The sequence below is a fragment of the Octopus bimaculoides genome, chromosome 3 (assembly GCF_046866305.1).
Source record: "Octopus bimaculoides isolate indiv1 chromosome 3, ASM4686630v1, whole genome shotgun sequence".
Taxonomy (NCBI): domain Eukaryota; kingdom Metazoa; phylum Mollusca; class Cephalopoda; order Octopoda; family Octopodidae; genus Octopus; species Octopus bimaculoides.
This window is the reverse complement of record NC_142930.1, coordinates 169914902-169980584: the sequence shown is the minus strand read 5'-3', so window position 1 is coordinate 169980584 and position 65683 is coordinate 169914902. Positions and strand designations below refer to the sequence as shown.

At 41.1% G+C, this 65683-nt stretch overlaps 1 protein-coding gene across 4 annotated transcripts; it reads left to right on the top strand.

The window, feature by feature from the left end:
- Nucleotides 1-22550: 22550 nt before the first annotated feature.
- Nucleotides 22551-57953, top strand: LOC106883383 (uncharacterized). Of its 4 annotated transcripts, none has more exons than XM_089350018.1 (3): nucleotides 22551-22689; nucleotides 47504-48822; nucleotides 57424-57953. In XM_089350018.1, the coding sequence occupies exon 2, from the start codon at nucleotides 47604-47606 to the stop codon at nucleotides 48717-48719; it is 1116 nt and encodes a 371-aa protein (XP_089206144.1). In that variant the 5' UTR covers nucleotides 22551-22689; nucleotides 47504-47603; the 3' UTR covers nucleotides 48720-48822; nucleotides 57424-57953. The 4 variants fall into 4 exon arrangements, with proteins under 4 accessions (XP_089206144.1, XP_089206141.1, XP_089206142.1 ...); XM_089350015.1 differs by lacking the exon at nucleotides 22551-22689 and adding an exon at nucleotides 22717-23067; XM_089350016.1 differs by lacking the exon at nucleotides 22551-22689 and adding an exon at nucleotides 22717-23067 and having other exon boundaries at nucleotides 47504-49456.
- The last annotated feature ends 7730 nt before the right edge of the window (nucleotides 57954-65683 follow it).

The following is a 65683-nucleotide window of genomic DNA, read 5'->3' as shown; positions in this document are numbered from 1 at the left end:
GCTGTTCGTACACATGCGTCATACAGTGTGCCTTTTACTCTGAGTGAGAGTCCCTTTGTCGCCAGCAGAGGTAAGAGCTCTCTAAACTTTGCCCAGGCTATTCTTATTCTAGCAGCTACACTTTCAGCGCACCCACCCCCACTACTAACTTGGTCGCCCAGATAGCGGAAGCTATCGACTACCTCTAGTTTTTCTCCCTGGAATGAGATAGAAGTTGTTTCCTGTTTGTTTACAGTGTTTATTGCACCTGAACATCTGCCACATACAAAAACTAACTTCCTAGTAAACCTGCCTTTGATATTGCTGCACCTCTTATGTGTCCATAGCTTGCACCGGGTACATCTTATAGAGTTACTACCTACTCCTTTTCTACATACTGAGCAGGGCCATCTACCTGAAGGGATTTGTGTTTTATCTACCTTCCTACTTATTAGGATTTTGGTTTTAGCTAGGTTGACTCTAAGGCCCTTTGATTCTAGTCCTTGCTTCCACACCTGAAACTTCTCCTCTAGTTCTGATAGTGACTCCGCAATTAGTGCAAGGTCATCAGCATAGAGGAGCTCCCAGCGGCAACCTGTCTTGAATTCCTCTGTGATTGCCTGGAGGACTATGAAAAATAGGAGGGGGCTGAGGACGGAACCTTGGTGGACCCCTACCTCTACCCGGAATTCATTGCTGTACTCATTTCCAACCCTCACCTTACTGGCAGCATCTCTGTACATGGCTCGCACAGCTCTCACTAACCATTCTTCTATCCCAAGTTTCCTCATTGACCACCAGATAAGGGATCGGGGGACCCTGTCAAAGGCTTTCTCCATGTCAACGAAAGCCAGGTACAGAGGTTTATCCTTGGCTAGGTATTTCTCCTGCTGCTGTCTTACTAGAAATATGGCATCAGTAGTGCTTTTACCTGGCACGAACCCAAACTGCATCTCATCTAAATTGATTCGCTCCCTAATTAGTTGGGCTATGACCCTCTCCGTAACTTTCATAACCTGATCTAATAGCTTGATGCCTCTGTAGTTATTTGTATCTAAAGCGTCACCTTTACCTTTGTAGCAGTTGACTATGGTGCTGCTACACCAGTCATTGGGTATGACTCCTTCGTGTATCACCTGGTTCGTAATACGGGTGACTAGGCTGTAGCCAACACTGCCAGATATTTTGAGCATCTCTGCAGTGATTCCTGATGGGCCGGGGGCTTTCCCTGTCTTCATACTCTTAATTTCTTTATCTACCCTGGTACTGTCAACTCGGATAGCTGGTCCCTCTGTTGAGTCGACATACGCTAGGCTCTCTTTCTCCCATTCATTCTCTTTATTAACCAATCTATCACTTTATTAAGCAATCTATCACTATTCTCTCTCCTACACTGTCTTGCAACACGAAATACCTCAAGTCTTTGGTCCTCACGGCGCAGAACATTGGCAAATATTTTCTTATCTGCTTCCCCTCTGGCTAAATAAACCTGTCGCCTAGCTTCCCTTCTGGCAGATTGGTACAATCCCAATACATACATATATACATATATAAGAGAGTAAGGTGTGATTTGAGGGAGATTTGGTTGCTATTTCTAGCAGGTCTAGCTACCACGTAGAAGCCTCCCTCATTTGCTCATACATACATATATACATAGATAAGAGAGTAGGGTGTGATTTGAGGGAGATTTGGTTGCTATTTCTAGCAGGTCCAGCTACCACGTAGAGGTCTCCCTCATTGGCTCATACATATATACATAGATAAGAGAGTAGGGTGTGATTTGAGGGAGATTTGGTTGCTATTTCTAGCATGTCTAGCTACCATGTAGAGGCCTCCCTCATTGGCTCATACATATATACATAGATAAGACAGTAGGATGTGATTTTGAGAAAAATTAAAGCTATTATTCACAGCACAGGCACCATGTAGGTTGTGTGAAGTAAAGAAATACATGAAATTCTATCCTTGTGGTCATGTGATTTGTGGGGAATGCTTTTCCAAAATTCCTCTGGAATGATGTCTAGGGTGCCAACTACTTATAAGAATCCCACGTTGGCACCTACATCAGAAAGGAAACCATAGCAAGTTGAGACTCCAAAGATTGAAGAGAAGCAAGTTCAAACAGTGGCAGAAGCAGTTGAGACTCCAACGTGTGTGGAGTTGAATCTGCAAAGGTTGAGGACAAGAAAGTACAGGTTCTATCCCAGTAAGTTGGTTCTCAAAACCTGGAAGAGAAGCATCTCCTGAAGGTGGCACATCAGTTAGGAAGTAATTGGTAGCAAGCTGGTATTTTCTTAGGAATTAAAACTATTGACCTGGAAATTATCAAGCATAACTATCCCTTCGACATTGTAAGACAGAGCTACCAAATTCTATGCAAATGGTTTCTAAGTTGTAATCCAAAAAAACGGATACACAAATCACTAAAAGAAACTGAGTGTTTCACTGCATTTGAATGTCTATCATTAGACAAAGAAGTGGGGTCTGTGTAAATGTTGCTACTCTTTATTCTCAGGCGCAACTTCACTAAACAGAGACCCAGGATTAAATTCCTTCAGCCAGAAGGAATTCTTAAATGTAAAGAACCCAGAGCCACATGGCCCAATACATTCTTCTTTAAGATGGCAAATGGTGAATTGAAGAGGGTTCACCAATTAAATCCATCAGACCTCTACCATATTGAGACTCCTTTAATAGTTTGGCTCCCTTATTTGGGATTAACCTTTGAAGTATCCAAAAAACATTTATCACGTTTTACAACATTACCCCTCAGCAGACTGAGAGTCGATAGTAAAACAGACGAAGATGGCACCCTACCAAAACTGTGACTCCTAAGGACCTGCCTTCATTGACCCCCACCAACAACTGCATCACTTTCTTGGCTTCATTTTTTTACCAATGTTTCATCTTTCACTGCCCTAGATTTTTGCCTCAACTTAGCAAATTTTATCCAGCAATGTTTAAGGAAGATGATTCTGGCTGTTTCTGATTGACTCAGGTCTGGTCTTTCGCTGCTGGGAAATACTTTCCTTACAGCATCTTGTCATCATGATGCAAGCAGATCCCTTTTCCGACTTGTTACGACAACCTTCACCTCATTTGCTACACCATAGAGCAGGTAGGAAAAATTCCTGGCAAGGGTGGGGCACTGGTGAATTTAGACCAGTCTACAGCATTCGATACGGTTGACCATCGGTATCTGGTGGGGGGTCAGACTGGGCTCGACTTTCCATGGCTGGATCAATGCTATGTATATCATTGATCGAATCAGTCGTCCAGGTGAACGGTCTCTTCTCAAAGCCATTCGCAATCAAGCATTAAATTTGCCAGGGCTGCCCCCTGTTGCTGCTTCTGCATGTATTAGCCCTTGAGCCACTGCTGCGGAGGTTGGGGACTGTGGGGGAAGACCGCATGATCTACGTTATGGTAAGGGAGCAACTGCATATGTGGATGAAGTCACCATCCTCGTGTCTGATGAAGGGTAGCGACCTCGTGAAGAAGACCCCATTCAAAAAAATATGAAGCAGTGGCAGGGGCAAAAGTCAACCAGCCTAAATCAGTTGGGCTTGCAACTTGGCACCTGCAGGGGCAGGTCAATGCCTCCCAACAGCATCGTTTGACGAAAAGCCCCCTTAAACTGCTCAGGGTCTGCTTTGGAAACAGGTAAATCAAATTCTTCTGCATTGCAATTTCAGTTGATTCCAATACATTTGCCGTGACATCTCCACTGGTTTTACAAGACTCTTTTCGTGCCAGAGAAACAGAGTAACCCATGAATGTATGTCCTGGTCAAACAAAACGATTGCTAATACACACTACTGGCATGTTCCAAAGCCCCGTCGGTGGGAATTGTGCCACCGACGGAGGAAGTTGTAACCTCGAACAAATGGAGGAACAATATTTGGTTTTCTCCGGAAGGTGAGAGGAGGCGTTGGGAGAGCTTTTTTACAGGGCTTGTCAAGGGAGGAGACATAGCCTGAATGGACTCCTTCCCTGAGGATATATTGTGCTTCCGATCGTGGCACTGTTGGAGTGCCTAAGTGGCACTTCGGGTCGGAAGATTGTAAGAGGATGAGTGCCTCATACTGAAGGGGCATGTGACCCATGAGAAGAGTTGTAAGAGGCAGGTGCTTCATTTTAAGGACATGGTGTCGTCTGCAGTAAGAGGCTTAGTACCTCATTGTAAGGAGCTTGAGTCCAATAAGAAACTGTGCTAAGAGGTTTATTGCCTCAAATATGTAAATTATAAGAGAACAATGTTTTAGAGAAGCAGAGTTCGGCGGGGGACTTCTGCCTTCTCCCATTAATATCATCGTGTTCATCATTCATCTCATCAATGTCTTTGTCCAGCCCGCAGCTACTCCATCTATGTACGGCTTTCATAGCCAATATAATGAAATAAAGTAGCTCATTTTCATTATCATTCATTTTTATCATAAGTTTTTGTTTTTTTTTCTAATTGTTATATGTCCCCACTGGCCCCCTTGTGGGTAATAAAGAAATCACTCCTCATTCGTTAGGTCCTTGTTATATAGGACCTTATAAAATATTTTCAAGAACAGAAAAGACAATCATATTAGATGCTGAAGGAAAACTAGAAACAGAAAATGTGGATAGAGTCAAGGAGGCTTTCGTCAAATCCATCCGGAATTCAAAAACATGAAAATATAATTGTAAAAAGAAACCAAAAACATGTGATCTCAATATGAAATTAAAACAATAGCATCGAGGCTATCAAATGGACAGGCCACAAATGCAAGAATGAAAGAAACCAAGCTACTGCGTCAGATTTTATCTGGTGACCACTGTGTGGCCATCCATGCCACTGATACAAGGATCAGCTGAGGCAAAGCCTAAAACTGACCGACATCAATCCCAAAGCCTGGGACATTGAAGCTGAGGAAAGGCTGTGGTGGTACCAACTGCCCTACAGAAACAGATATTACATGAATTTCGTAGTGGACACCTGGGGATGTCGAGAATGAAAGCTTTGACAAGGAGTTATGCGTCTTGGCCGACACTGGACCAGGACATTGAAAATTTGGTAATAATCTTGTAGAGGTTGTGTGCCAGCAGCCAAGGCACCACAAATACCAATCATGGCCTGAGTCCATTGTCCAGAGTACATATAGACTACACTGGACCAGTGAATGGCGCCTACTACATTGTTGATAGCCTTACCATGTGACCGGAAGTATGTAGGTGCGGTCAACCTACTGCGAAGGTAGCAAAGTTCCTGCATGAACTTTTTGCTCAATGCTATGTTCCAGACACCACAGTATCGGACAATGGAACATAATTTACAGGATGAGTTCAAGAAATTGTATAAAATGCATGCAATCAAGCACACGTTTACTCCGCCCTACCACCCAGGGTCAAATGGGCAAGCAGAATGATTTGTAGATACTTTGAAACAAGTGCTAGAGAGAAAAAAAAATTAGGCAATGACGAAATGCTAAATAAATTCTAAATATCAGTTCAGGCAAGTCACCTGCAGATCTAATGTTCGATTGAAAAATTAAATTGATCTTTGAGAAATTGTTGCCAAAGGAAGAAAACGTACAGAGTAAACAAAAAACTTTTACAGAGACAAAGTCCATTTCAAAGTATACAAGAATGGTAAACAGAGGTGGCAGGACTAAAAGAATTGGTAACATGTAATTTACTTTCATTTTTGTAGGACTATTCCTTGTCACTTTTTTTATAACAGTAACCAAAAATATACTGCAGTCTCTACAAGCCCAAACATCACACAAAATGGTAATTTATATAAATAGAATTATAGAAAAAAAGTCTGAAGTTCTAAAATAACTAAAACATAAAATAAAATAAAAAATTTTAAATTTCAACACCTCACAGGATAAAGGTAGTTTGTTTGTGTGTGTGTGTGTGTGTGTTTGTGTGTGTGTGTGTGTGTGTGTGTGTGTGTAAGGAAAAGCTATTTACTAACAGATAATTATGTTATCAAAACAATTTATCATTTACATACCTCTGAAATCTATGCAAAAATTCCAGCAATGCCCTTTTCATTCCTACTGGGATCGATACCATTTAAGTCTAATTTGAGGATCCACAGGGGTTTATGGGGGTGGGACTTGCATAATTGTACAAGATATTTGCAGACCACAAATTTATAAAAATTTTCAACACTGTCCATTTCAAAGTATACAAGAATGGTAAACAGAGGTGGCCATAAGGTCGGGGACCAAAAATTGAACACTGGCCATAAAATGGGGGATCAAAAATCGCACACTGGCCATAAAGTCGGGGACCAAAAAATTGCACACTGGCCATATAGACGGGGACCAAAAATCGAACACTGGCTATAAAGTCGGGGACCAATAATTGCACACTGGCCATAAAAATGGGGACCAAAAATTGAACACTGGCCATAAAGTCGGGGACCAAAAGATGCACACTGGCCATAAAGTCGGGGACCAAAAATTGAACACTGGCCATAAAGTCGGGGACGAATAATTGCACACTGGCCATATAGACGGAGACTAAAAATCGCACACAGGCCATAAAGTCGGGGACCAATAATTGCACACTGGCCATAAAAACGTGGACCAAAAAAGAACACTGGCCATAAAGACGGGGACCAAAAATCGCAAGGTGGCCATAAAAACGGAGACCAAAAATTGAACACTGGCCATAAAAACGGGGACCAATAATTGAACACTGGCCATAAAGTCGGGGACGAAGAATTGCACACTGGTCATAAAGACGGGGACCAAAAATTGAACACTGGCCATAAAATGGGGGATAAAAAATCTCACACTGGCCATAAAGTCGGGGACCGAAAAATTGCACACTGGCCATATAGACAGGGACCAAAAATCGCACACTGGACATAAAGTCGGGGAATAAAATTCGGACACTGGCCATAAAGTCGGGAACCAGAAATTCAACACTGGCGATAAAGTCGGGGACGAATAAATTGCACACTGGCCATAAAGACGGGGACCAAAAATTGAACACTGGCCATAAAGTCGGGGACCAAAAATTGAACACTGGCCATAAACTCGGGGACCAAAAAATTGTACACTGGCCATATAGACGGGGAATGAAAATTGTACACTGGCCATAAAATCGGGGAACAAAATTCGGACACTGGCTATAAAGACGGGGACCAAAAATTGAACACTGGCCATAAAGTCGGAGACCAAAAATGAACACTGGCCATAAGATGGGGGATCAAAAATCGCACACGGGCCATAAAGTCGGGGATCAAAAATTGCACACTGGCCATATAGACGGGGACCAAAAATCGCACACAGGCCATAAAGTCGGGGACCAATAATTGAACACTGGCAATAAAATGGGCGATCAAAAATCGCACACTGGCCATAAAGTCGCGGACCAAGAAATTGCACACTGGCCATATAGACAGGGACCAAAAATCGCACAGTGGCCATAAAAACGGGGACCAAAAATTGAACACTGGCCATAAAGACGGGGACCAAAAATCGCACACAGGCCATAAAGACGGGGATCAAAAATTGCACACTGGCCATAAAAACGGGGATCAAAAATTGAACACTGGCTATAAAATGGGGGACCAAAATTGCACACTGGCCATAAATTCGGGGAACAAAAATTGCACACCGTCCATAAAGATCGGGACCGAAAATTGTACAATGGCCATAAAGTCGGGGAACAAAATTCGGACACTGACCATAAAGTCGGGGACAAGAAATTGAACACTGGTGATAAAGTAGGGGTCGAATAATTGCACACTGGCCATAAAGACAGGGACCAAAAATGAGCAGTGGCCATAAGGTCGGGGACCAAAAATCGCACACTGGCCATAAAGTCGGGGACCAATAATTGCACACTGGCCATTAAAACGGGGACCGAAAATTGAACACTGGCCATAAAGACGGGAACCAAAAATTGAACACTGGCCATAAAGACGGGGACCAAAAATGTAAACTGGCCATGAAGTCGGGGACCAAATATCGCACACTGGCCATAAAGTCGGGTACCAATGATTGCACACTGGCCATAAAAACGGGGACCAAAAATTGAACACCGGCGATAAAGACGGAGACCGAACATTGTACACTGGCCATAAAGTCGGGGACGAATAATTGTACACTGGCCATAAAGACGGGGACCTAAAATTGAACACTGGCCATAAAGTCGGGGACCAAAAATTGAACACTAGCTATAAAGTCGGGGACGAATAATTGCACATTGGCCATAAAGACGGGTACCAAAAATTGAACACTGGCTATTAAGTCGGGGACGAAAAAAAATGCACACTGGCCATATAGACGGGGACCAAAAATCGCACACTGGCCATAAAATCGGGGACCAATAATTGCATACTGGCCATAAAAACGGGGACTAAAAATTGAACACTGACCATAAAGACGGGGACCAAAAATTGAACACTGGTCATAAAGTCGGGGACCAAAAATTGACCACTGGCCATAAAGTTGGGGACCTAAAATTGATCAGTGGCCATAAAGTCGGGGACCAAGAATGAACACTGGCTATAAAATGGGGGATCAAAAATCCCAAACTGGCCATAAAGTCGGGGACCAAAAAATTGTACACTGGCCATATAGACGGGGACCGAAAATTGTACACTGGCAATAAAGTCGGGAAACAAGATTCGGACACTGGCCATAAAGTCGGGGACCAGAAATTGAACACTGGCGATACAGTCGGGGTCGAATAATTGAACACTGGCCATAAAGTCGGGGACCAATAATTGCACACTGGCCATAAAGTCGGGGACCAAAAAAAAGCACACTGGCCATAAAGACGGGGACCAAAAATTGAACACTGGCCATAAAGTCGGGGACCAAAAATTGAACACTGGCCATAAAGTCGGGGACCAAAAATTGAAAACTGGCCATAAAGTCGGGGACCAAAAATTGAACACTGGCCATAAAATAGGGGATCAAAAATCCCAAACTGGCCATAAAGTCGGGGACCAAAAAATTGCACACTGGCCATGTAGACAGGGACCAAAAATCCCACACTGGCCATAAAGTCGGGTTCCAATTGATCTCTGGTTATAAAGTCGGGGTCGAATAATTGCACACTGGCCATAAAGACAGGGACCAAAAATGAGCAGTGGCCACAAAGTCGGGGACCAAAAATCGCACACTGGCCATAAATTCGCGGACCAATAATTGCATACTGGCCATTAAAACGGGGACCGAAAATTGAACCCTGGCCATAAAGACGGGGACCAAAAATTGAACCCTGGCCATAAAGACGGGGACCAAAAATTGAACACTGGCCATAAAGTCGGGGACCAAAAATTGAACACTGGCCATAAAGTCGGGGACCAAAAATTGAACACTGGCCATAAAGTCGGTGACCAAAAATGAACACTGGCCATAAAATCGGGGACCAAAAATCGCACACTGGCCATAAAGTCGGGTACTAATAATTGCACACTGGCCATAAAAACGGGGACGAAAATTTGAACACTGGCTATAAAGTGGGGGACCAAAATTGAACACTGGCCATAAAGTTGGGGACCAAAAATTGATCAGTGGCCATAAAGTCGGAGACCTAACATTGATCTCTGGTCGTAAAGTCGGGGACCAAATATCGATCTCTGGTCTTAAAGTCGTGACCAAAAATTTAACACTGGCCATGAAGTCGGGGACCAAAAATTGAACACTGGCCATAAAGTCAGGGACCCAAATTTGAACCCTGGCCATAAAGTCGGGGACCAAAAACTGATCAATGACCATAAAGTCGGGGACCAAAAATTGCACACTGGCCATAAAGTCGGAGACCTAAAATTGATCTCTGGTCGTAAAGTCGGGGACACACTGGCCATGAATTTGGGGACCACAAATTGAACACTGGCCATAAATTCGGGGTCCAATCCTTTGCTCACTGGCCATTTAATCGGGGTCTAAACATGTGCACACTTGCCATAAGGTGGGGGTCCAATCATTTGCACATAGGCCATAATGTAGGGGATCAAAAACTGATCACTGGTCATAAAGTCGGGGACCAAAAATTGAACACTTGCCATGAAGCCGGGGTCCAAACATTCGCATACTGGCCATAAAGTCGGGGGTCCAAACATTTCCACTGTGACCATAAAGTCGGGGACCAAAAAGTGCACACTGGCCATAAACTCGTGGACCAAAAATTGAACACTGGCCATAAATTCGGGGTCCAAACATTTGCATACTGGCCATAAAGTCGGTCTCCAAACATTTGCCCAGTGGCCAGAAAGTCGGAGACCAAAAATTGAACACTGGTCATAAAGTCGGGGTCGAAAAATTGAACACTGGCCATAAAGTCGGGGACCAAAAACTGATCACGTTCGTTCGTTTGTTTTTTCTTTCGTTCGTTCGTTCGTTCCTTCGTTCCTTCGTACTTACGGACGTACGTGCGTTCGTTCGTTCGTTCGTTCGTATGTACGCACGTACGTTCGTCAGTTCGTTCATTCTTTCGTTGGTTCGTTCGTTCTTACGTACGGCCATTCGTACGTTCGTTCGTTCGCTTATTCGTTCTTTCGTTCGTTCGTTCGTTCGTTCGTCGATTGTTTTTTCGTTCGTTCGTTCGTTCTTTCGTTCGCTCGTTTGTCCGTATGTACGAACGTTCATTCGATATTTCGCGTCTACGTACATACGTACGTAAGTACGATCGTTTGTTCGTTCGTTCGTTCGTTCCTTCCTTTGATAATTCGTACGTACGTATGTACGTTCGTCCTTTCGTTCGTGCCTTCGGTCGTTCGTTCGTTCGTTCATTCGTACGTACGTACGTTTGTTCTTTCTTTCGTACGTACGTATGTTCTTTCGTTCATTAGTTCGTTCGTTCGTTCGTTCTTTCGTTCGTACGCACGTTCTTTCGTTCTTTTTTTCTTTCGTTCGTTCGTTCGTTCGTTCGTTCTTTCGTTCGTTCATTTGTTCGTTTGTTTGTTACGTTCGATTGTTCGTTTGTACGTTCGTTCGTTCCTTCGTTCATAGGTTACTTCCTTCGTTCGTTCGTTCGTTCGTACGTACGTAAGTTCGATATTTCGTGCCTACGTACATACGTACGTACGTTCGTCCTTTCGTTCGTTCGTTCGGTCGCTCGTTCGTTCGTTCGTTCTTACGTACGTACGTTCGTTCGTTCGTTCATTTCTACGTACGTACGTACGTTTGTTCGTTCGGTCGTTCTTACGTAAGTACGTACGTTCGTTCGCTTGTTCTTTCTTTCGTTCGTTCGTACGTTCGTTTGTTCGTACTTACGTATGTACGTACGTGCCTTCGTTCGTTCGCTCGTTCGTACGTACGTGCGTGCGTGCGTTCGTTCGCTCGTTCGTTATTTAGTTCGTTCGGTCGTTCTTACCTACGTACTTAGGTACGTACGCTCGTTCGATCGTTCGTTTGTTCGTTCGTACTTACGTACAAACGTTCATTCGTTCGTTCCTTTGTACGTTCGTTCCTTCGTTCATAGGTTACTTCCTTCGTTCGTTCGTTCGTACGTACGTAAGTTCGATATTTCGTGCCTACGTACATACGTACGTACGTTCGTTCTTCCGTTCGTTCGTTCGTTGATCTTTCGTTCGTACATACGTACATTCATTCGTCCTTTCGTTCATTCGTTCGTTCGTTCATTCTTTCGTTAAATTGTTAGTTCATACGTTCATCCTTTCGTTCGTTCCTTCGTTCGTTCGTACGGACGTACATACGTTCGTTCGTTCGCTCGTTCGTTCTTTCGTTCGTTCGTTCTTTTGTTAGTTCGTTCGTGCGTACGTACTTACATACATTTGTTCGTTGTATCGTTCTTTCGTTCGTTCGTTCGTACGTACTTACGGTCGTGCATCCATTCATTCATTCGTTCGTTCGTACGTACGTACGTACATACGTTCGTTCTTTCGTTCATTCGTTCGTTCCTACGTACGGATGGAATGTACGCTCGTTCGTTTGATGTTTTGTTCATTCGTTCGTTCGTTCGTTCGCTTCGTAATTCATTCGTTCGTTCGTTCGTTCGCTTCGTAATTCATTCGTTCGTACTTACGTACGTACGTACGTACGTATGTTCGTTCGCTCGTTCGTACGTACGTGCGTGCGTTCGTTCGTTCGTATGTACGTACGTTCGTTCTTTCGTTTGTTTGTTACGTTCGATTGTTCGTTTGTACGTTCGTTCGTTCCTTCGTTCATAGGTTACTTCCTTCGTTCGTTCGTTCGTTCGTACGTACGTAAGTTCGATATTTCGTGCCTACGTACATACGTACGTACGTTCGTTCTTCCGTTCGTTCGTTCGTTCGATCTTTCGTTCGTACATACGTACATTCATTCGTCCTTTCGTTCATTCGTTCTTTCGTTCATTCTTTCGTTCGTTTGTTCGTTCGTTCGTTCATTCTTTCGTTTTTTGTTTCGTTCGCTCGTTTGTTCCTTCTTTTGTTCTTTCGTTCGTTCGTTAATTTCGCTCGTTTGTTAGTTTCGTTGGTTTATTCCTTCATACGTACGTACGTTCGTTCCATCGTCCGACATACGTACGAACAAACGTTCATTCGTTCCTTCCTTAGTACGTTCGTTCGTTCGTTCATTCTTACGTACGTAAGTTCGTTCGTTCGTTCGCTCGTTCATTCGTACGTACGTACGTCCGTTCATTCGTTCGTACGTACGTACTTACGTTCGTTCGTTCGTTCGTACCTACGTTCGTTTGTTCGTTCGTTCGTACGTATTTACGTACGTTCATTCGTTCGTTCATACGTACGTACGTTCTTTTTTTCGGTCGTTCGTACGTAAGTACGTTCGTTCTTTCGGTCGTGCTTTCGTTCTTTCGTTCGTTCGTTTGTTCGTTCATTTGTTTGTTTAGTTCGTTCTTTTGTTCGTTCGTTTGTTCTTTCGTTCTTTCGTTAATTTCGTTCGCTCATTCCTTCGTACGTACGTAAGTTCGTTCCGTTGTCCGGGACGTACGTACGTACAAACGTTCGTTCGTGCGTTCCTTCGCAAGTTTATTCGTTTGTTCATTCGTTCGTTCGTTTGTTCGTTCGTTCGTTCGTTCGTACGTACGATCGTTCGATATTTCGTGCCTACGTACATACGTACGTTCGTTCGTTCGTTCTTTCATTCGTTCGTTCGTTCGATCATTCGTTCATACGTACGTACGTACGATCTTCCTTTCGTTCGTTCGTTCGTTTATTCCATCGTTCGTTCCTTTGTTCGTTCGTTCATTCGTACGAACGTACGTTCTTCTTTCCTTCGTACGTACGTACGTTCGTTTATTCATTCGTTCGTACGTACGTACGTTCGTTCGTTCTATCGTACGTTCGTTCGCTCGTTCAGTCGTACGTACTTACGTTCGTTTGTTCTTTCGTTCCTTCGTTAGTTTGTACCATCGTCTGTCCGTTCGGTCTTTTGTTCGTTCGTTCGTTCGTTTGTTCATACGCACGTACGTACGTACATGAGTTCGTTCATTCGTACGTTTCCTTACATGCGTTCGTTCATTCGTTCGTTCGTTCGTTCTTAGGTACGTGTCTACGTACGTACTTTCGTTCGTTCATTCCTTTGTTCTTTCGTCCGTTCGTTCGTTCGTTCGTTTGTTCGTACGTACATTGGTTCGTTCGTTCCTACGTATGTACGTACGTTCGTTCGTTCGTTCGGTCGGTCGCTAATACGTAGGTACGTACGTACGTACGTACGTACGTACGTTCATTCTTTCGTTGGTTCGTTCATTCCTACGTACGGACGTACGTACGTTCGTTCGTTCGCTCGTTCGTTCTTCCGTTCGTTCGTTCGTTCTTTCCTTCATTCGTTCGTTCATTCTTTCGTTCGTTCGTTTCTTCGTTTGTTTGTTTCGAACGCTCGTTTTTCCTTCGTTCGTTCTTTCATTCGTTCGTTTGTTTCTTTCGTTCGTGCGTATGTACGTACGGACATATGTTCGTTCGTACGTACGTTCGTTCTTTTGTTCGGTCGTTCGTACGTACGTACGTTTGTTCGTTCGTTCGTTCGTTCGTTCTACCGTTTTTTCGTTCGTTCGTTTGTTCCTTCTTTTGTTTTTTCGTTCGTTCGTTAGTTTTGTTCGTTCGTTAGTTCCGTTCGTTCCTTCGTACGTATGTACGTTCTTCCCATCGTCTGGACGTACTTACATACAAACGTTCATTCGTTCGTTTGTTCGTTCGTCTGTTAAGTCGTTCGTTCGTTCGTTCATTCTTACGTACGTACGTTCGTTCGTTCGCTCGTTCATTCGTACGTACGTTCGTTCGTTTTTTCCTTCGTACGTACGTACGTTCGTTCGAAACTACGTTCGTTTGTTCGTTCGTTCTTTTGTTCGTTCATTAGTACGTACATACGTACGTTCGTTCTTTCGATCCTTCGTAGTTCGTTCGTTCGTACGTACGTACGTATGTACGTTCTTTCGTATGTACGTACGTACGTTCGTTCGTTCGTTCGTTCGTTCGTTCATTCTTTCGTTCGTTGGTTCGTCGTTTGTTCTTCGTTCGATCGTTCGTTCGTTGTTTTTCACGTACGTGCGTCCGTTCTTTCTCGTCCATAGCGTACGCCCGTTCTGAACGTAAAGGCACGTACGTGCGTCCCTTCTTTTCGTACATAGTGTACGTTCGTCCATTATTTTTCGCCCGCACGTACGCTCTTTCGAACCCAAAACGAACAAACGGACGTACCTGCACACGCACTTTGTTCGTTCTTTCGTATATATGCGTACGTACGCCCGTTCGAAAAGAAATGGACGTACGTGCCCAGTCTCCGACTTTATGGCCGGTGATCAATTTGTGGTCCCCGACTTTATGGCCAGTGTGTAAATGTTTGGTCCCCGAATTAATGGCTAGTATGCAATGTTTGATCCCGAATTTATGGCCAGTGTTCAATTTTTGGTCCCCGACTTTATGGCCAGTATGCAATGTTTGGACCCCGACTTTATGGCCAGTGTTCAGTTATTGGTCCCCGACTTTCCGCCCAGTGTTCAATGTTTGGACCCCGATTAAACGGCCAGCGTGCAAATGATTGGACCCTGAATTTATGGCCAGTACTCAATTATTTGTCCACCACTTTCCGCCCAGTGTTCAATTTTTGTCCCCGACTTTATGGCCGGTGTACAAATATTTTGACACCGATTTTATGGCCAGTGTTCAATTATTGATCCCCGTCCTTATGGCCAGTGTTGAATTTTTGGTCCCCGACTTCATGGCCATTGTTTAATTTTTGGTCTCCGACTTTATGGCCAGTATGCAATGTTTGGACCCCGATTAAATGGCCAGTGTGCAAATGTTTGGACCTCGATTTTATGGCCAGTGTTCAATTATTGGTCCCCGACTTTATGGCCAGTGTTCAATTTTGGGTCCCTGACTTTATGGCCAGTGTTCAACATTTAGTCCCCCGACTTTATGGCCAGTGTTGAATTTTTGGTCCCCGACTTCATGGCCAATGTTTAATTTGTGGTCCCCGACTTTATGGCCAGCGTGCAAATGTTTGGACCCCCGACTTTATGGAGAACGTGCAATTATTTGGACACCGACTTTATGGCCAGTGTGAAAATGTTTGGTCCCCGACTTTATGGCCAGCGTGCAACTGTTTGGACTCCTGACTTTATGGACAGTGTGCAATTGTTTGGCCTCCGACTTTATGGATAATGTGCAATTGTTTGGACACCGACTTTATGGCCAGTGTGCAAATGTTTGGTCCCCGACTTCATGGCCAATGTTTAATTTGTGGTCCCCGACTTTATGGCCAGCGTGCAACTGTTTGGACTCCTGACTTTATGGACAGTGTGCAATTGTTTGGCCTCCGACTTTATGGACAATGTGCAATTGTTTGGACACCGACTTTATGGCCAGTGTTCAATTTTTGGTCCCCGACTTTATGGACAGTGTTCAATTTTTGGTCCCCGACTTTATGGCCAGTGTTCAATTTTTGGTCCCCGACTTTATGGCCAGTGTGCAAATGTTTGGACTACGACTTTATGGCCAGTGTGTAAATGTTTTGACTCCGACTTTATGGCCAGTGTGCAAATGTTTGGACCACGACTTTATGGCCAGTGTTTAAATGTTTGGACCCCGACTTTATGGCCAGTGTGCAAATGTTTGGTCCCCGACTTATGGCCAGTGTGCAAATGTTTGAACCCCGACTTTATGGCCTGTGTGCAAATGTTTGGTCCCCGACTTTATGGCCAGCGTGCAAATGTTTGGACCCCCGACTTTATGGAGAACGTGCAATTATTTGGACACCGACTTTATGGACAGTGTGCAAATGTTTGGACCCCGACTTTATGGCAAGTTTTCAATTTTTGATCCCCGACTTTATGCACAGGTTTCAATTTTTGGTCCCCGACTTTATGGACAGTGTTCAATTTTTGGTCCCCGACTTTATGGATAGTGTTCAATTTTTGGTCCCCCACTTTATGGACAGCGTTCAATTTTTGGTCCCCCACTTTATGGCCAGTGTGTAAATGTTTGGACCCCGCCTTTAGTGCAATTGGCGATAAAGTCGGGGTCCAAACATTTACACTCTGTCCTTAAATTCGGGGTCCAAACATTTACACAGTGTCCATAAAATCGGGGTCCAAACATTTACACAGTGGCTATGAATGCGGGGTGCAAATATTTGCGTAAATATTTGGACCTCGACTTTATGGCCAGGAAGAAAATGGAGTTGGTCGCGAAACTCAACGGGATAGACGATTTAGCGAGTTCTATACCGCTGTACCTAGATGGTTCGGCGTTGGTGCTATATCTAGAAATGCGAATAAAAAACCAACTGAGCGCAGAAAAAATTGAAATCAGTTTGATGGAGGCCTTTGTAGAAGGAATGTTCGAAGCGTACGCTCACCTGTGGAAAACAAAGTGAACCGACTAACACGTCGTCATGTTTGCCAATGAACTCAGGAAATTGGCTAAACTGGCGGGATATGAAGGTGAATCACTAGACCGAACGGTTAAGTTAACGTTTGTGACTAGCCTTCCTGACCACAATATTAACTCTATGGCGATGGAAGACATTATATTTCGGGCTCACGTGCCGAAAAGTGCCGAGCAAGGAGTAGCGGAGAGGGGTCAAACAAGGAACGTGTGCGACCATTCAAAGGACAATGTTTCCGGTGTCAGGGCCCGCATATGGTGCGAGACTGCCAGTCACCCAAGCCTGAGGTCATTTGCTACTGGTGTCGAGAAACAGGACATATAGCCAGCGAATGTCTGCGGGGAAACGGTCTAAGGGAGACTACTGCGCTGGTAGCTATCCCTTTGGACCAATAGAGGCGCGTTTGTTGCTACCTGTAGTCGGCATTCTGGTGGAGGGGAAGATGTCGCGAGCCCTTGTGGACTCGGGTTGTACGACGACTCTGCTGACTCCGGGAGTGGTAGAGACGTGGAATGGAGTGAGCAATGTAAGGGCAGTCGACGGAAGAGAGGTACACTGTGAAGGCATTACTGACGTGCAGATTGAGGTGCAGGGAACAAAGCTGACGCTGCAATCAATTGTAGTTGGCCACTTGGTGGATGAGATTGACGTGGTGATGGGGATGAATGCAATCTCTCGTTTAGGAGGTGTCACTGTCAACGAGGCCGGTGTGACTTTCGGGGTTGCGGAGAAACCGTGTATGGCGACGCCGTGCATTGGTGAAGAAAACTATGCTGCAGACACCATTGAAGACCAGGACTTTCGTGCTACCTTTGATGACCAGAGGTGGACAGTGGAGTGGCACTGGAGGGGAGAGCCCCCGACGTTAAAAAATAGAGTGGGATGCTACCAACATTCTCTGAAAGGAGATGCCAGAAGCGAGTTCAAGGGGGGAGGTGAAGCGGTGGATTAAGGAGGGCATATTGATCCCTTGGGAAGAAGTAGAGAGCGGAGTCCTGCCGCTGATGGCGGTGGTACAGCCCACAAAGCATAAGGTCAGACCAGTGCTTGACTTCCGAGAGCTGAATGACCACATATCATGTCATACGGGCGGCGAGGCCACAGATGTCTGCAGAGACACCTTGCGAGAACGGAGGCAGATGACAGGGGCCTCCACGATCGTCGATTTGAAGTCGGCATACCTGCAGGTGCATGTGGCTGAGAGACTGTGGAAGCATCAGCTTGTCAGGTATAAGGGCCGGACATACTGTTTGACCAGGCTGGGGTTTGGGCTAAATTCAGCACCAAAGATTATGGCAACAATTCTCAAGGCCATCCTGGGAAAAGTGGACAGAGTAAAAAGGACCACCAATTCGTACATTGATGACATCCTTGTAGATGAAACCATAATGCCAGCAACGGAGGTCATAGGCCACCTGAAGAATTTCGGGACTGGTCGCCAAGCCATCAGAGGCGATGGAGGGAGGCGCTGCACTGGGTCTCAAGCTATGGAGAGATAAGGCTGGCGCGTTGGTGTTTCGGCGAGGGAACGAGATCCCCGAACTGGGCACCAGCATGAGTAGACGGGAACTGTTCTCGGTGTGTGAGAAACTGGTGGGACACTACTCGATTGCAGGATGGCTCCGGACAGCATGTAGCTTCATCAAGAGACGAGCCGAAGGAGCGAAGTGGGGGAGAAGATGACCGACTAGATGCAGGAAGTCTTGGTCAGAATGAGAGCAGAGGATCCAGTGAGGGGTGGTTGGTATGTTCCCAAATCAAAGAGCGGGATCGTATGGTGTGACGCCAGTAGCATCGCAATAGGGGTTGTCTTGGAAATGGGAGGCGTCGTGGTGGAAGATGCTGCCTGGATCAAGAAGACGGATGTCTGCTACCATATCAATGTGGCGGAGTTAGATGCCGTGTTGAAGGAGTGAATCCTGCCTTAAAGTGAAGGCTGCGCACCATAGAAATGTGGACTGATTCGGCCACTGTGCTTGGTTGGGTGATGGCAGTCGTCACCAATGAGCGGAGGGTGCGAACCAAAGGGGCCGCAGAGATTTTGGTAAAACGTCGATGGGAGATACTGCGTGAACTAACCGCTGAGTTCAACCTGAAGCTGAGCATGATCTTTATGCCTTCTGAGAACAGGACAGGCGTCCTGACCAGGATAAAGCGAGCCTGGTTGCAAGTGCCAGAGGATGCGGAGCAGGCTGTGGCTGCAGTATGCCGTCTGAGTGGCTCGGAGTTGAGGAGATTGTATACCATGCATCACATGGGGGTGGACAAGGGCGTTGTTCCTAGCCAGGAAAGTCGACTCCGATGTAACAAGACAGATCGTGCAGAGAGTGGTTAGCAGCTGTGACAGGTACCAGTCCATCGACCCTGCTCCGGGCGTACATGAAGCAGGAAGTATTCCAGTGGACCACAACTGGAAACGACTCGGAGGTGCTGAAAGAAATGCTTGACGGGTGGCAGGTCAGCCGCTTCTTCAGGGCGGCATACCGGCCAAGTGGACATGGGGTGGTGGAAAGGCATCATCGTACCTAACCCTAACCCTCAAGACCATGGCAGAGAGGGGCCACATTTCACCAATCGAGGCCGTATTTTGGTACAATATGTCACGCAGGTCAGTACAGGCTGAGGAGTCGGTGCCTCACACGGCAATAGTCAGGCACGAGTGGAGGCATCCGTGTACTGCATCAATGCAACTCGGGGGAGAGGAAGAGCACACCTTTGTGCAGGTCGGGGAAGAAGTTTGGGTAAAACCCCCAAATGCACGGTGCACATCACGATGGGGAAAGGGAACAATAACCTTCATCAATTCGAGGAACAACGTCTCTGTTAATGTTATTCCACGCCATGTTTTGGACGTGCGGAAGATTGTCAATGCCTCAGAGGAAGGAACCAACAGCAGTGGGCAAAGAAGATGAAGACAGTAACAGTAGGCAAGATGATGAAGCCAACAGCAGCATGCCAGGAACTCAGGCCAGTCCCGGGGTCGCACGGCGACCACAGAGGGAGCAGCACCCTCCTCCCTGGTTGGCTGATTATGAAACCAATTAAGGTGTGAGTTCGGGGAGCGAGGAGTGAGTGGGAAAACCGGTTGAATGATCTGTAGATCAGGGGGAGCGTGTGGTGTTATGGGCTGTGATGAGTTATGTGGTGTTGGTGAAGAGGATTGCAGATGAGGTAAACAGAAGTGAAGACTGCAGGGGCCGGTGGAAGAGCCACGGGGGCGTGCGCGGGCAGGAAGCACGTGGGGCAGTTCGAGGAGAGACGGCGAGTGTGGAACGACGTGTTTTTCTTCACGATAAGGACAATGATCGCTCACCCCGCCTCGGTCAACAGGCAAGGTCTCTGTATTTCTTTCTCCCTTTTGCTTCTTTTTCTGTTGTCTTTTTCCTCCATCACACAACAACCTTCATGCACATACATACGTGTACATATTTATACAGAACACATACATGTCTATATATACATATAAGCACACACAACTCCACATAGGGATAATTTAAGTAATACAAGGGTTCTCACAAAAAAGTTCCTTTAGTGGATCAGGCTACAAACCACATTAGTAAACCAAAGTATAGTGTTGTAATGTATAGTCCTATGCAGTTGAATTCCAGTAAATCAAATCATTTCATGAGGAGTATATAAAATATAAAGAGAGGTAGAAGATTAATATATCTATTTCAACAGTTGATATCCTTTATATCCATGTGATTACGATCGTTTCGCAACCATTATCATAGAAAAATAATTTATTTTAGTGTATAATGAATTATTTTGCATGTCTGTATTAGCGTATATGCTATAAATTATATAGTACTATTGTACAATTTATAATGTAGTACAGGTAAAGAAGGCCTGCTCTTCAGATCAAAAAATATCATGGTTACATCTAGTCATCAACTCAATATTGACATACAAAAGCAGAAAGACATCTTCGAAATATTGGTGTATAGACGACAATAATCAATAAAACAGTTTTCTATAGGAGGGAGGAGTGAGATTTAGTAAGATATTAGAAAGTAAACAGTGGATAGAGGTAGTGGAAGAGATTTTATGTAATATGATATTAAGAGATAGTCATATATATTTTACCGTTAATAACCTAGAAGTTATAAGACATTCTTTTAATAGCAGTCGCATAACTGTTATTGATCAAGAATGCCAGTAAGGTATCGGCTATCAAAAGAATACCAGTCATAGTGCTAGAGAGGGTTGAAAAATGAAATATGAGAGGAGTTTGTTGATATTGTATTTACGAAATATAGGGATTAAAATCAACGAGAAATAAAATGAAAGGGTTAGGGTTAATGAAATTTAGGATGAGAAAAAGGAAAACAGGGTAATCGCAATATATGTCAGTATGGCAGAAGGAAAGATATTGAGCTACATAAGGTAAGCAAATAGGAATAATAATGGGATGCATTAATCAAGATAGCGTTTAGAAATATGTAATTAATGGTATAGGACAGCTATATATATATATATATATATATATATATATACATATATATAAAATGTACTCGCAGATAATTTGTAATTATTGTTAGTATGGAAAATAGGGTAGAAATATTAGACTTAAATATATACTTAAGAGTGAGAAAAGAAGAAAAAAAAAACACAATTCACCAGCTTATGTTGAAAATTTTGGGGCGTTGTGAAAGCTCTCTAAGGACTATCGAGGCACGCCAGCATGCCTGTAACGTTGCCGCGGGTGATGGCGATGCTGATGCACTGGAACAACCAAGCACCACCACCAGCTTCACCAGTTACCTCTGCTAGGCGAGCTGCCAGTGAAGACAGGAATCTCTTGGTCAGAGGTCCGACCTCACCAAACGTCTCGAACGCCACAGGATGAAAAATGTAGTTGGTCGATAGATCGCCGTACTTCAGGATTTCATTCCGCTCGGCCACAGAAGTTGTGGATCTCGCCCTGGCCGCAGCATCCAGGATGTGAGAAGAAGTAAAGGAGTCGCTGTGACGTCACAGACACAGCATCTTCCTCTCGACTAGGAGCACAGGGTGAGGCCGTCAGGTCTTTTCCCATCACATCTGGACAACCCAGATGGTTCCAAGATGGAGGGGATGTTTGCCCGGGCCAAGCTCCTCTTGAGTATAAGGTTTAATTCCGTTTGACGAGGAAAGCGACCAGCATTCAGGCGACAAGAAACACCGTGGAAGCTTGTAGAGCTTTCCACGACGACAGCCGAAGCCCTAAAATTTAAATGGTCAGGTGGTCGAGTAGACTATATAAACATAGCAACTTATCCGACCTCTCCCTTTTTAACACTCACAGAAAGTTTACGGTCCTCAAAAAAAATATAAAGAAAGACATATTATCTAATGCTTGAATGCAATATATCTGAAATAAAAAGATGAGATGGTTACAAGTGGAATACGAGTGAACAACGCTAAATAACAATATAATGGACAAAAGATTTCAGTACATGAAAGTACAATGCACCGATTTGTTTCTCAATATTTTCCCATTTTTTTAATTCTCAAAACTGAGAAACCGAAAGATCAAAAAATAATTCAGAAAAAAGAAATTCAAAGATTTGGATAGTCCAATTTTAGAGGGTTCGGAAGTAGCCTAAAATTGATCTCTTGTGTGTTAGTAGTTGATGTAGGGTTGACAAGTTTTTATGTTATTAAGAAGAAAAGTTAATATCGGTAGATTCAATATTGATTCTGTATAGCACTGACATTCATTTTAACGATTCTCAGATTTTTTTTTTTTACTGACCCTCAACTAGATTTCAAGTTTCAAACATCATAATGGTCCCCGGAGATTTGTAACTTCATACAAGTCGTGTAGAGGTTATGGGGCGGCCCCACCTCTCTTCACCGGTTTTGATTTTAGAAATTTGAAGAATCGTCTGCACTACTTTCTCACAGTCTTTCAAGGAAAAGAAAAACTCATCAGGTTCGAAGTAACTAATTCTTTTGTTTCAAATTAGCGGGAATAGACATATATATTTCTATTCCCTCGAAAGTATATATTAGCTTCGAGTAGATGTCGTAAAACTAGAAGGGAGTTAATTGACATTGAGTTCAGGTGCGAGGGATATAAATGTTCTATCAACGAAACTTTATATAAAAGCTTTATGTCGTTCAAGTAATTCACCTGTCTCTTTATCTAAACATGAAAACTATCAATAAAATTAAAATCTATTTCAACAAGGGGAAAACAGAGTGTAAACAAAAGGTGCGTATGGAATATCTGGGTCTAAATTTAATCAGGGATTCATTTACGTGTAACACCTAATGGCAGCTCTTAACTCGTTGTCTTTTCTCTCTAATGGTAAGATTTCTTTTAACTTCTCCGTTTACATTTTTAAAAATGTGTTGCTAATTATAAATATTTACATATCCGTATGCCCTTTATGCGATATATATATGTATGTATGTATATGCTGACAAATCTTTATAAATATTGAAATTACGTCAACGTGAAATCTATTTACCTTTTTTTTTTTAATAAATTCCTTTTCAAATTATTTTTTATCAGAATCTCTAATGACAAGAACTGACTTGGACAATAGTGAAAGATTAATGCAGCTGTTCTAAGATCGTTGTTATTGTTTGTTGCAAGTATTTGATGTTTGTTGGTTGTTATGTTTAGAGGAAACATTGACACTCGAGAAAGGGTAGTGTGTGTGTGTGTATATGTGTTTCTGTGTATAGTGAAAGGAGTGTATACATATGTAGATGTCTTGCTAATTAATCGACAGTTTCGAAGTAAAGTTGATGCCTATATAGACTAACGTATTACTAATATTTACAAAACCTATAAAATAATCCGTTACTAACTGAAGAAGCACAACTATTACACAGATGAACATTATTGTATTTTAATAATTTTTTATTGCTTACAGTTGTATCACTAATGACGGCTACTGACCTAAACATTCAATTCTACTTTGTTCAAATTAAATCGACAAGTTTTTGTTTTATAACAAACGTTGAAGGAAATTAAAGTGTATGGTGATAGTTTTTCTTATCCCACATTCTGAGAAATCTGTTTCAGTTTAACAAACTTTTACTTGGTAATTTCTTTATAACAGCGTGATTCTGGTGACAGCCGTGGTTACCTTGGTTTAAAGTACCCCTTTCTGCCTTTCATCTCTAAATAACCCTTGTACTAAAGAAGAATGGTTGTTAGTCTTCCTGTAGCTTTTTCAACCTTTTCTGGACACTTCCCTCAATATAACTAAGAATACTATCAAAGAAATTGATATTTCTATTAATGCAACATCTACTTTATATGTCTAACATTCGTATATTCACTTTATCTAATTTGTGTATGAAAACGTCTGGCTGTGTTTTTAGTAGTGAAGTCAGTTATATTTGTACTCAGATATTTGACTTAAACTTCTTGTAAAATATTCCCCAACTCAGAGATATTATGTCAAATATACTAGGTTCACTCTTTACTGTGTTAAGACATGATTGTTTTTTGACTCTGAGCAAGGGTTGTATCCCTAACCAGCTGAAGTTCATTTACCTTGTGTTTGTTATCAGATGAGAGACAACTTGAGCTGAAATGGAATACTTGAAAGTAGTTGTTGGGGAAATAAGGAAGAATAGAGTTGATAAAATCAGGGAAAGTAAATACTTGAAGTCAGTTTAAAAGGAGGTGACATAATCATCATCATCATCGTTTAATGTCCGCTTTCCATGCTAGCATGGGTTGGACGATTTGACTGAGGACTGGTGAAAACGGATGGCAACACCAGGCTCCAATCTGATTTGGCAGAGTTTCTACAGCTGGATGCCCTTCCTAACGCCAACCACTCAGAGAGTGTAGTGGGTGCTTTTACGTGTCACCCACATGAAGGCCAGTCAGGCGGTACTGGTAACGGCCACGCTCAAAATGGTGTCTTTTATGTGCCACCCACACAAGAGCCAGTCGAGGGGGCACTGGCAACGATCTCGCTTGAAAATCCTAATATATGTGGAAATGTCTAGCATGGGAATCTTCTAAGCAAATTACTTTCCTGTGGGCTCCATTCCTCTCCCTTAGATTGGTGGTATTCTATCAGATCATCCTATCTCAGTGTATGCTGAGGGAGTCTTAGTCTAACACCTCTCATACAACCTAGACCATGAACAGAGATTTCAACTACACATTCAAAGACACTTCTCCTCCTCTCCTAGTCAGAAACACTACACACACACACCCCAAACACAGTCAGAAAATATTTCACCCTTTTCAAATCTTGTGTAAGACCCACAAAGTTTTACAACCACATCTTTTAACATCTGCTTTCCATGCTAGCATGGGTTAGACAGTTTGACATGGAGCTGTCCAGGCTCCAGCTATTTGTTGAGGCATGGTTTCTACTGCTGGATGCCCTTCCTAATGCCACCCACTTAACAGAGTGTGCTTGGTGCTTGTTACATGTCACCAGTATGGGTGCATTGACACAGCACTGGTGCGGGTGCATTAACACAGCTCTTGCATGGGTGCTTTTTAAGCGGCCCTGACACCTAAAAGGCCAAGCTTGACATGTCTTATCAAGTGCAGCAAATTGCCACATCTCCTGGTCCCTTGTTATTTCTTCAGTGATGTCCAATTCTGAGGATCCTTTCTTACGATCTGTGCAAGATTGGTGCCAAGAGAGCTCACTGCAGAGCACAAATGCAAATGTCTTGAGGTCTGCCAATGTTTACTCGATCACTACAACAATGAGGGCAAGGAATTTTTCAGCAGAATAGTCATAGGAGATGAAACTGGATCCAAAAGACAGAGGATAGAGTGGAAACATCCTGGCTCGCCAGTGACACAAGAAGTCAAGATTCAGTCTCGCATGGGAAACGTGATGCTAATCCTATTTTGAAACTCAAAAGGGCCCATACTGGAAGACTACCTGGAAAAGAGGTGTCTGATCAACAGTGCAAGTTACAGTACGTTGCTGGCCAACAAACTGAAGCCAGCAACACACCTCAAATGCCAAAGCCTATAGTCAAAGAAGGAAGTATTTGTTGTTGCATGACAGTGCACGCCCAGGCTATTGAAACCATTCACCAACTGTGCTACCCAAGCCTCCAATGAATTTCAGCACCTGACACACCTTCCAACCTGATCACTGCTCTTTGTTTTCCAGTCAGGCTCAAACTTTAATCACATGACCACAATAGTACCAACTATAAGTATGCACGCACAAAAGGCAGTGTGACAATAATAAAGATATGTCATAGCAAAAGGGCAGATAATTTTTGACTTTCCCTCATTTATTTACATAAGTAATACTAACATTACATTGCTATTATATATTTTCATACCAGCTTGCTTTGCTTCACTTTCATTTTGTATGTGACATCATCATCATCATCATCATCATCGTTTAACGTCCGCTTTCCATGCTAGCATGGGTTGGCCGATTTGACTGAGGACTGGTGAAACCGGATGGCAACACCAGGCTCCAGTCTGATTTGGCAGAGTTTCTACAGCTGGATGCCCTTCCTAACGCCAACCACTCAGAGAGTGTAGTGGGTGCTTTTACATGTCACCCGCACGAAAACGGCCACGCTCGAAATGGTGTCTTTTATGTGCCACCCGCACAAGCCAGTCCAGGGGCACTGGCAACGATCTCGCTCGAAAATCCTACAGGAGCCAGTCAGGCGGTACTGGCAACGGCCACTCTCAAAATGGTGCATCTCATGTGCCACCCGCACAAGAACCAGTCCAGGGGCACTGGCAACGATCTTACTTGGCTTGCCGGGTCTTCTCACGCACAGCACATTTCCAAAGGTCTCGGTCAGTAGTCATCGCCTCGGTGAGGCCCAATGTATGAAGGTCTTGCCTCACCACCTCAGCCCAGGTCTTCCTGGGCCTACCTCTTCCACGGGTTCCCTCAACTGTTAGGGTGTGGCACTTTTTCACGCAGCTATCCTCCTCCATTCTCACCACATGTCCATACCAGCGCAATCGTCTCTCTTGCACGCCACAACTGATGCTTCTAATGTTCAGCTTTTCTCTCAAGATACTTACACTCTGACGGGTATTCACATTGACATTACACATCCAACGGAGCATACTGGCTTCATTCCTTGCGAGCTTACGTATGTCCTCAGCAGTTACAGCCCATGTTTCACTGCCATGTAGCATGGTTGTTCGTACGCATGCGTCATACAGTCTGCCTTTTACTCTGAATGAGAGTCCCTTTGTCGCCAGCAGGGGTAAGAGCTCTCTAAACTTTGCCCAGGCTATTCTTATTCTAGCAGCTACACTTTCAGCGCACCCACCCCCACTACTAACTTGGTCGCCCAGATAGCGGAAGCTATCGACTACCTCTAGTTTTTCACCCTGGAATGAGATAGAAGTTGTTTCCTGTTTGTTTGCAGTCTTTATTGCACCTGAACATCTGCCACAAACAAAAACTAACTTGCTAGTTAACCTGCCTTTGATGTTGCTGCACCTCTTATGTGTCCATAGCTTGCACCGGGTACATCTTATAGAGTTACTACCTACTCCTTTTCTACATACTGAGCAGGGCCATCTACCTGAAGGGGTTTGTGTTTTATCTACCTTCCTACTTATTAGGATTTTGGTTTTAGCTAGGTTGACTCTAAGGCCCTTCAATTCTAGACCTTGCTTCCGAACTGAAACTTCTCCTCTAGTTCTGATAGTGACTCCGCAATTAGGGCAAGGTCATCAGCATAGAGGAGCTCCCAGGGGCAACCTGTCTTGAACTCCTCTGTGATTGCCTGGAGGACTATGGTAAATAAGAGGGGGCTGAGGACGGAACCTTGGTGGACCCCTACCTCTACCCGGAATTCATTGCTGTACTCATTTCCAACCCTCACCTTACTGGCAGCATCTCTGTACTTGGCTCGCACAGCTCTCACTAACCATTCTTCTATCCCAAGTTTCCTCATTGACCACCAGATAAGGGATCGGGGGACCCTGTCAAAGGCTTTCTCCATGTCAACGAAATCCAGGTACAGAGGTTTATCCTTAGCTAGGTATTTCTCCTGCAACTGTCTCACTAGAAATAAGGCATCAGTAGTGCTTTTACCTGGCACGAACCCAAACTGCATCTCATCTAAATTGATTCGCTCCCTAATTAGTTGGGCTATGACCCTCTCTGTAACTTTCATAACCTGATCTAACAGCTTGATGCCTCTGTAATTATTTGTATCTAAAGCGTCACCTTTACCTTTGTAGCAGTTGACTATGATGCTGCTACACCAGTCATTGGGTATGACTCCTTCGTGTATCACCTGGTTCGTAATACGGGTGACTAGGCTATAGCCAACACTGCCAGATATTTTGAGCATCTCTGCAGTGATTCCTGATGTGCCGGGGGCTTTCCCTGTCTTCATACTCTTGATTGCTTTATCTACCCTGGTACTGTCAACTCGGATAGCTGGTCCCTCTGTTGGGTCGACATATGGCAGGCTCTCTTTCTCCCATTCATTCTCTTTATTAAGCAATCTATCGTAGTGGCATCTCCAGACCTCTTTCTTTGCATCCTCATTTAATGCAAGCGTACCATCATCCATGCGAACACATTTCTCTCCTACAACATCACTATTCTCTCTCCTACACTGTCTTGCAACACGAAATACCTCGAGTCTTTGGTCCTCACGGCGCAGAACATTGGCAAATCTTTTCTTATCTGCTTCCCCTCTGGCTAAATAAACCTGTCGCCTAGCCTCCCTTCTGGCACATTGGTACAATTCCCTGCTACCACCGTTCTTCCAGTCCTTCCAAGCCTGTTTCTTTCACCATCATTTAACGTTTGTTGTTCAAGCTGGCATGGGTTCGATGGTTTGACTAGGGCTGGTATACTGAGGGGCTGCATCAGACTCCAGTCTGATTTGGCAAGGTTTCTACGGTTGTATGCCCTTCCTAACACCAACCACTCCAAGAGTGTAATGGGTGCTTTTACATGCCACTGGCACCAGTATCTGCCATGACTACAATTTCACTTGGTTTGATGAGTCTTCTCAAGCACAGCATGTTGCCAAAGATCTGAGTCATTTGTCGTTCCTTTTGTGAGGCCCAATGCTCAAAAGGTGCTTTTTACATGCCACTTGCATGACACCGGCATCAGCTACATTGCCTGTGTGCGGCCCAATGCTTGTGGGGTACTTTTTACGTGCCAATTACGTGACACTAGCATCAGCCATGACTGCAATTTCACTTCTCTTGATGGGTTTTCTTCTCAAGGAAATTTGGTTAGATTGTAGCTGACTTGGTGAAGGTCATTGTGAATATAAGCTGGAATCATTTGCTATGTCAACAGTAAGTAAATATGTTGTCACACCCAAGTATTTACATTTAAAAAGAATCAAAGATCAGAAAGAAGAATTTTAGAAGTAAAATTGTCTGAAGAAGAAAAGAAAGAAAATATTTAGGAGTAGGAGTAAAGTAGATTTGCTAGAAGATAGGACGGAAGAGAGGGAGATTGGAGATAAAGTTACTGGTCATTAGGGGAATATAGTAGTTCAAGGTAAATTGGTGGTTTACCACTTAACAATAAAACTCTAAATTCGCATATCCACATGCATGCACGTATTTCCTCTGTGTGCCTGTAGTATCCTATAGGTGTGCATGCACAAGTACATACCTGCATATTCTCATGTGCAGAGAAAAAGCTCTAGCGAGATCACAAGGTTAAGAAAAGATAAAGTTAGCTAAAAAAGTTGTATGTTATAAATAAATAGAGGTGCTTCAAGTGGAGGTGGAGGAATAGTTAGGGAATAATTGGAGAGGGTGCTATTATTTGTACCCTGAAAAAGTGTTACAATTAAGAGATCTGAATTAGTGATGAAGCCTAGAAGTGTTAGTGAGTAACAAAAAGTTGACCTTAGATATATATTCAGCCACTGCTGAGAGTGATGATATACATAAGAATATACAAATAAATAAACAAAGCAATAAGATAGAATTTTGTCATGAAGGAGGAGATGCACAAAACCCTAGCAAGTAATACAGAGCAAAATAATAGTATCATTTAAATGTCTGTGTAGATACCTACATAAGCAGACATGCATACATCCCACTGCACAAAACTACAGGATCCAAAACGTGTTTGTACACATGCACATGTGTGTATCTGCATATATAATTGTATGTGTGTATGTATACATACAGAGAGAGAAAATTTGAACTTTTGGAGACAATATTTACATATCACCTGAAGAAACTACTAGATCTCCTAATGCAGGGAAACAGTTGCATAATCAAGTACCTGCACACTTGGAGAACTACGTTGCATAGAAACAAATGTAAGGATTGAAAATAAATGTCCAACTGTACTCCTCATTGACTCCAAATCTTGGAAATTATATTTACATATATAGTGAGAATTTACAAAAAAAAAAAACACAAGATGAAGACTGGTGTGTAAACAACAAATAGATGTATTAGTTTAACGCTCGGGAAGTGAGAAAGTCTTTTACGTTTTGGGTCTATGCTCTTCAACAGAAATAAACAGGGAGAGAAAATATAAAAAGGTTTAGTGGCGAGCGATCTATCATGGCAAAATATATATATATATATTAATATTTCTAAGTCTCTCTAAAGGAGACTACGACAGCGGTACAGGAAATTAATAGTTATTAGTATTTCTATTTTTGAAAACCAGTGGATATATTCCACTGAATTTAGGTAAATAATCCTTCGAACAGATGGTCAGTAGCGACACCTGCCTGGTTCGGCTGCTCTGCATTGATAAGGGGCAAATACCCTGAAACTAGTCTGTAGATGCCAGACCAGCAAGGGGAAGCGGCTGACCTCTCCTTTTCAAAGGTTATAATGGACACAGGTTTGTGTGTCACATAGCTAGCTAGAGGCGATGGCCTCTTGGAGCTAATCAATGGCAGCATTCGTCCTATTTTCCTGGACTGCCATGTTAGCTTGGCAATAACTATTAATATGCATTGTAAATTGTTTTAGCAAAAACATCATGCTGCATAGGGAGGTAGTACTGTGACCGACATTTTAGGACAGCTGCTAATCACATGCATAGTGTCTTCCACAGAAACAGGACATAGCCTACACATGCAGTTGCACCCTGGGATTACAAGAGCGTCACTGTCTCTCTTGTTCACCGGGTACTTTGTGTCAAACTCTTGTTCCTGGATTGCAAGCGCATAGCCCTTAAATTATGATGTGATGTAGTGGTCTTGTGTCCAAGAGAGGCTGCGCTTCGTGTCGATTCTACAATCTTCTTCAAACTTCCGGGCATGGTCTTTTTTTTATATGCTGAGTGCTTTCCATCCAGGTCTTCTCTGAGGTGTGTGTGTGTATGCATGTATGTATGTATATGTATGCATATATGCTCATGCATGCATATATGCATACACGTATGCATATATATGTATATATATACGTATATATTTATGTAAGTGTGTAGATGTGTCTGCGTGTATGTACATGTAAATGTATGTTTACGTACTGGTATGTGTGTCTGTTCAAGTTGTATATATAACTGTTACTCTGTTGAAGGTTTTATATATATATATATATATATCATCATCATCATCGTTTAACGTCCGCTTTCCATGCTAGCATGGGTTGGACGACTTGTATATATATATATATATATATATATATATATGTTCCTCTTACTACCGGTTAATGGTGAATAGATTCATTGTCTTACATACATACATGCAAATATAAACCTACCTATACATATGTACAAGAACATACAATCATATAAACACATATACATACATACATATAATCTTACAGTATACACATATATGTTTATCCATCTACACATACACACGTCTCTATTTTCACAGACAACAGTTAAACTCAAATACTTTTTTGGGTATTTTACATAGACATATACATATATATGTGCATAAATATATATATATATATATATATATATATATATATATATATATATATATATATATATATATATATATATATATATATATATATTTTGTAAGCTTCCTAAATTCATGCTACGTATATATTCTATTCATCTAGATTTCATTGCTCTTTTAAAAATTACGATTTATGCATTGTTGTCTCTCAAATATTTAAAATCTACAATTAAGGGGCCTATCTCATGGCTGATGGTACACCCGCCCTCCCACCCCCTCCACCGGAAGTGCATTCCTCTGTCATCCTGTCATCCTCGGCTGTCTCCCGGAACCCATCTAGTGGCCTTGGCCATCCTCTCCCCAACCTTTGGGTAGCGCATTAAGTTTGAGTAATGTTTGCAGGTTGTAGGTCCTGTTTTGCTTATGAATTCTTCCAATTGCAAGTTTTCTTTTCAGGTACACGACACTGCTTTCGCCTTTCCCAGGCTACAGGCCCACACCCCCAACACCCATACTGTTAGGATTGGCACTCTCAACGTCGGCACGCTGAACGGTAGATCATGTGAAATTGTTGAGATGCTTGAACGGAGATGCGTAGATATGTGCTGCATCCAGGAAGTAAGATGGAGAGGAGGTTCTGCGAGGTTCCTCACAGGCAAAGAACACAGGTACAAGATTTTCTGGGCAGGGAACACTGACGGGGTCGGGGGCGTAGGAATACTTCTAGCGGAGAAATGGGTGGATAAGGTAATCGAGGTCGTTAGAGTAAGTGACAGAGTACTTAAGATTAGACTAGTGCTTCATCATAGATTAGCTACTGTCATCTCAGCCTATGCACCTCAAACGGGGCTACCAGATAGTCTGAAAGACCAATTCTATGACACCCTCTTGCAAACTACCTCATCGACAAGTGACAGGGACCTTCTCTTTGTGGCTGGAAACTTCAATGGTCATGTCGGACATTGTGCTGGAGGCTTCCATGGCATACATGGAGGCTATGGCTTCGGTTCCCGCAACGAGGAGGGAACCAGACTACTGGAGTTCTGTGATGCAACCGATCTTATGGTCTGCAATACCAACTTCAGGAAACCTGCCAGTCACCTAGTCACCTACCGCTCCAGCAGACACTCTAGCCAAATCGACTACATCCTCGCCAGAAATAGGGAAAGAGGGCGGCTTATAAATGCCAAAACCTACCCTGGCGAAGAATGTACCCCACAACATAGATTAGTAGTTAGCGACTTCGGGATCAAGGCAAAATGGGTGCCCAGAATTAGACCGGCTTGGAGGAGAAGGGTGTGGAAGCTTAAAGACCCTGCAAATGGACAGAGATGCCACTACAATAGATTGCTTAATAAAGAGAATGAATGGGAGGAAGAGAGCCTGCCGTATGTCGACCCAATAGAGGGACCAGCTATCCGAGTTGATAGTACCAGGGTAGATAAAGCAATTAAGAGTATGAAGACCAGGAAAGCCCCCGGCCCATCAGGAATCACTGCAGAGATGCTCAAAATATCTGGCAGTGTTGGCTACAGCCTAGTCACCCGTATTACGAACCAGGTGATACACGAAGGAGTCATACCCAATGACTGGTGTAGCAGCACCATAGTCAACTGCTACAAAGGTAAAGGTGACGCTTTAGATACAAATAACTACAGAGGCATCAAGCTATTAGATCAGGTTATGAAAGTTACGGAGAGGGTCATAGCCCAACTAATTAGGGAGCGAATCAATTTAGATGAGATGCAGTTTGGGTTCGTGCCAGGTAAAAGCACTACTGATGCCATATTTCTAGTAAGACAGCAGCAGGAGAAATACCTAGCCAAGGATAAACCTCTGTACCTGGCTTTCGTTGACATGGAGAAAGCCTTTGACAGGGTCCCCCGATCCCTTATCTGGTGGTCAATGAGGAAACTTGGGATAGAAGAATGGTTAGTGAGAGCTGTGCGAGCCATGTACAGAGATGCTGCCAGTAAGGTGAGGGTTGGAAATGAGTACAGCAATGAATTCCGGGTAGAGGTAGGGGTCCACCAAGGTTCCGTCCTCAGCCCCCTCTTATTTATCATAGTCCTCCAGGCAATCACAGAGGAGTTCAAGACAGGTTGTCCCTGGGAGCTCCTCTATGCTGATGACCTTGCCCTAATTGCGGAGTCACTATCAGAACTAGAGGAGAAGTTTCAGGTGTGGAAGCAAGGTCTAGAATTGAAGGGCCTTAGAGTCAACCTAGCTAAAACCAAAATCCTAATAAGTAGGAAGGTAGATAAAACACAAACCCCTTCAGGTAGATGGCCCTGCTCAGTATGTAGAAAAGGAGTAGGTAGTAACTCTATAAGATGTACCCGGTGCAAACTATGGACACATAAGAGGTGCAGCAACATCAAAGGCAGGTTAACTAGGAAGTTAGTTTTTGTTTGTGGCAGATGTTCAGGTGCAATAAAGACTGTAAACAAACAGGAAACAACTTCTATCTCATTCCAGGGTGAAAAACTAGAGGTAGTCGATAGCTTCCGCTATCTGGGCGACCAAGTTAGTAGTGGGGGTGGGTGCGCTGAAAGTGTAGCTGCTAGAATAAGAATAGCCTGGGCAAAGTTTAGAGAGCTCTTACCCCTGCTGGCGACAAAGGGACTCTCACTCGGAGTAAAAGACAGACTGTATGACGCATGTGTACGAACAGCCATGCTACATGGCAGTGAAACATGGGCTGTAACTGCTGAGGACATACGTAAGCTCGCAAGGAATGAAGCCAGTATGCTCCGTTGGATGTGTAATGTCAATGTGAATACCCGTCAGAGTGTAAGTATCTTGAGAGAAAAGCTGAACATTAGAAGCATCAGTTGTGGTGTGCAAGAGAGACGATTGCGCTGGTATGGACATGTGGTGAGAATGGATGAGGATAGCTGCATGAAAAAGTGCCACACCCTAACAGTTGAGGGAACCCGTGGAAGAGGTAGGCCCAGGAAGACCTGGGCTGAGGTGGTGAGGCAAGACTTTCGTACATTGGGCCTCACCGAGGCGATGACTACTGACCGAGACCTTTGGAAATGTGCTGTGCGTGAGAAGACCCGGCAAGCCAAGTAAGATCGTTGCCAGTGCCCCTGGACTGGCTCTTGTGTGGGTGGCACATGAGATGCACCATTTTGAGCGTGGCCGTTGCCAGTACCGCCTGACTGGCTCCCGTAGGATTTTCGAGTGAGATCGTTGCCAGTGCCCTTGGACTGGCTTGTGCCGGTGGCACATAAAAGACACCATTTCGAGCGTGGCCATTTTCGTGCGGGTGACACGTAAAAGCACCCACTACACTCTCTGAGTGGTTGGCGTTAGGAAGGGCATCCAGCTGTAGAAACTCTGCCAAATTAGATTGGAGCCTGGTGTTGCCATCCGGTTTCACCAGTCCTCAGTCAAATCGTCCAACCCATGCTAGCATGGAAAGCGGACGTTAAACGATGATGATGATGATGATGATGATATATATATATATATAGATATATATATATATAGATATATATATATATATGTATATATATATATATATATATATATATATATATATATATATACACTCACATACGTACATGCTTATACACACTCATACAGACATGCATACCCACACATACAGGCTAAAATACTCATACATCTACACATTTCTTATTTCTTTCTGTGTTCCTTTCTGTTGAAGAGCGTAGGCTTGAAACGTTAAAGACTTTCTCTATTCCCGAGCATTATACTAATACATCGATTTGTTGTTTACACCACCTATCTTCGACTGTTGTTTTTTCGTGAATTCTCTCATACACATATGTACATACATATAAATCTGTGTACACTCATACGACTATATATAATTACATATATATATATATATATATATATAATATAATATAATATAGGATAAATTCTTTATAAGAATTTATCAAGTAGTCAGCGTGAAAAAACCTCATAATGAAAAAATAACGAAAAATTTCGTAATGAAAAGATTCATCGTTTCTCCATAGATATATGAGTTAAATGTTTTTAAGAGATAAAATTTGAAAAGTTGCATTCACTCGCTTTCGGTAAATATGTTACTTATTTTTAGTGGTTTTTTTACTTATTTAGTCCCTCGATAGCGTGAGGTATTAATACACAGTTAATGCCCTTTTTATATATATATATATATATATATATATATATATATATATATAGGTGAGAAAGTTGGTATGTGAAAGCACGTGGTTGGATGTATAAAAGATAATAAGAATGAAAAAACTACAGAAGGCTTGTGTTACATGGTTAAAGTATATATTTAAATTATGTCAGAAAAATGTTATAAAATTTTTTTGGTATATAAACATTGTATTTGGAGAAATAACCAGTTTCATGTTGTCTTTTCAAATTTCTCTACTTCATTGTAACATGTGTTCGCTCCAATGAGCATATTGAGAAATGCGCAAAACAAATGCTACCACAATTTATAATCTTTCATCATCATCATCATCATCGTTTAACGTCCGCTTTCCATGCTAGCATGGGTTGGACGATTTGACTGAGGACTGGTGAAACCGGATGGCAACACCAGGCTCCAATCTAATTTGGCAGAGTTTCTACAGCTGGATGCCCTTCCTAACGCCAACCAATCAGAGAGTGTAGTGGATGCTTTTACGTGTCACCCGCACGAGGGCCAGTCAGGTGGTACTGGCAACATACACACACACACACATACATCACCACTGGGTCTATCAACGTGCCATTCGAACACCAACACAAATTAGATTAAATAAGGAAACCTTTTTCATTCAAAAATACAAACCCAAACTTAACCATTGCTAACACATTTAAATAAGGAAATTCATCACCCCACTGAGAGGGAAAAAAATATAGAACAAAACCATGGTAAATTAATCAAATTCTACCACCTCCTAGATTTCGATTATCTCCTTTATACCGGAAGAAATCCCTAATTACCTCCCCCTATCTAGAACTCTTCTTTTCAGATTGGAGCGAACACATGTTACAATGAAGTAGAGAAATTTGAAAAGACAACACAAAACCGGTTATTTCTCCAAATACAATGTTTATATACCAAAAAAATTTTATAACATTTTTCTGACATAATTTAAATATATACTTTAACCATGTAACACAAGCCTTCTGTAGTTTTTTCATTCTTATTATCTTTATATATATATATATATATATATATATATATATATACACTCTCTGAGTGGTTGGCGTTAGGAAGGGCATCCAGCTGTAGAAACTCTGCCAAATCAGACTGGAGCCTGGTGTTGCCATCCGGTTTCACCAGTCCTCAGTCAAATCGTCCAACCCATGCTAGCATGGAAAACGGACGTTAAACGATGATGATGATATATATATATATATATATATATATATATCAACATCATGCATCTCAACATATATGAATTTCTACATGGAAATGAGAGAAAGGGGTGATTAAGATGGGTACTCTCAAGTGGAATCTGGGTGTTACCCCATTTGGAGTTAAAGTTGAGGGTAGGTTTGTACTCCTGTATATAGGCAGCTCCGGTGACTTGTCTCAGCATTGCATCAGTATGGATAGGATATCTAATCTAATTCTTAAGGAGCCATTGTGACTGCCTGGTATACAGTGTTCTTTGTTTTGCAGTTTACATGTGAGTTTGTAGAACATACTACACAATTATTTTGATATCTGAATATATCAAATGGCTATGACTTAATACAGATTTGATAGTCCTACCTGTCTTTTCTACAACTTTGATCTTAAAGCACGTTGTACGTAGGATTTTCTTAAATACCTTACTTAACTCATTCATAGGTGTAGTATGGATCTAGTTAAACTGATTCACAAAATCTGCATTTTTTAAAAAGAAGTAAAAAAAAATCTGAAAATTGCCTATAATAATGTAGTTTCCCACTCTTGTTGCTATGAAGATATGATGTTGTGGAGACAAAATTGGAGGAAAATGTTAGAGGTTTAAAACTTGAAAAAAAAACTGTGTATTTTTAGCCAATAAGTGAGACAGAAACTTTCAGGCGACGAGCTGGCAGAATCGTTAGCACGCCGGGCGAAATGCTTAGCGGCATTTCGTCTGCCGTTACGTTCTGAGTTCAAATTCCGCCGAGGTCGACTTTGCCTTTCATCCTTTCGGGGTCGATAAATTAAGTACCAGCTACGCACTGGGGTCGATGTAATCGACTTAACCCCTTTGTCTGTCCTTGTTTGTCCCCTCTACGTTTAGCCCCTTGTGGGTAGTAAAGAAATAAGAAACTTTCAGTGTTTAGCGCAGTGGTGTCAACTTTGAGATTGTACCGTGTTAAATTTATAGTTTAGCATCTGTGAAATGACCTGTTCATTGTAGGTTTCTAAATAAACAGAAATACCTAATTTCATTGTTGGTTTTTAAATAAATAGAAATCTCTATATATAAAAATGAGAATGTGTGTCTGTCTGTCTGTGTGTGTGTGTTTCCCTAAAACTCGAGAACTACACAACCAATTTCATTCAAATTTTAGACATGCCTTACTTAAGGTTCCGGTTGTGTTTTAGTCAAAAAATTTTTTTTAATTCTTGCATAGTTCGAGCCCATAGCAACATTATATCTCCTCCACTATTTAAGTATTATGTGTCAAAAGTGAAACAAAAACACTCATGTCAAATACTTTCACTTTAATGGTGTGTGTGTGTGTGTGTGTATATATATATACACATATATATATATATACATATATATATATATATACATATATATATATATATATATATATATATATATATATATATATATATATATATATATATATATATATATATATATATATATATATATATATATAGAGAGAGAGAGAGATGTATATGTATAGATATATATATAGATATAGATCTATATGCATACATGTAGATGTATATATATAGGTGTACATCTAATATGTACACATATATAAATGCATACATATATCTATACATATATACACCCATACACACACACATATATGCACACAAACACACACATTAGTCATTTGTTTTCTTATCCAAAACTACTTCAAAAGTATTAAATGGATCTTTAAGAAATTTGGAAATTATATTCTATGCATAATGGCCATAACCCCCATGAAAATTCATATATTTTTGATGTTGACGAAATTTTAACCATGCATATTATACACAAATAAAGTAATATTTCTAAAAATTTTTTGTCTTAGAAGTTACAAAGATCCCTTCATGGGGACTTCACACCCACAATTTAGTCATTTTTCCTAAGCAAAGACGAATACAGTTGTAACATTGGTAGCTATAAGGTCACCCGAACATAACAGATGAGCATTATTTGTAATTCAACGGTACAACAGTGTAAGACTATCCTTTCAGATATACTTACATTGTGATTTCTGCAATGTGGTGCATAAATTGTTAAGTAAATGAAACTCATCTTTGCCTCTACTGATTCACTTGCAAAGTGTTGAGTAAAATTATTTCATTGCAGACTTCCTTTGAGTCTTTTTATTATCACTGCGACACATATAGTCCCCAGTTGGTAACATTGATTTCAAGGCCTTCCCATATGAATGACTGGTTGTTCTAAGACATTTATTGATTGTAAATATTTTCTGCCCAGTTACCTATCAGTAGAGTGGTCATTTGCAAACTCCAGAGGCAACACTTTCATTTCCCTTTACTCCAAACGTCACACATTGTTGTTTCTATTGAGTCATGCCCTTCCAATTGCTATAGATCCATAATGCATCTTAAAGCTGTACCTGTCACCTGTATGGTGAGGAATCCTACATTGGGGAGTGGTAACGACTAGGCTACGGTAGCTGACTGATTATCGTGATCATTCGTCTTTTGCTTTCCTGTAGCTTTGCTCTCTTTTACAAACCCAGTGAACATACATATATTTCTTATTTCAAAGAAATTCAAACAATACATATTACACACAAGTGAAAAAGATTCCCAACAATTAAACTTCTCTGGTTGACATTAATACACCCATCACCAATAGGGGCCTTAACTCCTACATTTTTCAGCTCCATGAGCTCCATTTTTCAGGAGCAAAATTCTTTTAGGGTCCATGTAGTGTCTTAGGCCAAAAAAATTTTTAACTTCCTGCATAGGTCGAGCCCACAGCAATATCATATCTCCTCCACTATTTCAGTATTATGTGTCAAAAGTGAAACAATAACATCACTCTACTGTAATGTCAGATACTTTCACTCTAACACTGAAACTATTCCACTATTTCAGTATTACCTGTCAAAAGTGAAACAATAACATGTTGCTACTATAATTTCAAATATTTTCAATTTCATACTGAAACTATTAAAGTGAGACTATACTCTCACATATAGGCATACTATAAGACCCAAGTTAAAAACATTCCCAACAATTCAACTTCTCTGGTTGACATTAGCACCCCCACCCCCAATAGGGGCCTTCATTCCCACATTTTAGAGCTCTTTTTTACTGGTTCCAGAAGACTGAAATTTTGGAATATGCACATAAAGATCAATAGTATGGGAGACATGTCTCATGATTAGAATTTTTTTAGGGCGTGTAAAGAGCGAAAGAACCCTCATGTGCAATTTTGATGAAATTCGAATCATATGTATTCCAGTTCATTACAGAAAATATAACAGAAAAGTCTCATTTTTCAATTGCATGTAACACGGGCAACGCCGGGTATCTCTGCTAGTACCTAATAAAATCAACATGCATCAGCTTACTGTATCTTTTGTCTCTTCATTGATTGTATGTTTTTATTATTTTTTTTTCAATTTGTTATATTAATATATTTGTCTGCATGTGTTTACTTTATGTGTATTTCAGTATTATGTATACCTGTCATGTATTTGTGTACATCATTAATATATATAAGTGCATGTGTGTGTCAGTGTGTGAAAAATGGGCGTCTGTCTCCCAAACTCCAAAGTTGAGTAACGTTTTCATGCTTGGATTTGTAAACTACGATAAGAGTAACTCTGGTCAAAAATATGTAATATACTAACACAGAAAAATTAAAACGAAACACGTGGGTGAAAAAAATCTTGTGGTGTGAAGAATCAACACAGAACAATGTGCGACATAGTCACGGGTGAAATGAAACACAACACTGCAAGCGGTTGTCATGGTAACAAGCTATTAATGCTTCACTGTCTGTTGATTGGCTAAAATTACCCAAATTTCCCAACTTTAATTCCAAATAACATTGCATTCTATAATTTATGAGATAAAGTAATTGGTTGATTGTAATGAAAATTCAGAATTGATTCGATACACCAAAATTGAAAGCAATCAGAGCAAAATTAGTGAGGGAGCTCATTTTGTTAATGGAACTAACTAGATCCTGTAGCATCAGGAAACAGTGAAACTTTTGGTTGTCATGCCAAGTCTCATTTTTATTTCTTTTGTTGGTGTCTCTCTCCAACCTATTCCAGAGCTTATTGCAGTATAGTGGACATATACCGTTTTCATCATCTTAGAATGCATTTGAATTTTGTTTTCGCTCCTTTGTATACTCTGATTCTGTCGTACTGTGTGTAACTGGAATGTTGCATTCGGAATATGTAGTGCTGGCTGTTTTTGTCATTCTTGTGGTTGGCATGGTGGGGATATGTTCCACATTACTCTAAGTTTAGGTCTGCTATGAAGATGTTAATTTTGGCAGTACCTGACATTGCTGAGTCACTACGGATTATCAGAGGATTAGCCATAGGTTTATGATAGTGTGAGTGGAGTAAACAGGGTTTATTCTGTTAATTATTTAATATATGCATGCTAAAACATGACCCACGTTGGACTCCTCATTCGTATAATCACGAACCTGGAGCTTAACTATGGTCTGTCCAAAGCTCTTACTCAGCGTTACTTGACACCTTTGGGTCTTCTTGACACCATTACCTCTCATAACCTCGATTTCTCGCTATATATATGTGTGTGTGTGTGTGTGTCTGTCTGTATCTCTCTCTCTCTCTCTCTCTCTCCCTCCCTCTCCCTCTCTCTCTCTCTCTGCAGCTGTCTGTGCTACTCCTGATTACTATCTAAATATAAACATTTCATCCAGACATAAAATTCATATAGTTTCTCTTTCTGAAGAATTTCTGATAGGAAATTCTTTACATGTCTTTGTAACATTGTAAAACTTACTAGCAAATAAAAAAAATGTGCAAAGGTGAATAAATAATACCAAAAAATTCCCAATTTCCTGTTTTGTTTTATATGTATAGATGTCTCTGTCTGTCTCATCGTCATCATTATCATGTAACATTTATTTTCCATGCAGACATAGGTTGGATAGTTTGACAGGAGCTGGCCAATTGGAGGGCAGCCCAGGCCACAGTGTCTGCTTTGGCAGAACTTCTATGGCTAGATGCCCTCCCTAACACCAACCACATTACAGAGTGTGGACTGGGTGCTCTTTATGTGGCACTGACTCAGGTGGACCCTACATGGCCCTGGCACAAGTGCTCTACACACACACACACTTAGTTTTCAAAAATATGCATCCAGTAATAGAAACATATAAAACATTAGATCGATCCCTCCTCCGTCTTCAGGGTGGAGAGATAAAGATCTAACATTTCAAATCATAATGCAAGGAATTTTAAAGATAGAGTGTGTGATGAGAAAGGCAAGTGGTAGTGAGGGAGGGGAGAAAGGGGGTAGCTTAATGGGTGTGTGGCAAAGTATTAAAGTAAGGGAGAGCAAGGAGAGGGTTAGATCAGGAAGATGGAGGCGAGGGTGAAGGGTCGGGGTATTGAGAGAAGTAAAAGTCGAGTGTTTGGAGATAAGAGGGCTGGGCAGGATAAGTAGTATTTTGAAGGGTGGCCATTGTTATTGGGTTTAACAAAAGATGCTAATAATTAGGGATGGTGGGCCTATAGAACTAAGGGAATTTGGAATAGTGAAAGTAGGGTGGGAAAGGGTCCAGCTATTGATGACAGTGGAGTGGCAGATAGGAAATTGAAAGACTAAAGATGGGTTGGCTGAGTAGTGAGGTATGCAGAAATATATGAGAGTAAATACAGGGAAGTGGACAGTGAGGGAAGACTAGGGTGGTAGGAAGGGCAGGAGATGATGGTGCTAAGTTATTCTGGTTGAAGAAGAAACTAGAAGATAGGGAGAGAGTTCAGAGTAGGAGGATAGGGTGGCTGTAGATTTGTGTGTGCTTAGTAGTGGTGCTTGAAATCAACAGTGTCACCAATATAGACCTTTGCTTGATGGGAGTATGGTGTTACTATCAAGCATTTGTAGACTATGTTTTTCTGAGACAGAAATCTCCAAGAGAGCAGAGCTGAGACAACTAGAAGTTGCAGGTTTTCCTGCCTGTTCTGGGGTTGGAATTGATCCCTAGGAAGATCTGGTTTGTATGGTTTGTTAACAACAAAGATGAACAGCTATCATCAGTGTTTGATTGGGTGGAGGTATTACCACTGGTCTATGTGGTCATGTCAGTAGTATTGAGTTGGGTTGGGTGGAGTTTCTAACGGTTATATTATTGCTACAAGGTGACTTGAGCTGGGATTCAGTGGAATAGGTTGTAGGGTCTAAGGACATGTGAAGTTTGCATCTATTAGAGGAAGCAATTATGGATCCTAAGTAAGGCATGATAGAGTAGGAGGTTTTAATTGATGATTTAATCAATGCTTTATGAGATAGGGTGATATGTTGTGGTGGCAAATTGGAATTTAGAATTTTAAAGAAAAGTGTTTAGGTTGAGATTTAATTTGGAGGGGGGGAGAAAGCTAGCACAAACCATAGGATCTTGCCTTCTATTACTGGTTACATATTTTTGCAAACTCCATTTCGCAACAGTAACTCTGTCAGGCCTGCAACACCGTACTGTCTCCCCTTTCGTTTTCTGTGTCTATGTACTTTGTGTAAGTTTACTCTGTTAATATATAAATATCTATATATTTGAACTTGAATAATCATCTAAAACTTTTCAGTCATTGCTTTCCCTTTCTTTTCATACCTATTTATCTATCTATCGATTGATCTGTTTCAATCAATTAATCAGCCAATACAGAAGACTGGAAAAATTTCATATATTTTTATTTCCATGTTACTCATATTTCATTACAAGATAGGAGTTACAATGGTGTAGAAAAATGTATTTGTCTCTTCCTATCCATAATTCTTCAGACAAATATTCAAAAATAATACAAATTTACACTGGATGATGCTCCAGTTTATAGTATTAAGCATCAATAAGGAGTATATTGAGAGATAGAGGGAAAATGTTTGAGAAGATGAAAACTAAGAGAACGAGTGAGAGAAACGTATGCGCGCACACACACACACATACTGCTCCAGTGCATCTGTCAAATTGAAGCAACTATTTATGTACACCTTTAAATATATATATATATATATATATATATATATATATATATATATATATATATATATATATACATATATATATATATATATATATATATATATATCAGGTCATCGCATAAGTTCTGTTCAATTTTACCTTTTTTAAAATTGAATGAAATTTATTAGTATTTTAGAATGTCTAATGGAATTTAAAATTATTTTCATGCATTCATGTACATCTAATCTAGTTAAATATTATTTTGCAGAATAATAGAATTAAAATTTCTTTGATTAAAACCCTTTCTAACATGGAAGGATCAAAAGAGCATTTAAGTCGTATAATGCTTTATGAGTACAAAAAAAGGAAACTCTGCAGCCGAAGTGACTCGAAACATACACTCAGTTTATGGGAAAGAATGCTTGAATGAAAGAACTTGCAGAAGATGGTTTGCAAAATTCAGAAGTGGAGGTTTCAGTCTTGAACTTGAAGATCGAACAGGACGTCCAGTTGAGTTTGATGATAAGCTCCTTGAGGCATTACTTGAAGAAAATCCTGCATTATCAGTTGAAGAATTGGCAATAAAGCTTAGTTCAAACCATACACCTGTTTGTTCATCGTCATCTTCAACAACTTGGAAAGGTTCCTAAACTTGGAAAATGGGTGCCTCATGAATTGTCCGAAAGCAACCGCAAATCCCGAGTTGACATCTGCTCTTTCCATTCTTGTGAACTCATTTCACCCTTTTTGGATAGACTTGTGACTGGTTATGAAAAATGGATCTTCTATCGAAATGTTAAACGTCATAAACAGTGGCTTGGTAACAGGAAAAAGCTCAACCACAACCGAGGAGGGAACTTCATGGGAAAAAGGTTTTTCTCTCTATCTGGTGGGATTGCAAAGGAGTAATTCACTTTGAATTGTTACCACCTAATACAACAATCAATGCTCAAGTCTACTGTCAGCAATTAGAGCGTTTGAACCAAGCTTTGATGAAAGAAAGACCCGCTTTAGTGAATCGAAAAGGAGTGATGTTTCATCAGGACAATGTGCGACCCCACACTGCAAAGATCACATCACAGAAGATCGAAGAGCTTGGTTGGGAAAAAATTCCTCATTCACCTTATTCTCCCGACCTTGCTCCTTCAGTCTACCATTTGTTTCGTAGTTTACAGAATCATTTGGGGGACATAACTTTCGCAAGCCAGAAGGCGGTCGATACTGACATTTCAGAGTTCTTCGTTTTGAAACCAAAAGAGTTTTACATTGATGAGATTAAAAAGCTTGCAAATAGATGGAAGGAAATCATAGATAATCAGAGAAAGTACATTGATGATTAAATTTCAATTAAATATAACATTTGATCACTTGTTTTCTTTATTCAAAATTCACACAGAACTTATGGGATGACCTGATACACATATAAATGTATATACAAGGGAGTACCCAAAAGTAACCAAGAACATTCTCAGTGGGACAAGCCCGTTGTAGTTCAGGCTTCCACTGCTATAAGTCACTTGATGCCACCCTCAGTTATCCGTCTACCAACTGGTGGATTCGGTTTAAATCTTACTACTACATGGTGTGTCTTTGTTTTGCAGTTCTTCTCTCCTGTTTATTGATTTTTGCAATGGCTCAAACGAAGGAACAGCGTGCTTCCATGAAATTCTGTTTTCTGCTGAGGAAAATGGCAGCCGAAACAGTTGTCATGCTTCAAACAGCTTACAAGGATACTGCCATGAGCAAAACATAAGTTTATGAGTGGTTTCCATGTTATAGGAATGCTCACTTGTCACTTTAAGACCAACCTTGTTCAGGATAACTGTCAACTACCCAAACAAATGAAAACATCATGAAAGTTCTTGAACTGATCTTAGAGGACCGTCACTGCACAATTGATGAACTTGTTGATATAACTGGTTTGTTCTGGAGCTCTTGCCAATATATTTTGAGTGAAGAATTGTGAATGAAAAGATTTGCAGCAAAATTTGTGCCTTGCTCATAGAAGATCAAAAGCAGTCACAACTGAAAGAACAGTTGGAAATTTATCTAGACCTGTTTTTGAAGGTCATCATTGGTGATGGAAGCTGGTGCTAAGGAATTTGCAGATGTGGAAGAGGTGAAGAAAAAAATGACGGTGGCGTTAAAAGGCACCGCTTCACAAGAGTTCCAGGACTGCTTCCAATGGAGAATACTTTGAAGGCAATAAAAGTGTAAATATGTAAAACTAAGGGAATAAAATAATATTGCAAAATTCCAGTTTCTCACTTGTATATCGTCATTTAATGTCCAGTTTCCATGCTGATATGGGTCAGACGGTTTGACTGGAACTGGTAAGCTGGAGAGCTGCATCAGGTTCCAGTCTGATTTCACATAGTTTCTACGGTTGGACGCCCTTCTTAATGCCAATCACTCCAAGAGTGTGATGGTTGCTTTTTACGTGACATCAGCAATGGCCATGACTATGATTTCACTTGGCTTCGCGAGTCTTCTTAGTACGGCATATTGAAAGTGGTCTCGGTCTCTTGTCATGACCTCTGACACACCCACCATTCAAAGATCATGCTACCGGCAACAATCACTGCACTTGACTTGTTGAGTCCTCTCAAGCACATATTGCCAAGGATCTCGGTCACTTGTCATTGCCTCATGCTTCACTACCTCATCCCCTTGTTTTCCTAGGTCTACCTCTTCTGCTGGTTCCTCCACAGTTAGATATCAGCATTTATGCAGCTGTCCTCATCCATATGCATCACATGACCATACCAATGCAGTTGTCTCCCTTGCACACCACATCTGATGCCTCTTATGCCCCACTTTTCTCTCAAAACACTTATTTTCTGCCAAATATGCACACTGACATTGTACATCCAACAAAGTATACTAGCTTCATTTCTTACAAGTCTTTGCAGTCACAGCCCATGTTTCACTGCCAAGAAGCATTGCTGTTTGCACAAAGGCATCATTCAGTTTGTCTTTCATTCTGAGGCAGAGACCCTTTGTTACCAAAAGAGATAGAAGCTCCCTGAACTTTACCCAGCCTATTCTTATTCTAGCAGCTTTGCTCTCTGTGCCTCCCCCTCCACTGCTGACATGCTCACCTTGGATAACAGAAGCTATCAACTACTTCTAGGTATCCCCACTCTATTTTCTGTACGTTTCTAGTCTTTACTGTACCTGTGCATCTGCCACACACAAAGACTATTTTCCCTGTTAACTTTCCTCTGATATTGTTGCACCTCTCATAGCTTGCACTGGGTACATTTTATGAAGCTTCTACCTATGCCTTTTCTACATATATGTGTGTGTGTGTGTGATAGTTGTGGTAGAATAAGTTCACTGCCTCTTGCAATATTTTATGCTTTAGCATATGACCGTAGCCCAGTAGATATGCTATAAGTGAACATCTGTAATTAAACATTAGACTATTGAATATTCACAGTAAACATGCTGAAGACTATAAATAGTATTTTTACAGCTTTCCAGATTTAGGGATTGAAGACTTGTTTAACTGTTATAAGTAATTAGTAATTGAACAAATTATATCTTTATATGTTGGCTTGTCTTTACTATTAATTAATCTTAATTTATTATATTTACTTTATATGGGCTTAATTATTTTTTTTTCTTTTTATATTTCAGTCTCTACCAATTTGTTATGGTGTTACACATCATTATATTTTCCTTGATTCTGTAATTATCAATACTAATTATTACATTGGATTATTGTGCTCCAACCTCAATGGAGAAACTGTTCTCATGTGAAATATGTGAAAAGGAATTCTCCGAAATTTTGAAGCAACATACTCTTGGTCATGGCCGTGAAAGTGTGCTGAAAGCGGAAGATGAGAACCCTCCGGATACAAACGATGTTAATTCTATTGTCAATAACACCAAAATAAACACTGTAAACGAATGTCTCCAACCTGACATGCAAGAACATGATAAAAGTGAATTGGTTGATGCCGACAATCCTATAGCCATTGTGACAGTGACGGAGAGAGACGGAGCAGATCAGCTTGAAAATTATGATCAGCAACAACAGTTGGAAACCTTCAAAAATAGTAATGTTTTTGACACCAATGAATCTAACACTACTTGTATTGGCAACCCAACTTACGAGCATTCACTACAGCTTGAAGAAGCTGATATCAGAACCGGTGAGGATTTGGACAACAGTGATAAACTTGAGTTATCAAATCCATCAGATTTAGAGCAAGAAGAAGAATGTTGTGGTACAATTGCATACAATTGTGAAACAGATAATGAAATAGTAAGTGAAGGCAATGTCTGCCAGGAAACTCTTAATTTAGCCACACATCTTATTCAATTATCCAGTAGTAACCCAGTGACACAAACAAACAGTGGTTATACTGTAAGTAAGCCATACATGTGCAGTTTATGCCATAAGTGTTTCAGTCGCAACTACCATCTAAAAATGCATTCCCTTACTCACTCGGGGCTAAAACCATTTTCTTGTTTCACCTGTTCAAAATCTTTTTCTCGCAGTTCTGACTTAAAACGCCATTTAGCAACTCACACAGGGGTCAAACCCTTTGGCTGTACACTCTGTCAAAAATATTTTTCTCGTTCTTCTGATTTACGTCGTCATACTGCAACCCACAGTGGTGAACGGCCACATTCATGTCAAGTATGTCAGAAAGCCTTTACCCGCAGCTCAGATCTTCACAGACACAGTCAAACACACACAGGAATCAAACCTCATGCCTGCCAAATATGTGGTAAAGCTTTCTCTACAGCCACTCACCTCAAAAGACACACTACAACACACACTACAGAACAGAAAGCTTTCAATGTGACCATTGTTAGCAATCTGACATCAAAGTGCATCACTTAAATTCTTCTCTACTCTTTTATACAAATTGCAGCCCTGCAAGCAACACTGATACAAACCATATCTCAGTGCCTCATGTTCAAAAGAAACAGCAAGTTTTGTTGAAGTAAATTATTTATTTATTAGGAACTTATAATTACAACCACTTTCCTTTCTTTTTTTTTTTAACCAGTTATTTTTTTTTAATATTTTCTTGTTTTTGTTTCTGTGATGCTACAATCTCTAATGTGTAACTTTTCTCTGTATTATTTCTGTCAATTGTTATTTGTCCGGCCATAATTATTGAGATGTGATAAGTCTACTGATAGGAGGAACCGAGTTATAGTTGGAGATTCAGAGAAATTATTATGAAGAAATCAATCAATTAATCAATCTAAAGATCAATCAACTTCTGTAATCACCTCAAAAGGAAACAATTTGCGAGAGATTTGCATTCAAAAACATATTCTATGATGATTGGCAGGAATTGGCAAATTGGACTCAGTTAATAGAGACAGGTTGTTTTTTTTTCTGATTATTTTGATGATGATGATGCTGATGATGATGAAGGCTGGATGCAAATAATGTAAGAAGAAAGATTATCTGAGACCCAACACAGTATCTATGGATTTATCATTGTTTATTCATGCCATGGTGATCTATTTCCCCTTTCATACCGTTTAAATACCAGCAATATAACCAGGTTGATCTAGCTTACTTCAATACGGTCTCTAGTCACAATGAATTGTTATTAATACAGAGTGAGTACCACAATGTGAGAGTAGCTACTCAATGAATTTCATAGTATATTGACAGCTACTCTTTAAGCTGATCCTCATCTACAATTTAATAATATATCTTCCCCCTCCCTCTATTTTATAATATATTTGTATATTTCTATACTCCTCCCTCTGTTTTATAATATATAACCTTTATATCCCTCTACTCTATCTTATACATTTCTATGTCCCCACTATATAATATATATATATATATATATATATATATATATATATATATATATATATTCACCCCCTCTTTTCTACAACATATAACCATATATCCTCTCTCCTCTATAATATACATCTCTATGTCCCTACTGTTCTACAATATAGAAATCTTTGTTGTTACCATGTCGACCTTTCAGCCATTCTCCCCTCCAACTTCTTCAGGTGTCTCATATTTGGTAATATCACTGCTTGGAACCAAACACTTTGTGAAACCCTCATCATTCCATTGTTCTCATCATCAAGGCATTACAGATATTCTTGTTGTTAGTTATTCTACAACTTGGGTTGGCACAAGTTATGCTGCAACCAGAGTACATGTAGATAGACACACACACACAAGTAGGCATAGACATGACTGTGTGGTAAGAAGTTTACTTCCCAACCACATGGTTCTGGATCCAGTCTCACTGTGTGGCACCTTGGGCAAGTGTCTTCAACTATAGCCTCAGGCCAACCAAAGCCTTGTGAGTGAATTTGTTAGACGGAAACTGAAAGAAGCCCATTGTAAATATATATATATATATATATATATGATATATATATGATATATATATATATATATATATATATATATATATATATATATATATATGATATATATATATATATATATATATATATATATATATATATGATATATATATATATATATATATATATATATATATATATATATATATATATATGATATATATATATATATATATATATATATATATATATATATATATATATATATATATGAGAGACTTAGAAATATTAATAACTCTATATATATATATATATATATATAGAGAGAGAGAGAGAGAGAGAGAGAGAGAGATAAGTAGATAGATAGATATTGTATTTCATTGAAACTGAGAAGACTCCCCTAACTGTTATTCAGAGACTCATGACTCATCAGACAGTCACGAAGATCAATTTCATCAACCTGAGTTACATCTTGTGAAGTCTTTTCTTTTCAACTTCCATAAAATATTATTTTAATCTTCCTTCGCTTTTCAACTGCTGTTTTTCCACCTTGTTTTCCACCTGTTGTCCACTGTATGTGTGTGTTTTTGTCTTCATGTCTTTACATTGATGAAAATTAGTGTCGCTGTCGTACAAGTTGCGTCATTTGTTTCCAATCTTCTATCAAAACATGTCTGGCCATAAGGAAATATCACCTTATTTGGAAATGAGTGTGAGTTAGCAACAAGAAGGGCATCTGGCTGTAAAAAATCTGCCTCAAAAAATTCTGTCTGACCATGCAAAGCATGGAAAAGTGGACATTAAAACAATGAAATGATCAGCAATGCCTGATTTTTCTGCCACCTCACAGATTTGAGCTTTACAAAGTTCCTTTGGCCTTTTGAGGTCAAGGCTGGATCCAAACTGCATCAAATACGCACAGTTGTTTGTCATTATCTCTTCTGATAGACACTTTGTCCAGGAGAAATGTCTCCAAAAGATAGACCTACTCTCCAGTACTGTCCTAATATTTATTGTATGGACCACAGATCATAATCATCATCATCGTCATCATCGTTTAACGTCCGCTTTCCATGCTAACATGGGCTGGACGATTTGACTGAGGACTGGTGAACCAGATGGCTACACCAGGCTCCAATCTAATTTGGCAGAGTTTCTACAGCTGGATGCCCTTCCTAACGCCAACCACTCTGAGAGTGTAGTGGGTGCTTTTACGTGCCACCGGCACGAAGGCCAGTCAGGCGGTACTGGCAACAGCCACGCTCAAAATGGTATATTTTACGTGCCTTCTGCACAGGAGCCAGTCTAGTGGCAATGGCAACAATCTTGCGTGAATGTTTTTACACGTGCCACCCGCACAAGTGCCAGGAAGGCGACGCTGGGCACAGGTGCCAATGTTTTCCTGACCTGTCTCTGATATAAGTTAGACACATGAAGGAAGCTTTTTATTTTACTAATATTTTCGACCTTTATATCTCTGTTCTTTGAATATGAAGCTATGTTTTCAGGGGAAATTGTTACTTTGAACAGTCTTTGTAATCCAACCATTTCTTGTTGGTTTGAGTCATCACTCATTAGTTTTACTTCATGTTGTAGGCCACGATCTCTTTCATCATCATCATCTCTTTCTTTATATATATGGAATCTAAGTTCAAGTATTGTCTAGCAACTCTAACAACCATGATCAGGATGCTAGTTCAAAACAGAAATGTATAATGATAATAGTTCTTTCTTTTATCGACACAAGGCCTGAAATTTTGGTGGGAGTGAGTTTGTTCATTACAGCACTCAACTGGTACTTAATTTATTGACCCTGAAAGGATGAAAGGCAAAGTTGACCTTGGCAGGATTTGAACTCAGAAAATGAAGACAGTTAAAATGCCACAAAGCATTTTGTCAGTCATGCTAACAATTCTGCCATATGTCCCCACTATTCTACAATACGTGTGTGTGTGTGTAGTTAGGGATGCCACACACACGATCATGAGATCATGGTTTCAGTTCCCTGACTGGCTGCACATTGTGTTCTTGAGCAGTTGGCTCAGTTGTAAATGGATGACCCTGTGATGGACTAGCCTTCTGTTCAGGTAGACTGTTAGCCTTCTCACCTAAAATAATCAGCAATGTATAACAACATCTGATAATCTGGCCAATCACATAATATGTATGTCCCTACTATTCTGTAATATCTTTGTTTCCACTATTGTATTTAACCGTATGCCAACCCTGTTCTTCAATATATCTCTCTGCCTGTGTCTCCAATAAATTGACTCTGGGTCATTAGTTAAGTGAGTGTGATGTTTTCAGATCTTTATTGAAGCAACTATGATGATAGATGTTGTCTTGTTCCACTTGCTTCAATGAGGATGTAAACTACTATATAATCCTGGTAAATAGAACCTCACTGAACTCTATGGCCAACTTCAGGGGAGGATCTGAATCAGAACTTGTTTCCTACTTCATACCTCTCACTAGTGCATTCCTCTACATCTATATGGTTGCCTGGCCAGCTAGGGACATCAGTGAACTCTCCCTCAAATCATGCTGTACCATCTTAAAAAAAGGAAAATCCATATGGGACACTTACTTGTATTGTAAAAAGGCATGATGGTCGTGGGTGGAATGCCTTTGTCCCATAACATCACACCCTAACTTCTGAATCTAAACAAACTCAAAAATAATTTGCATATTTGTATTTCATTGACTGAAACTTAGAGTTGAAACCTCTATCTATTGAAATAGTCAAAGTAAATATTTGTTTTCACCAAATGAGGCCTAATTATAATTAAATGAAGTCCCCTGGAAGGGAATTTATGGCATTGTCAGAAATGTATGTAAGCAGTTTCAGATGTCATTAGTAATATGCTAATACTACTACTACTACTACTACTACTACTACTACTACTACTACTACTACTACTACTAATAATAATAATAATAATAATAATAATAATAATAATAATAATAAATGCCCTGATGCAATACCAGGCACTGGCTCTCATGGCTTCTTATCTTAACTGATTGGAAGTGTTATCATGTACACTGTTTTGTCATGGTATACAGCAAATATTCTGCTCAATACCACATATTTGCTTGTCAGTTGTTTGACCTTAACCAGTTGAGCATGTCCCTTGGTGGCTGATGATATGTGCATCTCTGATCATGAGCAGAAGTAGTGGGGGAGCATCATAGCCATGTGTTGAGAGGGGGGGGGGGGCAGAGGTTGAATAATTCACCTCAGGAAACACGGGTGTTTTGTTCATCATCCTTAAAACAAACTTTATTCAGGGACCTTTTGAGCAGGATGGGCTACATGACCTGAAGAAAATTCTGACTGGGTCCCACATGCGCTATTCATCTTGATATGAGATCACCATGTCGCACACATATGGTTGTACCTGGTGTACCCTTATCAGATGGGTAGCCATGATGGGTATATTGGGCTTTGTATGACTGTACCCCAGTGTCACTTTGATGGCATGCACTGTTCTCTCACTCAATAATAATACTATTAATCCATTTTTTATTGGCTGCCCAGGCCACAGAAACATTTAGGACACTACAAAGAACAGTGGAGAGTTACATAGAAACATGTAAGCAATAAAACGATAACAATTTATATAAAAATCTTAATGGACAAAATCCCTTATAGGGAACGAAATTCCACTCTGTGGAAATCAAAGAACTGCACAGATCCAAAGTAGGGCCATCCCCACTACATTCACCTCACCACATCTCACCCCTTGCAAAAAATTTACTAGGAGGCAGTAAATCTCTTTCAACACTCACCTTCCTTTTCAAATGGAATTTTAAAAAGCCATTGTGGTTTTGGCCAAAGAGAAAAGCATCTGTCTTCAGCCCTTTCCGTCTCATGTATCATATAACCTCTTTCACCATAACCACCAGACAGAGTAAAACTGCCTGACCTCCTCAAATGAAGGAAGAAAGCTGGGCAATATTTATGATGGAGTCAGCTGATAGCCAGATCCATCTTATGTGTGATAGCTGTTCAACATAACTTCACAAGTCGGCAATGGTCAAGCACTATATGAACATGTGCAGGACAGTTTCATTGCTCCGCATGCATATCAGGCACAACATTGTTGATGGTACCACCCTACCTGTAGAGTTTATTCCAAATCAGCAATGCCACCTCCCTTCTCTGCAGCATTACCAGGCCAGAGATTTTCATCAATACCAAAAGTTTTCCCCAAGACATTGCCTACCACTAATCTTCTATAAAACATCATGGTGGACCATCCACTGAATGCACTGCCTGACTGGCAGAAGGCTGTGAGCAGCCGACAATATTCAAGGAGCCAGGCACTCTCTTTCAGTTTATGCTTGATACAAGACTGCATCTCTGTCAAAGAGACAAGCTGTGGAAAAGCCTGTTTTACAAATGGTGACCACACTTGTTTACTGATGAAGAAAAGCTGCAGATGTTTCAGCCTCAACATATGTCTGTGCCCAGTCTTCCACACAGCAGGTACTGGCAGCAATTGAACCATTTGACCAGCATAATATATCCCCTTCACAAAAAGCAAAGAAACAAATGCTCCATTCTGGTCTGCTATGAAGCAAGGTAAGGCATCACAGTCAGGCAGATGACAGATGCAACCTCTGCCTGACTCTTCAGGGATAGTTTCCTTTCATCCTGTTTCTAGATGAGACTAAGCACTCTTCTCGTCATCTCTTCCCAATTCTTGTTCACCTGAAAGTCTGAACATCAAGCAATTTAACCAGTTGAACACCCAACATCACTATTAGACAGTGCAAACCTGCCTCTCCAGCTGCTAAACTACAGGCCCAGTGACCTCTCCTGGTTAATTTTTGTTCTTGTCACCATCCTTTAGATTAGTGTCGATCACTTCAATGTGTTTGGTGTCCAACACCATTTCAGTAACATTGTCTATATATGCAAACATGAATCTAAATTCTTGGATTCGCAAGATATCCCTCAAAACCTCCAACTTCTGTGGCTTCAGAGTCAGTGTGTACAGCAGGATGGGGAGGGGGGCACCCTTGACTGACCATTTGCATGATACTGAATAATTCCAACATGTAACCATTTACTCTGGCCAATGAACAAATATTGTACATTGTAGTGATCCAGCCTCAGCCTCTGAAGATGGGACCAAAACCAGCCACAATGTATTGATGGTCAACCCTGTCAAAAGCTTTTCACTGATTTGAATCGATCAAAGTCCTGCCCATGCCAGATTCTTTACCCACATTCTATGATATATCATGTAGATGGAGGTTGTCAGAGATAGCTCTGTCTCGTATGACAGAATATCGACAGCAAGCACCAACCTGTATGCTAACAGTTTTGTCGAAGTCTTCAACTCTGCATTTAGCAGTGTTATGGGCCTGAAATTGTTAAGTCCCTCTTGTTTTGGTCCTTTCTCAGCAGCACCATTACACCTCTTTTCACAGGATTGGGAATTCTCCCATTCTGTTGCCAGTTACAGTAGACAAATGCCAAGAGGCCCTTGAACAAGTCTGGCATATAACGATAAGGCTCATAGGACAGAGCATCCAGCTTTGGCAACTTCTCCATCATGCAGCCCATCACCACTTCCTGCTATTACCAACATTTTGCAGGACTCCACATGTCTAGTCAAGAACCACAGCTGGCCGTTAACAGTAGGCAGTAAAGTTCACCCCAAACACTTGAGCAAAATGGAAGCTGCACATATTTGCCTAGAATCAAGTAGCAAATGCCTCCTGTGATAAATGAAAGACCAAATTGTGGCTTTGTTTATCATGTTGCGCCATTCAGGCCCAACAAACAGCTTTCATTTCTTCATGCTTTAGAGCATGCACCTAAGCTTTGACAATGCAACCTTCATACTTGGCATTGAAGGGTCAGTGAAGGGCCAATATCACCACTAGCATATCAGTTGCAAAGCCTTTTCTTAGCACCTGTTTGTAGATATTTTACACTTATGTTATTAATCTCCTTAGAAGAACCATGAACATCACATGTTATTACTCACTAACTCTGATCTAATTTGTGAGGTTTTGACACCATTTTCATTATTATCATTGTTCCAGATGGCTACTTCTGGTCTTGACTGATTATTTCTAGTTTGGAATCTTTTACTCCTAATTTCAGTTGATTTTGTACACACACACACACACACACACCTCCAGAAGGCTGCTGATGTAATTAGTAATTTGGGTTAAATCTATGGATTCCAGTGCCCTCATCACCTGTTTATGTCTTAAAACATTGTTGACATTATAATCTTTAATAAGTATCATCTTCACTTTCAGCATCACTATCATTATCAACATCACCTCTGTTATTATTCTGTTATTATTGAATAATCTGCTGTAATAGCTACCAAATCTCTCAAATTCTGCAAAGCCATCTTAATAAGAAAAGGTAAAACATGGATAACATTGCCCATGATGCAGCATGTCTGACTTGAAACTGAACAACAACATTTGAAAATCTTTGTTATCATTATCTCCTTTCTTTACTGCTATCATCATCATCACCATCACCATTTTGCTTATATTGATATCTGGAAAAATGTTTCAATCATCTACATTGGAATTAAGCCTATCTTTGCTAAAGAATTCACTTGGCATTAAATAATGTTTGATCTCTACCACCACAGACCAGCAAACAACACTCCATTAGTTTCATGTTGCACTTTTTTCTGGAAATATGAGAAGCCAAAGCCAGTACAGCCTTCACCTACAGTTTGTTGGTGAACCTTCTAATAAATCCTGTTAACACTGAACAAGTTTTTCACCTGAGAATCAAACAGTAAAATATTTGGTATATTTCTGTTCCATTTTTTAATGGAGTCCTGTTAGATGAAGGAGTGTCTTTAGATTTAAACTGTTTTTACTAATAAATCCAGTTTATAGTATACAAGCCTGCCATTATATCATCAAAACTGTCATTCTGTTGTTTTCCTATATTTATTTATTGGTTTATATCTAAAAATGTTTTCAACCTCCCCCACCCACCCACCCATTTCACTCACACCTTGTTTTTAAACTGTGAACTTTTGTTCAATTTTATTCTAATATGTAATTAACTATTATAATAAACTTTTACAATTTCACTCCTTTACTTGGATTTAATTCATTTATCAAATGGTTCTCTCATGGTATTCCCAATAAGCACAAAAAAAAAATGAATTTTAAAAATTAATAATTATTTATTGATTTTTCTAATTTCTATTTCCATTTCTGAATTTTTTTTTTTTTTTCTTATTTTATAGCGGAGGGAGAAGATAGTGCCCAGGATCCTTTGCAGGGCTTCTGAGGTTAGTGAAAAGGAGAGAATAAGGAAAATATGTCTCTAGGGTTGTCAACCGAAACTTTCTTAACTAAAATGAATCATGAAGCTAATTGTTTTCTTTACTAATGAATGATCTGAATTCATTAAACTATTGTCATCCTGCATTCAATATTAAACCATAAGTATTTGATAAGCATTACCCAAGAATGGAGTAGTGGAGCCAGTGTATGGAAGTGTACATAGCAGTAAAGAAGTTGAGAGAAACCGTGGCTGCCTTCTTGGTATTGTTGGAGTGGTTATTAGACAGAATTTATTGCAACATTTGTCAGTTTGAGGAGTTTCTCTCTGGGAATGTCAACTAATCAAAACTAGTGTTTAATTAATGATCCATTTCTGAAAGAATCAGGCCAGAGTTGAATGGTGTCCCCCACCCTGTGGCCTCACCCTACTGTAACAATATTAACAATAAATAAAGTATTTACTAACTTTTGATGACCTTTGATGGTCAAATATCTGGACTGTTTTCATGATTTCATCAATCTGTGTGTATGTGTATATATGTTTGTGAGTGTGTGCATGCCTGTTTCTGTATGTGTGTGTTTGTGTGCATAGACACATACACATACATACAGACATTCATACAAATCCGTGTGCGCACACATACATTATGCCTCGCACTCAGTCAAATGATTACTTTTCTTTGTTTAAAAGGCAAGAGGTGAGAGTTGGCAGAGAGCTAATGTGAGTCAGTGAAATAATTGATGTGACAAGTAACCTTATCATACTTCACCACCACCACCACCACCACCACCACCAACATGTCTGTGATGTTTGTTGAATAAGGAAGAATTTCCCACGTGTGCTTCTTCGGCTGCCTTAGATTTCACTTTTAAATTGATAAACTTTCAGCTGTATCTCTCTCCACTTCCACTGTTTTCACTGATCAACTTTTCTCTAAACTACATTCTAAATTTATTCTTATATTTCTCCTTTACTTACTTCTTATGAAGCAAATAAAGGAATTGCCTAGAATGACCTTAACCATGATGACTAATTCCAGTTCAGCCCACCTTTAATAACTATTTTATTTTTCTATAGAACAAGGTGCAAAACACCTAACTTATTCACTCCAGAGTCTCAATATATTTCATGACTGTGAAAGGGGAATCATTTAAAATTACAACCCTGGGGTTGTTGATTTACCTGTAGGAATTCCATTCAGATACTTTCTCTATTGAAGAGACTCAGCTGAAAGATTTAAGTTCATCTCTCCTTTGCATCTCTCCTTTCTACATACTCTCCTTGTGTTTAATTTTATCACAGTCCATCAACAAATCTCCCAGACTGTGTGTCTAAACGTTATGTGCTCATCTCCTCTTACTCACCATTAAAGAGTGAATAATACAGTGAAATCACACAATAAAACAGCACCATCCACCGATGCTGTCAAAATATCATCAACCGATGTTATCTGTGCTTTTTAGTATTTCTAGTCTCCACAAGATGGTTTCTCAAGATGTTTACCACAGTCCTAGACGTTATGAATAACACATCCAAGTAAGGTTGGATGTGCTGATTAATATTCATTACAAAAGCTGCTTCTGTTGCTAATACCTAAGTTGTGTGTGTGTGTGTGTGTGTGTGTGCACGCGCGTGTACATATATATACATATATCATCATCATCGTTTAACGTCCGCTTTCCATGCTAGCATGGGTTGGACGATTTCACTGAGGACTGGTGAAACCGGATGGCTACACCAGCCTCCAATCTCATTTGGCAGAGTTTCTACAGCTGGATGCCCAAGCCTATAGTCAAAGAAGGAAGTATTTGTTGTTGCATGACAGTGCACGCCCAGGCTATTGAAACCATTCACCAACTGTGCTACCCAAGCCTCCAATGAATTTCAGCACCTGACACACCTTCCAACCTGATCACTGCTCTTTGTTTTCCAGTCAGGCTCAAACTTTAATCACATGACCACAATAGTACCAACTATAAGTATGCATGCACAAAAGGCAGTGTGACAATAATAAAGATATGTCATAGCAAAAGGGCAGATAATTTTTGACTTTCCCTCATTTATTTACATAAGTAATACTAACATTACATTGCTATTATATATTTTCATACCAGCTTGCTTTGCTTCACTTTCATTTTGTATGTGACATCATCATCATCATCATCATCATCGTTTAACGTCCGCTTTCCATGCTAGCATGGGTTGGACGATTTGACTGAGGACTGGTGAAACCGGATGGCAACACCAGGCTCCAGTCTGATTTGGCAGAGTTTCTACAGCTGGATGCCCTTCCTAACGCCAACCACTCAGAGAGTGTAGTGGGTGCTTTTACATGTCACCCGCACGAAAACGGCCACGCTCAAAATGGTGTCTTTTATGTGCCACCCGCACAAGCCAGTCCAGGGGCACTGGCAACGATCTCGCTCGAAAATCCTACAGGAGCCAGTCAGGCGGTACTGGCAACGGCCACTCTCAAAATGGTGCATCTCATGTGCCACCCGCACAAGAACCAGTCCAGGGGCACTGGCAACGATCTTACTTGGCTTGCCGGGTCTTCTCACGCACAGCACATTTCCAAAGGTCTCGGTCAGTAGTCATCGCCTCGGTGAGGCCCAATGTACGAAGGTCTTGCCTCACCACCTCAGCCCAGGTCTTCCTGGGCCTACCTCTTCCACGGGTTCCCTCAACTGTTAGGGTGTGGCACTTTTTCACGCAGCTATCCTCCTCCATTCTCACCACATGTCCATACCAGCGCAATCGTCTCTCTTGCACGCCACAACTGATGCTTCTAATGTTCAGCTTTTCTCTCAAGATACTTACACTCTGACGGGTATTCACATTGACATTACACATCCAACGGAGCATACTGGCTTCATTCCTTGCGAGCTTACATATGTCCTCAGCAGTTACAGCCCATGTTTCACTGCCATGTAGCATGGTTGTTCGTACGCATGCGTCATACAGTCTGCCTTTTACTCTGAATGAGAGTCCCTTTGTCGCCAGCAGGGGTAAGAGCTCTCTAAACTTTGCCCAGGCTATTCTTATTCTAGCAGCTACACTTTCAGCGCACCCACCCCCACTACTAACTTGGTCGCCCAGATAGCGGAAGCTATCGACTACCTCTAGTTTTTCACCCTGGAATGAGATAGAAGTTGTTTCCTGTTTGTTTGCAGTCTTTATTGCACCTGAACATCTGCCACAAACAAAAACTAACTTGCTAGTTAACCTGCCTTTGATGTTGCTGCACCTCTTATGTGTCCATAGCTTGCACCGGGTACATCTTATAGAGTTACTACCTACTCCTTTTCTACATACTGAGCAGGGCCATCTACCTGAAGGGGTTTGTGTTTTATCTACCTTCCTACTTATTAGGATTTTGGTTTTAGCTAGGTTGACTCTAAGGCCCTTCAATTCTAGACCTTGCTTCCACACCTGAAACTTCTCCTCTAGTTCTGATAGTGACTCCGCAATTAGGGCAAGGTCATCAGCATAGAGGCGCTCCCAGGGGCAACCTGTCTTGAACTCCTCTGTGATTGCCTGGAGGACTATGGTAAATAAGAGGGGGCTGAGGACGGAACCTTGGTGGACCCCTACCTCTACCCGGAATTCATTGCTGTACTCATTTCCAACCCTCACCTTACTGGCAGCATCTCTGTACATGGCTCGCACAGCTCTCACTAACCATTCTTCTATCCCAAGTTTCCTCATTGACCACCAGATAAGGGATCGGGGGACCCTGTCAAAGGCTTTCTCCATGTCAACGAAAGCCAGGTACAGAGGTTTATCCTTAGCTAGGTATTTCTCCTGCAACTGTCTCACTAGAAATAAGGCATCAGTAGTGCTTTTACCTGGCACGAACCCAAACTGCATCTCATCTAAATTGATTCGCTCCCTAATTAGTTGGGCTATGACCCTCTCTGTAACTTTCATAACCTGATCTAACAGCTTGATGCCTCTGTAATTATTTGTATCTAAAGCGTCACCTTTACCTTTGTAGCAGTTGACTATGATGCTGCTACACCAGTCATTGGGTATGACTCCTTCGTGTATCACCTGGTTTGTAATACGGGTGACTAGGCTATAGCCAACACTGCCAGATATTTTGAGCATCTCTGCAGTGATTCCTGATGGGCCGGGGGCTTTCCCGGTCTTCATACTCTTAATTGCTTTATCTACCCTGGTACTATCAACTCGGATAGCTGGTCCCTCTATTGGGTCGACATACGGCAGGCTCTCTTCCTCCCATTCATTCTCTTTATTAAGCAATTTATCGTAGTGGCATCTCCAGACCGCTTTCTTTGCATCCTCATTTAGTGCAAGCGTACCATCATCCATGCAAACACATTTCTCTCCTACAACATCACTATTCCCTCTCCTACACTGTCTTGCAACACGAAATACCTCGAGTCTTTGGTCCTCACGGCGCAGAACATTGGCAAATCTTTTCTTATCTGCTTCCCCTCTGGCTAAATAAACCTGTCGCCTAGCCTCCCTTCTGGCACATTGGTACAATTCCCTGCTACCACCGTTCTTCCAGTCCTTCCAAGCCTGTTTCTTTTGTCTAATAGCCCTGTCTACCTCCTTGTTCCACCACCACGTTACTCTGGGTCGGGAGGGGGCCTTACACCACCCACAAATCTGGTCGGTGGCTTTCAACAGGTTGTCCCGCAGAAATCTCCAATTGTCTTCCATGTTGTATGATGCTATATCCCCTTCTATTTCGTTAAATGCTTCAAGTAACTTGTCTCTAAGTCTCTGTCCATTTGCAGGGTCTTTAAGCTTCCACATCCTTCTCCTCCAAGCCGGTCTAATTCTGGGCACCCATTTTGCCTTGATCCCAAAGTCGCTAACTACTAATCTATGTTGTGGGGTACATTCTTCACCAGGGTAGGTTTTGGCATTTATAAGCCGCCCTCTTTCCCTATTTCTGGCGAGGATGTAGTCGATTTGGCTAGAGTGTCTGCCGGAGCGGTAGGTGACTAGGTGACTGGCAGGTTTCCTGAAGTTGGTATTGCAGACCATAAGATTGGTTGCATCACAGAATTCCAACAGTCTGGTTCCCTCCTCTTTGCGCGAACCGAAGCCATAGCCTCCATGTATGCCATGGAAGCCTCCAGCACAACGTCCGACATGACCATTGAAGTCTCCAGCCACAAAGAGAAGGTCCCTGTCACTCGTCGACGAGGTAGTTTGCAAGAGGGTGTCATAGAATTGGTCTTTCAGACTATCTGGTAGCCCCGGTTGAGGTGCATAGGCTGAGATGACAGTAGCCAATCTATGATGAAGCACTTGTCTAATCTTAAGTACTCTGTCACTTACTCTAACGACCTCGATTACCTTATCCACCCATTTCTCCGCTAGAAGTATTCCTACGCCCCCGACCCCATCAGTGTTCCCTGCCCAGAAAATCTTGTACCTGTTATATATATATATATATATATATATGCAACTGTTGGTATCAGCAAATGTAATGTTTTATAATTGTAACTGGATGGTTGAGATATGAGAGAGAGAAGATCCTTAGCAAAGCTGCACGTTGCATTGTTAAATAGAGAAGTAATAGGTGAAGATTTTATTGAATTGTTACAACTGCAATGAGTGGGGGGGGGGTCAGTTTTGATAAGCTCTTGTCTGTGCTGGGTAGTAGTCTGTTACTATGTTGCCTGAGAGGAACAACGTAAATCATGTAAAGCTTCATCATCGTCATCATCATCATCATCATCATCATTTAATGTCCACCTTCCATGCTGGCATGGGTGGGACAGTTTGACAGGAGCCAGCCAGGCAGAAGCCTGCATCAGACTTTTGCAACTGTTTTGGCGGGATTTTTACAGCTGGAAGCCCTTCCTAACACTAAACACTCAGCAGAGTGGACTTAGTGCCTTTTATGTGGCACAAGCACAGGTGAGGTCAGTTTTGGCAATGTTTTTACAGCTGGATGCCCTTCCAAATGCCAACCACTTTACAGTGTGAACTGGGTGCAATTAAGTGGTACCTGCACTGACAGGGTCACCAAGTACTTGCAAGACAAAAAAAATCTCTTGAGTGGGGAGGGGGAATTGGAGGAGGTGATCTTGTGTCAGATGACGAAAGGTTATAGTGGGACAGAGACAGAAATGGGTGTTTTGCTGTAGAGGAAATACAAGGTTACCCAGATGGGGAGAGAGAGAGAGAGAGGAGGAGGAATGAAGACAGAAACAGGTGCACTGCCTCAAAGGAAATAGATGGTTACCCAAACTGAGGGAAGTGCAGGAAGAGAGAGAGAGAGAGAGAGAGGGATACAGTAGGGTAGAGATGGTGACAAAGTGCTGGGCATACTCACAATAAATGGGGATCAGAATATAAATGGGGTGGTTGAGTAAAGGAAGAGATATAGATGGTGGCAAGTGGTAGGGTGTACCCTTGAGGTATGCCCTGGTAGGCATAATGTATGAAGGAGAAAATGTGAGGAAGAGATGTAGTTTAGTTCGTTGTGGTAGAGCGTGTGAGAAGTTTTCTTGTTAAGTGTGGGTGGGACACACAGTATTTCTAGAACTCAGTTTCACTGACATGGCTGGGTCTTCTCAAGAACCTCATATTACCAGAGACCTTGGTTCATTGTCATTTCCTTCATGAGGCCAAACATCCTGAGACCGGTCCTTACCACTTGATCTCCCCTCTGCCACGGGTACCATCCACTTTCAGTGATTGGCACTTCTTTATACAGCTGTCTTCATTCATACAAATCACATGTCCAAACCAACGTAGTCTTCTCTCTTGCATGCTACATTTGATTCCTCTTATGCTCAACTTTTCTCTCAATTCATTTACACTTTGTCATACATGCACACTGATGTTGCACATCCAACGGAACATGCCACCTTCATTTCTCTCCAGTCTGCTCATGTCTTCTGCATTCAGAGCCCATGTCTCACTACCATGGAGTATAGCCGTTTGTACACAAGCATCATATAGTCTACCTTTCACTCTGAGAGAGTCCTTTTGTTGCCAACAGAGGTAATAGCTCTCTGAACTTCCTCCACCCAAATTCTTATTTTAGAAACAATACTATCAGAACATCCTCCACCATTGCTTATTTGGTCACCTAGGTAACAGAAACTGTCTACAACCTCAAGAGAGCCTCCTGGGCATTTGGGAGAATCTAAGTCCCCTGTGCTCTTAGTACTTATTGTTCCTGCACATCTGCCACATACAAAGACGACTTTATCTGTTATTCCACCTGTGATTCCACTGCACCTCTTATGTGTCCATAGTTTACACTGGGTGCAGCGCATGGAATTTCTTCCAACTCCTTTCTTACATATGGAGCAGGGGCCATTTACCTGACAGGAAGAGAATTTTGTCTTCTTACTAACAACAACTTTGGTCTTAGCAAGGTTAACTTTAAGGCTTTTTGATTCCAGGTTTTGTTTCCATACCTGGAATTTCTTCTCCATTTCTGCTAAAGATTCTGCAATAATATGTGAATATGTGAAGTGAATTGCCAGTGTGTGTGAAAATCTAAGTTTGTGACTTTCATGATGGCATAAGTAAAATGTCTGAGAGTGGCCAGGGAAAAGAGGGGCATTTTCTATAGGTATTTCAATAAACAGCTGTATTAAAGCCATATTAAGAGATAGGCAACAGAAGTGAATGGATTTATCTAAGTCAAACTCTTGTCTTACCCAAGATGATGATGAAGTTGACACGTTGAACTAATAAATTCTAAGTGCAGATTCCAAGAACAGTGTAAACAAGCATGAAGAGTGAGGTTTCAGTTCTCGGTTATAAATCTCTTTCACTACTTCTCAATAAGTGAGCTGGTCATTAAAAAGCAAAATGCTTATGAGAAATTATATTTGCTCATCTGAGCAAAATTACTCCCATTGAATTAACAAAACTTTAATGCAATGTGAGAGAGAAAACTGAAATATTCGTGTTTGCAGATGGTTAAATGAGAGCAACAATAAGCTTCATGTTTGTATAGATGACTAAATATGTCAAAACATTCAATTGGCATTTGATCAGAGAAGGTGAAGATGATGGAGATGTACATAATGTGAAAATCTGACAATGTGAAAAACTGTGTGTGGAAAGTATAGAGGTGGATATGAAGCAAGGCCAGAAATCTCTTTGGTCCCAGGAAGGGGAATCTGAACTGTTGTATATGCGAGTAGAGACACATATTCAAGTAAGGTTGAATGGCATACAGCATTGACTTGAGTGTACAGTGAAGTGGT

Coding starts and splice junctions, on each gene's coding strand:
- LOC106883383 (XM_089350018.1), top strand. CDS start 47,604: ATGGAGAAACTGTTCTCATGTGAAATATGTGAAAAGGAATTCTCCGAA.